This window comes from Typha latifolia, chromosome 1 (assembly GCF_019914945.1).
Source record: "Typha latifolia isolate L0001 chromosome 1, TyphaL0001v2, whole genome shotgun sequence".
In the NCBI taxonomy this organism is placed as follows: Eukaryota; Viridiplantae; Streptophyta; class Magnoliopsida; order Poales; family Typhaceae; genus Typha; species Typha latifolia.
In genome coordinates this window covers 11,865,771-11,937,859 of record NC_133086.1, presented here as the reverse complement: position 1 = coordinate 11,937,859, position 72,089 = coordinate 11,865,771, and the positions used below count along the sequence as shown (strand labels likewise).

Genomic DNA, 72,089 nt, shown 5'->3' with positions numbered 1-72,089 from the left:
GAGGGGCACTTGCACGTCCGGAGGCCGGCCCATGTGGCATGGGTTGATTAGGGAACAAATTTAGATTCCTTGTAGCTAGAAATCAATCTTGGTCGACGTATGATTCAATTAATTACTTAGGCTAGTTATGTCATTTAAAAAAAATTGATACGGATGCTCAAGGAGGATGACCTATTTGGCGGATTAATTTGTTAAGGGCGGTTTGCACCAAAAACTAATATAAAATTTCTTTTTTTGCGTCGTTACCCATTTCGATTTATACTATAATACTCTTACATATTCTTACGATGATATAAAATTATCTCCACATTTACTGTAGCATTAATTGTTAATTTTATCTTTTATATTTCTTATTTATTGTGAAAAGATGGCACCATTATGAAGAGAAACTACTAAATAACAATTGGACTTCTTTATTCTTTTTTCTTGCATTAAAAAATAATATGTACACTATTTTCATCTTCTTACCTATAGCAACATACAACTCTATATTTTTCTTCTTCCTTCGAGATTATTATTCAAAGGATTTTTACTTTATCTTTAAGATAAAACCCCATCAATAATCATTTCAACCTATTATTTTTACAAAAGAAATCTATTTAACAATATAATCTAAATCTACTCTATCGATAACATCAAGATAATTTTTAGCTAAAGGGTATATTCTCAAATATTAAGTTGCTACCAGAGCATCCCAATGCAAAAATACAATTGTTAAAAGAATTAAATTCTTAATATGAAAAATTATAGAGGACAACATATAGTCTTATAAGATACCTCCAAATGATACAAATAATTGTGTTTGTTACACTATTATCTCTAGTATCCGTCGCGACATTCAAATTTTTCTAAGATTTTCTTATCAATCGACTTTTGCATATATATATTGATTTTCATTTGTTATTTATTCTTACTTTGTATCTATATATTCTTACAATTAATAATGTATAATGTGATTTAACTAAATTATATGTACGGATTCTAAAATTTTATATGCAAATTATTGAAATATTATCTATGGATTCCATGATATTATCCCTTGATTCTAAAATTAGATTCCAGGATAATATGTGTTGATTCTGTGATAATATATGTAAATTCCATAATAATATCTATGTATTCCATGATAATACCATGGATTCATAAATACATAGATTATGAAAATATTAGTTTAATGTGATTTGATCAAGTCATAATTTATAAATTTTAAAACTATGTATATGGATTACTAAAATTATTGTCTCTGAATTCTGCAATAATATTTATCGATTTCATAAATATATCTATGAATTATAATAATATTATTATATTTTTGATAATAGTATTTATGGATTCCATAACAATATTAATGGATTTTATAAATACATCTATGGATTACTGAAAAATTTATATATTGTAAACAACTAGGATGTCAAAATACAAATTAAATTATGCTAGTGTACATTAATACACAAACTGTAAACACTCTCGATTTGTCTAATATAGTTTGAGTTACACTATTGTATGTCAAAATATAAACAAACTTGGCTATTAAATTGTATAGCCATATATAAAAATATATGTTTTATTGTAAATAAATTAGGTTGTCAAAATATAGATTGAGTTACACTAATGTATATCAAAATATAGGTAAAATTACACTAGTGCATACCAAAATTTTATTGTCCAAAATTATAGAACATCACAAAATGAATTTTTATTAGTACAAACTATAATATATCACAACATGAATTTTTGAGAAACTTTAATCTTTTTGTTTTGTCCTTACAACCGTCATTAGTATTCTTCTCTCTTTAAGTTCTCAAGTCTGACTTCTTTTGTGAATGAGACCCATAAAAAAGATAAAATATCTATATAATAGATGATCCACCTAAGATATTATTTATGGATTAAGATTTAATACCGGATTCCATAAATACTAACAATAAAATATGAAAATACTAACAACTAATTTCAGCAATAATAATAATACATGATTCCATAAATAAACTAACAAAATTTACAAAACTCCTCAAATCACAATTACATAAATAAACTAGTAAAATTTATATAGATAAACTAAGAAAATTACTATATCAAACAAACACTACAAAATCTTATAGATCACAATTAAATAGAGACATTTATAAAATCCATTGATAAGTTGATAAAGAAAATTCTACAATTGAGATCATATCTATTACATCACTCACAATGGGTTTGAAGTATCCAGCCAAAGATGAAGATAATAGAAGTTGAAGATTAAGTCCAAGATTAGACATGGTTCTCAAGCAATTTAAGTTCATCAAATGGAGAAAGAGAATAGATATTTCTCTAACATTTTAGGCTTAAGAAAGGGAGGAAAGAAGCTAATAGATAGTTAGGGCAAAAATAAAATGGTTAGAGCACAAGAGGAGATTGTTTATGCAAGAGATGAAGAGAGAAAAGTTTAAAACAAGATAAAAATAAAGAAGAATGTTAAAGTAAGAAAAAAAGATAACTCTAGAATAAGAAAGAAGGAGGATGCAATTTGGGCAAGAAAGAAGAAACAGTTTGGAAAAGAACTTTTTTTCTAAATTCATGAACATTCACTTCTTTTTTTAACTTGTGGTAGTTGTTTTTTCAATTTCTTAGATGTGACTTATCATTTCTTTCTACCTTGTACCTCCCAAATATTATGAAATATCCTAGCAATTAATACTTAGAGATATTCTCTTTTGTAGTTGAAGGATAATTTGGCATTTAAAAAATATTAGGTAAGTCTACAATGATATGTTAAAATGGGTAGAGATACAAAATGGAAAATTATATTGGTTTTTTGTGCAAAGTTCCCATTTATTATAGACAATTTTTCAACTTTATATCAAAGTACTGTAGTTTCTATCAGTAAATGTCATGCCAGCCTAAATAAATCACTATATAGAAAATCTATTAATAAATTGCTTGCCTATTAATAAGTTGTTTAGTGAAAGCATTTTATTATCCTTGTTAGTGTAAGTTTTTGTAATGATAAATTTATGGACACAAAACATTAATAATTATAATGTACAATCTAAGGTTTTATATAAGATCAAGACATACTACTTATGGAATAATCATACGTGTGAAGAAATTAAAATTTTAAGTGTTAATAAATTAAGCGATTTTGTAAAAAGGTTTGAACCGTTCTTAGTTAGTTCGAACTGCAGCATAGTATTGATGCAAGTTCCTAAAAGGTATATATGTTCGGTACGAACCGATCATGTCGAACTAAAAGGAAAGTTCAATGTCAGATTTAGATTAGAATTTTCCCTTTTGGGATTTCTATTATATGAATCAAATATGTCCATCACACTCTACATAATGGAATTCAATCCATCAAAAGATCTCTCACCTAAAGGTGCTTCACTTTCTACCAACCAAAGTGTGAGAAGTAATTTATTTGTCTTATTCTACATATGTCTTAAAACACATAAAAGGACCGAAGCTATCTACTACCACATGATTCTTGGAGAGAAACTTAAACGTAAGTGATCCATGTTGAAGGATAATGAGCTAATGGCAATCTATTTTCGTAGAATAATTCATAGTAAAGGAATGCGAGCAAGAGACCAACTTTGATGCTTACACATTAGTGTGTCCAAAGGGGCTTTGTATTGAATCTTGTTTCGATGAAATTAGTAAAATAGATCAGTCCATGTGTGATTGGATCCATAGTTTTTTTTTGTATTTGATGTGGGAGGGTTTCAACATTAAAAAAATTATCTCTCTATTTTTGACATATTTTTCTATTCAATTTTAATTTTCTCTTTCCATGTCTATCTTGACCTAATTAGACTAAAATTTCTATCTCTCCCGAAATTTCAATTGATATAAGAGCGTGCCTTAGGGATTCACAAATTTTTAACCTAGTATGAGTGGAAGCCACCTTGACATGAGTGTTTAGAAAAAAATTGACTCTATGGTTTAAAAAAAAAGGAAAGGAGAAATTCTTTTAAAGTTAAGAAGTTACATTAAGTTTGTTTAAATTTCAAAGAAATATCACCTAAGTGTGAAAGCTACCATTGCAAAATCAATAATATCTTCATGCATGTGTCAAAGATTGATTTGACTTATAATTTTGAGCATATGTCGAAATATGTTAATCAACGAGAGTCTTTTTATGAAATTAGTGCATATTGTCATGCATTATAGGATAGTGCTAGATTTTTGAATGCATTGAACGATTTTGGCAACTCTAGCAAGAGTTGAATATATTTATATTAAAGTTAGTACATTAGTGATCAAATTTAGAACATAAATGATTACAAAACTTTACAATTTTGAAATCCGAATTGTTGTAGTTTGGGTTGAGTAACTTGAGTTCTAGTTAGCTTGAGTCTAGAAGGATGTTGAATCTAAAATTAGTCTAGTCTCTTCTCACTCTCTCTTTCCCTCCTTCATTTTGCCTCTTAACCATAACCCTAACCCTAACCCTAGCTCCATTCTAGCTGTCGGCTCTATCTAAAACCATAAGTAGCATCCTTCCACCACTAGTCGACCACTACCCATCTACGGACTCATCCATATAGCTTGAGGCGTGTCATTTTAGCCATCAGCCCTGAGTGCTTGTCTAGCACCAAAGCAAGCCCAAAAACTCCATTCAATCTTGACCTACCCCAGATCTAGTCTACCCCAAACATCGGGTTGAATCAATAGGATCATAGCCGACATTTTTTTTTGGCATACCCACTATTTGTTTAAACGTAGCAAGGAGGGACACCATGGATCTAAGTACCTCGACATCACACATGGCATCGATTGGTCCACCTTGGGACCTCCAGATTTAGGGCTTTCGTGAGGAGATGCAAACTTCCCTACCTCATGAGATCTAGTCCATAAGGACATCTCCATGGATTTAAGTATGTCAACACCAAGGACGTCATGGCCATGCCAATATGCAGCCTCCCTATGTCACCTCCTCTACCACTATTCTAACACAAAGGTATGACTCTTTCAGTCACGAGACAAAGCGCCACAAGCATCATACTACCCACACAAGATTCGAGAGTAACTAACATTTCCGTAAGTGAATACCAAGTGAACAAAACCATGGTGTCATACTAGAGTGCAGTGGAGGAGCCCTATCATTATCGATGAGAATTTGATACGGGATTGCATGTGGATTGACGATCAAAGGTCTAACCATTGATATGACCTAGGTTATGATCCTCTTATATAGGTCAAGGATGGGCTAAAACAAGGAAGGAAGTTGACCTCAACCTTGGGCACTAGAATTTGGCCAGCTAGACTAAATTTATCGAGTTAGGGTTTTTCAGTGTCATATATCTTTTTACTTTGTATTTGGGTCAAAGACTTGGTTGAAGAATGAGTCTAAGTTCTACTGAGAGGTGTCTATAGAGAGCATTGGATTTGATAGTTGCCGTAGGTCTATCAGGTCCAGTAGAGCTTTGGGCTAGTAAATGACTAAATTGAATAAGCAAACAATTAAACCTACCAAGACTGCTACTCAAGCAAATAAACAAAATAAGTCAAATAAGATAAATAGACTCAATTTATCGAGTCCAATGTCAACTGATACATCTCAATTAGATTCGAATCACATCATGATACATGTCCAATTTTGATATATGATTTACTTGGCATACATGACAATGTACTTATCATGTTACTTAATATTGCTTACATGCGATTGAGAATATTATTTTGAAAAAAGTTTTTGACAATCAGTTTTAGAATTTATTGAAATGTTTTTGAAATCTAACCTACCTGAGTTGATTTAATAATCTCTTGTCAATTGTTGTTTTCTGAATTTGATAAGTTATTGACTGAAATTAAATTGAAATTTGCAGTTACGTTGAAATTATGTATCAAGATGTTTTTTTCTTTATATAGTTGAGTTACACAGATTTCTACTATTTGTGTTTATTCGCATAACCTTCATTAATTTTGTCTTAAGCTATAAATTGACTTTATTAGGTGGAGAATAGTTTAGGTCAGTATCTTATCATGAAATTATCAAAGGGAGAGATTATTAGTTTAATTTTATAGAATGATAAATTTGTGGATAAAAACACTAGTAATCATTATAATCTTGGTTTTTTGCATGATAAGACCCACTAGTTATGAAAGACTTGTATGTACACAGAAATTGAAGATATTAAAAAGCAAATTTTAGCAAGTATGCGGAAACATTTTGAACTGTTCCTACTTAGTTCAAACAGCAATACAATAATGGCATAAGTTCTTACAAGGCATATAGATTGGCTCAAATGGATCTTGTAAATTTGAACTAGAAAAGTGTAGATTTAGATCCAAATTGGAGTTTTCATTTTAAGATTTTTCTAGTATGAATCAAAAATGTTCCTCGCTCTATATAAGGGATCTAAAGGCAGACCAAAGGTATCGAATCCATCCAAGGATTCCTCACCTAAAAGAACTTCATTTTTATCGAAGTTGTTGTGCAAAACACCCAAATGGGTGAAGGAAGCGGAAGCAAGACCTTCACCCCCAAATAGCCCAAATGGGAATAGTGAAAGAAAACCAATGCAATGCTTGGAAAAACTCCAAATAGTGGTTAATGGTGATAGAAAGAACCCTAAGCAAGTTCTAATCATGGATTAATACCCTACTGCAAGCAATCACCAGCAATGGAAATAATTGAGACAATAGAGAGAGAGACAAGATTTACGTGGTTCGGCGATGTGCCTACGTCCATGGGCGAAGCAATCTTCTTTACTATGCAAATCCCTCACTTACAAAGAGTTTAACAACTCTAATCACTCTCAATACAATGGTGGCTTAACCCTCATAAATGTTCTTTCAATGACCAACTCTAAAAACTCACTTTAGTATTTATAGTCAGGTTCAGATTTGGGGATTTTCAGTGTCGCGTTCGAACGCCCTCAGGGGCACGTTCGAACGCCGCGCCCAATGTCAATACAGCAGAGCCAAAGGGGCGTACGAACGTAGGAGGGTGTCGTTCGAACGCCTATAGAAACAGCTGCTCTTGGGTTGGTCCGCGTTCAAACACGGCTGGGGCCATTCGAACGCCCTGCGAAAGTTTGCTCTCGGGTTGGCTCGCATTCGAACGCGGCTGGGGCCATTCGAACGCTTGCATCACAGACTGCTCTTTGTTTGGAGCCGCGTTCGAACGCCCCCAGGGCCTGTTCAAATGCGCGGCACAGAAATACTAATACATGCTGAATTTTTACTGAAACTGAATTTGAGCCAATTTTTAACATAAGTGATATGGGTTATTTGTTCACGTCCTTGTCTTATTCCATGTATGTCTTGAAATACATCAAATGAGGTAAACCAAGAGCTGGACCATCTTCAATCACATGACTAAATGAATGTCTTGAGGGACTGAGACATAGGTAATTTGTATCGAGTGACAAATCAACCGAAGACAATATAGTTTCACGGAGTACTTCATTGCAAAGGAGTGAGAGCAAGAGATAGTTCTTGTTTAGAGGAGTTTGTAAGTAAATCTTGATTCTACAATTTTAGTGAAATAGATCGGTCCATTTGTGATCGGATTTATAATATTTTCCTCTCTTCAATGAGAGGGGTTTTCACATTAAAGAAATTATATCTTAGTTTTCAGCGTATTTTCCTGTTTTGTTTTAATTTTATCCTTTCATATTTATTTTGACTCAGTTTCCAAATCAGTTTCTTTAAGAGCAATTTATTTTAAAAACACCCTATGTGGCCACTAATTACTTAGACAAGAACTGCAGTAATTTTGGTAGATAGTTTGAAAATTATTATAGATCAGAAATATATCTTTTGCTAGGGATAATAAATAAATAGGTCACTGGCTCAGCTCCTTCGTGTATATATATATATATGACACTTTTGCCACTGATAACACCTGCTTATCAATAGTATTTATAAGAACATATTTAAACAACTCGTGGAGCTTAGCGACAACTTAAGCTTTGGATCAAGATTACCATATTTGAGTGATGGGTTGAAAACATTGAAATTGTTAAAGGAAAGCGAGGATAGAAAAAGAAAAGAAAAGCATTGAACACCTTTTTAAGTTCTTTCAGTTGAAATGGGAGGAAGAAGAAACAACATGAAATAACTCACCCAGTCATGAAAAGAGAGTAGAAAAGACGCAGAGTTGTGGAAGTCATGCAAGATGTGATGTAATTAAACTTTGTGCCTTCTGATATGGTCTTTTTGGTTCAAGTCCAACGCTTTGTCTGGGATAATAAAGGAGCGAGCACTATGTATGCATGTATGACTGATTGAAAGGCAAACGCATGTGATAACGTATGTCTATATATCACTTCGACTTTATAGCTCATTCTGTTCATTAGCAAATTCTTCCCAAGAAAGTGGCTGTCAATGATAGACATCTGAGGACAATATTTGGGCAAATGACGTGGTAGCTGCTTGAACATAGATTTCATTTTGACTTGTGAATTTCTTATATATGATTAGGCTTTCAATTTAGTTGACTGGAAAAGCCTGTAAATTAAAAGAGGAAGTAATAAAGGTAATTCAGACTCAACAAATAAAACATGCACGGATGCCAAACCCCAAGGAGCTACAGAAGATGAAAGAAAAGCTCAACCCAGACACACCACTGTAGTCGATCTGTAGATCCAACTAAAACATTATAAAATTATAAAATAGTAATAACTTCACAACTTAAGCTTGATCCAAACGTTAGCGAGCACAACCCACAGAAATAAGATGGCTGAAAGCTCCCTAATGCTTCATCTAGAGTCTACAGCCAATAGGAGTCATGTACTTCGGGCATGTATATCAAAGAGATAAATAGAAACGGAAGGATGAATCTTGGTGGCTTTACTGGCACCTATGCCAAGAGAAAACTTCACTTTCATCGGAGAAGAAAAGTCCATAACAACCCTATAGTATTATACCAACAAACAATAAAATAAATAGAAAAGAATGTTGGCGGTAACAATCTGATTCCAAAGAGTCACAAAAATAATCCGATCAAAAATAAATAAATTAAATAAACTTACAAATTACAGAATATAAAATTCTGAATAGTCGAGTCTAGTGTTTGACACTATCTCCTTAAGACAAATTCGCCCTCCACCGATTGCTTCTGGAATAGTGGACGTCAATCTCCTAGGATACAACAACTGTCTTGCACTTAAAAGGAAGCAGCTATTCGAATACCTTATTGAACCTGAATTGTGCTGTGCTCTCTTTCAAATGTAGACTCAAACTTAAAACCCGACCAAGATTAGAAGGAATGAACTAAATTTCTGTCTTAAATTATGTAGACTGACAGCCTATTTATAGAATTAAAAAGGCTCGACGAAATGATACAAATGGTCACGAATGGATGCACCATTTCGGGTCTGAAACCAATTAATAGTTACAACATGAAGGGATGCACCATTTTGGGTCGAGTTCAACCAACTAACTGACTGCTTAACTGTTCATCGAATGGACACACCACTTCGACTTCGAGCAGGTTCAACCAACCAACCAACCCGAACCAGACCAGATTTGAACCCATATCAAGCAAAAAATTAAAATTGGACTTGACTAGTGCGTGCGAACCGAACTGAGCTTGGCCGGGCGACGCGCGCGTGTGAGTTAAGTTGCACAGTAACCTTTACCCACAAAATAAGTACCCCTTTTGGGGCCCAAAGCCCATAAGAAGTTTGTTACTTATATACCATACTAACATTTTTTAAATATCCAATATGGTATTAAACTCATTTTTTTTTTTTTTTCATTGCCATAATACCCACTTTAGAGCCAATTTTTATTCATTTTTCTTCACGGATTTGATTAAGTGAATATATGATAATAAAGTACTCTTTGAGCTAAATTAATTCCACCATTAAACCATCATTAATAATGTGTGGGTCCCACTTAAAATTTAGCTCAAAGTTAATAAAATATTCATATCAAATACATGAAATTACCAACAAAGAAAAGAAAATACAAACCAAAAGGTAAAGACTTAGGCAGACCCAAACCTAAATATAAGGAGGGAATTTCTTACCCTTCCCCGGTTTTGCTTAATTTTAATTTACAACCCCGTATTCCAAGTTTAAGCACCACTTAATCTTCAAGTGATTTAGAACAAAATGATTTTTCATTTTTTTCCAAACATGAGCCCTAAATTTTGCTAGGGCTCGATCACCTCTTCTCCCTTCTCCTCAAAAAGTCCTATCACTACCGGCATCTCTCTTCTCTCCCCTCTCATAGCCTAGTGCCTAAGAGAGGGGAGCTTTCTCCCTCATGACTCTTCTATATCATTCTCTCCCCTTCTTTTGTGTTCCTTCCCTTTTCCTCCTCTTTCCTTCCTTTCTCTCCTTTGATTTTTCCCCTTCCTTATTAGTGCAACTCTAAGCCACCAAGCGGGGCCTCAATCTAACCCCACCTTCTCCTCTTAGCTTTACCCCTCGTTCTCCGCCCCTATCGACTCCCTAGTTCGATGGTTATGTCACTCATCCATAGCTACCCTATTTGCCCCATCTATTCTCACACTATTGTTGCCTTGTGCCACTCCACCGCCTTCTTAGTTACGGGTGGAGTTTTAGGGGATGCGGAATGCTCTCTCTATGCCTCATGCTAAGGTCCGAACGGAGCATAACAGTAAATATCTGGTGTTATGGCAGTTGTCGGAGGGAGATATACGACCAAGGGTGGTGGTGGATGGCTATAAAGTAGATGCCTGCTGGAGTAAGGTAGTGGCTAGGGTTTGAAATCTTTGGAGGTTCTACGACTATGATATACTCTTAGAAATATAAAGACGATTTAATTGCTACTATAAAACGGTAAATATAATAATAAAAAATAACTAAACTCAATTAATTCTCAATGTTTAGATGCTTGGATGCTTGGATGAATAAACAAAAAAGTCTAGCCCCTTTATTTATAGAAGTCAGGTACAATAAGTCCTACTCGGACTTAATTCTAAAGGCTTATATGATTCGAGTAGGACTTGTCTTAGAGGCTTACACGACTTAATTGAACTTGCCTTAGTGGCTTACATGACATAATTGAAATTGTCTTAAGAGCTTACATAAGAGATAAACATGAATCAATTAAAAGATAAATAGACTCGACTCAAATGACTCGACTAACTTAACCTACGTGGTCGAATTGTAACAATCCATCATGCTTCTGATACCTTGTCCTCAATGAGACTAGTACATGAGCTGGTACTTCTAGCTTATGTCATGCTCGTGTCATCCCACCAATCATCCTCGAGCTCATACTCGGGCCTCAAGTCGCACTCACGGGTTTCCAACTAGTTAACACGAGTTGGTTGAACTGGATCATGAAATTTAGCATGCACTAAGATATGTGCATTTCATCTCTCCCATAGGATTGCCCTAACCCTAACCTCGGGGCTGAAATTATTTTTCGGCCTAGGGGTGTCGTTGTGAGCTGCATGGACATCGGCGATGGCTTGGCAAGGTCACTAGGTAGTCGACGTCTGGTGGGTCCTCGTGCCGACGAGCAGCCGAAGAAGCCCATTATCGATCTCGGGCTCAGGTTGAAGCAGCGACGGCCATGGTGGCCGTAGTCCCACTGCTGTGGAGCCTCAACAATGGAGACACCCGGCGAAGCGTCCCGGACGTGGCTTGGCTCGGGAAAACTCCTCGTGATAATGGCCATCGGGTTCAGCCATGCGAGGCGCCAATGAGGCCGTGAACTCTCCTTTGTAAGCTTCCATTGATCAGCAAAATGAAGGATTTCCCCATCAATTCAGTGAGCGATTTCGAATACCAGGGCACGAAGGCCTTGGCGTCACTTTGCAAGACAAACCGGCTGACCTCGGCGTCCGTAGACACGATGGTCGGGCTACTGAAGATGTGTGACTTGAACACCTTCCCATACCTACAAGCATTTGATCAAACACTTGTTGCACATACATGAAATCATAACATATTAATACATCTACCGTACTTAAAAACACTTTCACATCGTAAGAAATCAAACAATGACGACTCACAATAGCCGACGCTTCTCCATGAAGCTCTCAGGGCGAGGGGAGTAAGCGCATGAGACGAAGTCGAGGGTCTCGCCAATGAGAGGCCACCCAAGAGTTCCTTTGGGGAGTTGGGCTCTTGATCTCCTCCTCTTCTTTAGCTTCCAATTGCTATAGACGAGGAGGACCAATTTTTGTAGCAAGATGAGAATGGCTTTGGCGACCCATAGACCAACAACCCCGGTGGAAACCATTGGATGGCAGTTGGCCCGAGGAGCCAACTGTGGCCATCGGTGGTTGCCGAAATGCCGAACCTTGGGCCATGAATCATAGTTTTGCTACAAAGAAGAGAGTCATCGATGGCACTCTTCCGGCCTTCTGTCTTGGCTATAGACAGCCTAGCTCAGGTGCGGGGGTACCATGGAAGGGATCGAATGAGGCGGCGGGGGGGCCAGGAGTGGCTAGGTGGTCGCCGGTGGAAAGCTAGGTTTTTCAACCCTAGCCTCCACCACGGGTGGGGAAGATGACCCCACGACCACTACTAACGGCTGCTCCGGCACTTCTGTGATTATGAGGATGGTCTACTGTGGTTAGGAGTCTCCATCGTAGCCGAGGAGGAGGCGAGGCTGTAGTTTGGGTCGGCACCACCACCCTCTCTTGGTTTTGATTTTGCTCACCGTGGGGGCCAGGTGGGGTGGGGAGGGTCGTTCGGCCTTGGCCAACGGTGCTGGAGGTGCAAGTAGTGTTGGCGACACAGGTTGGCTATGCTGGGCTAGGAGAACTGTCGTCAAGGCCTGGATTGAGTCCTTGAGGGAGGTTTACATCTCATTCAACTCATTTGAAATTTTTTTAAATATTGTCTTCGCCCACGCCAGTGGCTCATCACCGGTGGTTGTTGGTGGTGGTGATGGAGCTAGGGAGACACCCACTAGAATAGAGATGAGTTCTCGGTCCTTCACAGTTGCTCCTTCTTCGTTCATCTTCTTGGATCTTGATGCGAATCGGGTCAGATCGGATCACATCAAGGGGAGATTGGGCTCAATGGGTTGAGTCTAGTTATCTTATCTACTTATTTACTTTAATTAGAGTCTTATTAGGTTAGAATTTATTAGTTAACTAATTATGCTACATGCAATTTCGGAAAAATATTCAAAGGATATACCATAGACAACCAAATATTATGAAACCAGGAGAAGATCGAAGATGTCCTAATCTACAACTTCTGTATTTAAGGTTTCTCCAAATTTGGTCTCTATATATGGTAGAACGAAGAATAAATCTGAGAAGGACAAGGAAGGCTAATTTAGCCAAGTCATGTTTATCTCTTATGTAAGCACTTAAAGCAAATTTAATTAAGTCATTTAAGCCTCTAAGGCAAGTCCTAGTGCGAGTCGTATAAGCATTTAGGGTTAGTCTAAGGCAAGTCCTAGTTCGAGTCGTTTAAGCATTCCGTCTGCATAGGACTTATTGTACCTGACCTCTATATATAAAGGGGCTAAGCTTCTTTGTTTAGGCAGGGAATTAAATGAAGGAATATTGAGTTAAGTTTAGTTTATTTACCTTGCATTACTTATCATCCTTATCTTTTACCATAGCCGTTAGATTGTCATTATCTTTCTAGGAGCAGATCTAAGTTAGAAACTCTAATTCTACCTCCAACCCATAGTCACCATCACCTCCTGCAGCCACCATATCCTACGGCCGTCCACCACCAACCTTGGCCTTCCGTTACCCTCTGATGATTGTCGTAACATCGAATATTTACTATTCTACCCCATTCTGACCTTGCTCCACTATTTTAATTATATCTTTCCATCTAGACATCCGATTGACGTGAAACCAAAGCCATTCTCATATGGACGGATCGTTCCAGATCTGGTCTTTAACAGATCTTGTGCTAACCATCGGTCGAGTAATGTCAGTTCTGATACAAATATTACTAACCAAATCTAGACCGATATAGATGTAAGAAAATTATGAAAATGTGGTGGTAGCCTCATAAGATATGGTTATAATGGCTCTAGTTTCACCTAAATCGGTGGTTTGTATTGAAAGATATAAATAAAAGAGTGGAGCAAGGTCAAAATAGAGCATAACGGTAAATATCCGATGTTCTGAGGCTCAAAATAATTATAATATATATGTATATATATAATATGAGTAATATTTTCTATATTATAATATAATGTTATTATGATCTAAGATTTACTTAGATTGATTGTTATGTACTATGATCTTATGAGTTTATTATAAATTTTAATTCTATTAGTTTATATTTTGAATTAGGCTTTATTTTAAGCTTGATTTAAGTATTAATCAAACTTAATTTAATTCAAGCTTGATCAAGCTCAAAATTTAGTTTAAATTAATTAAGGCTTAAAATCCTTTATTGATCGAGCTCGAAATTAGCTCAAATTAAACTAATTTTATTTTAAGCTTAATCACAAATATAGGCTCGAAATTCATTTCAATTCGAGCTTTCGGTTACACGCCCTAGTAGCGGGTGGCTTTTGTTTTACTAGGTGATTTTGAGGTGGAGTTTTTTTATTTTGCTTTAGAGGGTTGAGAGAACATCGAGGCAACAAGGATGGGATTTGGGACAGCTAAAGAGAAGTTAGTGAGTTGTTATTCTGTGGATGTTTCGGCAGTGCCGTAAAAAGGTTTAATAAGAAAGATCCCAGTTTTGGGGAAGTCATGTCCAATGTTGATAGGAATTGCCATAATCTAGCAGGCAAATTTGTGGATAAAATTATTTTTATTTGAGTTGTACAAAATTAGATTCACGTATATAGTCAAGTTACATAACTTATGAAAGATTAGATTGTGTGAAGAAATTATACCAAAATATAAAAAAATAGGAAGAAGATTAAAGCTTTAGGTTTTAGGACCTCATCTAGACAAGACTACGGGGATTTGGCTAGCTAGATCAGTTCTATTATGGAAAAATAAGTGGAGTTCGAACGAGATAAATGGCTTTCAGACGACATGCCACGAGAGCAGAGGAAAATTGAAATTCAAAATAGATGTAAGGATTCCTTTGGCAGCTTATCTTATCACTAATCAAAGATATGCATAACCTTGTGGAATTTATGTTTCATATTTGAGTGATGGGACTTCTACAATTGTCCGATTGTTTGAGCTACAGCTAAGAATAATCTAATAGCATCAAAAGAAGTTGAAATGTTTATTGACATCAAACATAACAGCATGAACCAGATCTAGACCAATCTAGGCGTAAGAAAATTGTGATATGTTATGTAGTGGTAGCCTCGTGAGTTAGGGTTCGGGATGCTGGAGTGGCGGGCAATGGAGCATCGTCGGTGGGTCCACCGGCCCCCGATGGCTGTGGTTCGTGGCCATGGCCGCATTGCAGTGGAGCCCCGGCATCGAAGAGGCTGGTGGAAGCTAACTTAATGTGGCTTTGCTTGGCCAATTTCACCACGAGCATGACCATTGAGTTCGGCCACGCAATGGTCGCCGACGGCTGTAGTGGCCACCATTGGATGGCAGTCAGTCTGAGGAGGCCAATCGAGGTCGTCGATGGTCATTGGAACACCAGACCCGTGGCCATGCGGCTTGGGTTCGCTGTAGCTTGAAGGGCTATCAATGGTGGCTTTCTAGCCGATTCTAGTGATTATTGTCAAAATGGATCGAGTGCAGAGGTCCCGTGGAAGGGATCAGACCTGGCGGTGGGGGTCGAGAGCGGCCGGATGGTCGTTGGTGGAAAGCTAGGGTTTTCAACCCTAGTTTCCATCGCAAGCGGGGAAGATGACCTTGACCCTTGCGCTGGGTGCTTCTCCAACACGGTAGCAGCGACAATGAGCATCTGCGGCAGTGTAAGGACCTCAACCTCAGCCGGAGGAGGGGTTGAGGTCGTGGTTTAGGCTAGCTCATCCCCTCCCTCATGGTTTAGATTGTTCACACTACGGGAGCCAATTTTTGCCATAGCCGGCAATGCTAGCATGGAAGGGTAGTGGAGGGTGGCTAGTAGGGCCTCTATCAAGGCCTAAATCGAGTCCTTGATGGTGGTCTGGATCTCCTTCGAGTTCTCCTTCAATTTGGCCAAAAATTCTTTAAATATCACCGTCACCCACGTCGGTGACTCATTGCTGGCAGTTGTTGGTGGTGGAGGGGGCGCTAGAGATACTCTCATAGGAATAGAGATGGGTTCCTGACCCTCCATGGTTGCTCATTCCTCATTCGTCTTGTATCGAATGTTAACCATCGTCCGAGGAATGTTGACTTTGATACCAATGTTACGAACCAGATCTGGATCGATCTAGATGTAGAAAATTGTGATATTTTATATGGTAAAGCCTTGTGAGTTAGGGTTCCAATGGTTCTAATTTCATGAGAATCCGATGTCGAGATGAAAAGCTATAAATGAAATAGTGGCAGATAACCAAGTGTGTCGGACGATAAGGTTAAAATAGGGCAGAACGGTAAACAACTGATGTTGCGGCTGTTATCTGAGGGTGGTGGACGGCCAAGGGTGGTGGTGAACGACTGTAAGGTAGAGTAGCTTTTGGTACAATAAGATGGCTACGGTTTGGAAGATTATGATGCTTCTACGGCTATGATCTACCCATAGAAAGATAAAAGCGATGTAACAGCTACGGGAGGTAAAGATGAAAAAAATTATTTGACTAAACTCAGATTCATTTAATGATCGATTCAATAATGATTATCAACATATGTCTACTCCTATTTATAGGAGTAAAAGATCCTAATGGATCAGATATATATATTTATTATTCGATTTATTTCAAATTTAAAATAATAAGATAAAACTACCTAACTAACTCAAATTGACTCGACTTGACTAACTTTACAGTATATAATCAAGAACTTCTCTACTTTTTATTTGATTGCAAAAATAGCATTACTTTTTATTTTGACTTTATTTCTTGAAAATAAAGAGTCGCTTCACTGAAATTAGTCATTTTATTAAACTCTAATTTCTAGCAATTAAACACATTAAAGTTTCAAGTTCAGATTAAGTCTTAGAATTTTTCTTTCTTTCTTTCTTCCTTTCATTTTCTTCTTTTCTGTTTTTGAAGCATGATGAGCATCTTTTAGATACAAAAGAGAGTTGGGAAAGCCCACTAGAGATTTTACGGGAGTGTCGGAGGAATTAAACTTCCAATGTATATATTTCCATGTGATGATGTGACTTGAGCCATGATCTTTAGCTGAAAAGAATGCGTGATTGATTAATTGTGGTTCTCTAACACTCTAGTTATCTCTCACGGATGCTATGACTGCAAGAGTTTTCAACCACGAAGTGAGGAGAACAATATAGAGAAATAAGGTTGCCTCCACGCTCAACATGAGAAGAAAAGAGAACAATGATGAAGGGCGATTGTCATAAGTAATCAAACAAACAAAGGTCATCTCAAATTATACCTTAGTTTTGAACATTGGTTTAAAGAATGTGCTCTGCTTCTTGGGCACATGATATGTATGGGGGTCAAAAACCGAATTTTGGGCCCACTTTTTCGACCTTGGTAATCGCCAGAAGGATCTAATTCCTTACTTTTAAGAGGATTTAACATTAATGATTACGAGAACAATATAGACATTGGCTTAAAGAAAAATATACTTTTTTTCTTCTAGTTATATGATAATACCACATATTTCTCTTGCCTTTTTGAATCCCTAAAAATTTTCTTTTCTTTCTGAAACTATTAACAATGCTTTAGAACTCCGAACTAGATATGGAGAATGAGTACCACTGTAAGTTCAATACTTCCATAACGCTTCAAGAATTGAGAATGAGCAGCACTGTTACTGTAACAACCTGCCCCCAAAAAAATAAAATAAAATAAAAAGTTTTTGGGCACGACGTGTGTGGCCAAACTCGTGCCCATGCAAGCTGCATGAGCAGCTTGCGTGGTGAGGCACCACGCGCCCACCGACGCTGCCGCAGCCAACCAGCTGCGGCCAGCTAGCCACAGCGGGCCCTGGTGCCGCCGCCCTCCACCGCCTCTCTCTCTCTCTCTCCCTCTCTCTCTCGCCGAGGCCGGCCTATCACTATCGCCGCCTGTTGGTAATTTCATGTATTTGACATAAATTTTTTTTATTAACTTTGCGCTAAATTTTAAGTAGAGCCCACACATTATTAATGATGGTTTAATGATAGAATTAATTTAGCTCAAAGTGTATTTTATTATCAAATATTTACTTAGTTAAATCCATGAAGAGAAGTGAATGGAAATTGGCTCTAAAGTGGGTATCATGGCAATGGAAAATAAAGAAAAGTGAGTTTAGTACCATGTTGGATATTTGAGAAATATTAGTTTGGTATATAAGTAACAAACTTCTTATGGGCTTTGGGCCCAAAAAGGGGTTCCTATTTTGTAGGTAAAAGTTACTATGCAACTTAACTCACACACGCGCGCGCCGCCCGGCCCAGCTCGGCTAGGTTCGGTTCGCACGCACGGGTCAAGTCCAATTTTAATTTTTTGCCTGATACTGGTTCAAATCTGATTTGATTCGGGGTCGAAGTGGTGTGTCTTGGTTGAACCCGACCTGAAATGATGCATCCCTTCACAGTGTAACTATTAATTAGTTTCAGACCCAAAATGGTGCATCCATTCGGTGACCTTTTGCATCTTTTCGTCGAGCTTGTTTAATTCTATAAATAGGCTGTCAATCTGCATAATTTCAAAAAAGAAAAACTTGGTTCATTCTTTCTAGAGTCGAGTCTTTAAGTTTGAGTATGCATTTGAGAGAGAGTACAGCACGGTTCAGGTTCAATCAAGGCATTAGAAAGCTGCTTCCTTTCAGTGCAAGGCAGTCGTTGTATCCTGGGAGACCGACGTCCACTATTCCAGAAGCAATCGGTGGAGGGCAAATTGGTCTTAAGGAGATAGTGTCTAATACTAGACTCGACTATTCAAAATTTTATATTCTGTAATCTATAAGTTTATTTAATTTATTTTATTTTTATCGGATTTTTTGTGACTCTTTGGAATCAGATTATTACCGCCAACACCGCCGTCCTTGGAAACCACCGCTGCCACCTCCGCGAGCATCGATGAGCTCCTTTCTCTCCCTCTCCCTCCCTCCCTCTCTCTCTCTCTCTCTCTCTCTCACTCTCTATCCTGAGCTTGAGCTTGTCGGAACCGAGCCGCCAGCGAGAGGCACTTCCCTCCCCTCCTCCCTTCTTCTTCTTCTTCTTTTTCTTCTTCTTCTTTTTCTTCTTCTTCCTCGACTTCTTCTCCTCTTTCGCAACAGTGTTGGGCTCGGCTAAGCATTGATGGCAGTGTTTTAATTATTTATTTATTTATTTATTTATTTTATTGATGTTATTTATTTAGGTTTTTCTTCTTAATTAATGCAAATAGATTATTTAGACATTAATTATTTAAATAATAATGAATATTCTTCAATATGATTAGTATTAATTATAATTTGTATAATCAATGATTAATTAGGTATAAATATAGGTAATATTCATATTTATTTATTTATATCTCTATTAGATTAATATATAGATTTGTAAATTATAATTATCAAATTTATATACTAATATTCTTATGAGTTACATTTTAAATAATTCTAATAATTCATTATACATTATTATCTTGTAACAAATAAAATAATAGGCTTACATATTTATTTATTATTTTATAAAGAAATGACTATATAGTCTCTAATTAATCAAGATATATTTTAATTATAATTAGGTTTTTATCTATATTTTTATTTTTATTTATAATTAAAAATCTAGCTAGTTATAAAGATAAGTATAAATTCTAAAATCTAGTAAATCATCATATTTTACATGAACGGATTTTAATTAGATGAATGACTAACTTCTTGCTACTTAAATATTTTCAGATCCCGAACCCCCTTATGTGAAGCCTCGTGGACCTTGCTAGCGATGAGTTGTCTCGGTTAATTAGCGGATGTGAGGGATATGTGTATTGGGTCTTCTGATCAGACTGTGAGTAGTTTTATCCCCTAGACGCCATTCTCGAATTATGATATATTATATATCATATACATGCATATTTTGTCCTCCAGCATGATTATATGACTTTATATAGAGATGATTTCAGTCGAGCATATTTTAACATGCATTTGATTAGGCTAATCTGGGATATGAGTACATTGGTGATATATAGAGATGATTGGATATGGTTATACTATTATGGTTTTATGTCGGGATGATCTCTATCATGAGTATGCATGGGATAGACTAGCATGGGTATGCATGTGTCGACTACATGATTGGAGACTACATTATATTATTTTTCTCTTGATTCCTATTCCATCTAAATTCCTGTTATACATTGACTTGTTATCGTACTTGATAAATGCAGATGATCTGTCATTTAGAAGGAAAGCATAAAATGTGAGGATACCCGAGTGGGTGCAAGGGTTAGGATGCGCTTGGTGGATGATTGATCGCTCGACATAGTCACGATCCTATTGGCCTTACGTCTGAGGTCGTTAGTCTGTGTGCATAGCAGACATTCGGACACATGCGGTTGGTCAGAGCATATGTGGCGAGTTATCCTCACGAGATTTTTATTAGCTAGAATGGTGCCCGGTCTAGATGGATGTTGATACCCTTAGCGGATGGCAGGGTATGGTTATATTTGAGATACTCTTTGCGGATGGCAGAGTATGCTCTGAGCTTTCGGGCATGATGTTAAGGCCGAGTACCGGGTGTTGACTATACACGGTAGTCTAGTATGATGAAGACATATAGAGCTGACATTGATGACTGAGATGTTGAGAAATGTATATGATTTCATTATCATTTGATTACCTGATTATTGAGTGACTAATATATATCATATATGGTTGCATTTGATATCATAGCATGGTCATGGTCGACATGCATCATGTGTCATATTTGAGAGAGACTTATGATGATAGTATGACATGGAGATCTATTTACTCATTATCGAGGATTATATACTTTTATCAGTTATGACATATTATCTACTTTTCATTTATATATTATTGAGAATACATTCATATACTCATTCATGACATGATGCTCTTTATGATTCATTTTATCCAGTACATGATTTACTCTCTATTTGGCATCACTGATTCGGGATAAGGTTTATTTATTGGGCCTTTTAATCATGACTCTCTTTATTTCTTTTCTAACCCCCACAGATATTATGGTACGTGATACCGACTTGAGATATCCTGATGAGATGTTTTAGAGAAAAGATAAGGTGAGCTATAGACGTGAAGTGGTATAGAAAATAGTTTAACCAGATATTGAGTTGTATCGTTGTTTGTTATATTTGTACTTTATTATATTAGACGATGATTTGTATAGTACATGTTAGATTATAGTGCACTCTTGTATCAGTTGTTTAGTTGTATCTTAATGGTTTATTATGGCTTGTGTGGGTCCTGTAAGATTAGGTAGTGGTCTAGTGTATATTATTGTGGACTTGGATATTCATATGTTAATAGATTTATTTGGTTGATAATATGATTTATTTGGTGTTGGATTATGTGAGTATGAATATGTTAGCAGGTATTATTTGATGATATCATGATTATATGTGCACAGGAGTGTATTTGTGCATCACAGACTCTGCTCGTCCTGTCGCGTGCGCCACGCATGTCGGGTGGGCGCGTGGGCGTGCACGTGCCCGTGCCAGGTGGGGGCATTACAGTTACAACATGCTAGTCTCCCTTTTATATTCCACCTTGATAAGTTTGCATAGTTTGGAACTCACAAATATTCATCCATAAAAGTACTACACTATGAGAAAAAAGAAATTCATTTCTTGAGGCATCATAAGGGTAACTGCCATTTGTCTACAATTCATTCAATTCATGAACCAATGTCTGCAGACACACATCGATATCATTTCTTAGAGAATTTGGATTATGAATAAACAAGGGCAACAAGAACATAGGTTTTTTTTTTCTAAGAGAATGACCGTAGTCAATGATTTCATTTCAACATCAAGAATGTGCTTGCGACACGAGAATTATATCAACCTATGAGCTCCTGGATGATAGGGAGTCATAGTTCAAGTTATGAGCAGGAACATTGTTTGCTTGATAAGTAAAACATACTGATAAAGAGGAGCGTTGCATAGCAAACTATTTGGATTCACGAATCCATGGTCAAATAATTCATATCATACCATCCGAAGGGAAGGAATTGAATGAGTTCACAATAGCTTCGCAATCCGTGAAAAGTTAAGTAGAGCCCGCATGTGCATGATCTAAAATAAGCTATAAGCCAGCAAGGAGTGCTTGGGCTTTACCCTCAATCGTGGAATCACAAACCACTATATATTTCTTCATCTTTATAATCTGCAACCCAGATTTTAAGAGAACAACAATGCCAACATCCAGACCAAGCTTCCAACTAGCATCAACCCTACACAAAGTTGCATTCTCAATAGCTGATGAATCAAGAATCATAGAGGAGATAGGAGAAGGCTCTATAGGCTTTAGTAGGGGAGGAGTAGAATAGGCAGTGATGGATCTCTTAATCTTCTAAACAAGCTCCTTAGGTGTAGTAATCTCACCTTGGAAACAAAAGTGATTTTGTTCTTTCCAAATGCACCACATTGAGATAAACAAAGAAGGGAGAGCTTCCATATTAACATGATTAAGCAGCTCAATTAACCAACTGCTAAGACGGATAAGTAGGCCATTTAAACCCCCAAATCAAACCATGTAGCTTTGACATAAGGGCATTTGAAGAGTATATGAAGAACATATTTAAGTTCAGTAGAGCATCTTGTACAACCAGCGTTCATATCCCTCCAACGTGCAAGCATAGCTTCATTGGTGGGCAGTGCATTTGTCAAGCATCTCCATATAAAGACTAGGACTCGAGTGATACAATCTCCCCGTGGGCTAAGATTAGATCTATCTCATTTTTTCAGATCTGGACAGAATTTGGCAAGAGTCCAGAAATTCTAGCCATCGAATTAATGTGAAACTTTGATACCTGTAGCCCTGGAAAAGAGCTTTCCAACGAATCTAGTTTTAGGGAAATCGGATGGCGGAATCTGTAGATATCGTCAGGGGAGTCTGTTAATGGATCCGTGGATGGAGGCACGAGATCCTAGGTGGATTATGGAGGATTAAGGATGAATGATGGAGATGGAATGGCTATGAATGGTAGATGAAATATGATGGAAGGGAATAGGGAAGATATGGAAGGATATTTAAGGAAATATAGGAAAGAATTTGAAATAGATGATGATTGAGATCTAATTTGGATCTAAATATAGCCGTATCTTTCAGGCTGATTTATGGATGATCTACTGTTGGATATTTATCAAATTTGGACTGAAGATACATCTCTGAGTCAGTTTTCTGGAATGGGGTCATGGGATCTAGGGAGATATGTGCATTTCTAGATATCAAAGTTTTACCAAAATACTCCGCTGTATTAGAATAGATCTAGAGGTAGATATGTTGAGATAAATTCAGATCGATCTAACGTCCAAAAGATATGATATTCTGGTATTTTGTTCCCCTAGAAGTCAGGGATCCAACGAAATTGAAATCAGGTCGATCGGATAAGTAGATCAAGAGTTATTGTGAAAATAGTGACTAAAGGTCATATGGTTGCGAGATGAACGTGAAAGGTGGAACCTACGGATCGATGCTATGAAGGTCGTCAATGGATGGTGGAAGGCCTATGGGCGTGGGGAAGACCTTAGGACATGGAAGAGATGAATGAGATGGTGTGGGCTAGATCAGGGTGCTACGCAAGGCAAAGAAGATGAAGGAGAAGGGAGTCGGCTCTTAGGGTTAAGAGGGAACGACTAGTTGAATACAGGGGAGAGGGACATAACCATGATGAATCAAGTCCTAGACTGATAGAAGAGGGAGAAGTGGGCTCAAGGCAGAAGTTTCATAATAATTCATCCATGATCCTCAAGTGAATATCAGCCCTCCTATTTATAAAAGGGAGATATAAGTGGGCTTAGCCCATTACCTAATATGGGACTAAACTAAAGCAAATGCAATAAGTAAATAAGCAAATAGAGTGGATAATTGTATTGAGCCCAACCCAATACCCTTTGAGTGGACCAATTGGCCTAAAGCCCATCTTCTAGACTGACCTAGCTCACCTGGATCATATCAATCCACCATGCTTCCATACACCTTGTCCTCAAGGTGACTCGAGTCAAACTTGCTGTGTTCAGTGGATCATCCACAATCAAGCTTGGATACTTCTACTCCTATTGGCCCAAGGTGGGATTTGAGTCCATCTATATTGAGTCCACTCAGTCTTGAGTGGTCGAACAAATTGACTCAATGTCAGTTCAGCTATAGAAATCTGGTGCATCCGATTGCACTCGGGAGGACGAGTTAGGTGTAGTTGGTAGATCCTGATTAGGTCCACCTAGTGACTTGAGTTAGGTTCAACCAGCCGAACTTACTGTTGGTTGTGCACATAATCGTACTGCTCACTCCATGGATTAGGATCCAAGTCAAATGTATCCTGGTATAAGCAAACTCGACTTATGTCAAGTAGAAGGTTTCTGATTAGGTCCCTTATTTGACTTAATTGAGTCCCTAAGTCTGAAGATGACCCACACTTGACTTGACCCCTTTGGCTCTTAGGTCCAACCTAGCTCATGTCTAGCAATTCAACCTGGTCAAGCCCAAGTGTCTGAACAAATAGTTTCGGGTCATCTCCCTCACCACCGATGAGGATTCTCGATGAGCGATATCCAGTGGCCATGCGTGGTGTTCCTCCATTCAACAGTGGTTCGCACGGTTGTTGACTGTCGAAGAACTCCGTTCTGACATCCAAAGAACCTTTCCAACCGTCGGGCTCACCAGAGGAAACTGCTGCCTTGAAGCCGGACTCTTCATTGTTTCTGTAGGGATTAGGAAGGATGCGGCCTTTCGCGGTTTGTCGGCGAGGTCTCCAATGCATGGGAAGATGTGGAGGTTCCAAGAGCTACTACAATGGTTGAGGATCCCATTGTAACTAGCGACAGTTCATTTCGGCTGACCATAGATCAAGGTTTAGAAGCTCGATCTTGCTGGTTAAGGTTCTGAACCAGTGGCGGCGGGTTCATGGTGGTAGACTCACGTCGGGGAGTTGTCGGTGCGTTTCCGATCGCCATGGCTTCTCTTGTCGTACGTATTTCCCGTATCACCTCTCTCATCATCTGATTATTGATGACCATCTATTCGGAAAGTGATCTGATCATGGCTCGAATGCTAGGCCCTTCCGTATTCAGATTTTGTTGGGCGGTTTCGCGGGTGGAAGTTCCCGCAGCCGTTTCCCCCTCCTTTATTGGGAAAATCTCATCTTCCTCATTTCGTCGTGCAGCCATGGCTCTAGTTGTCATCATAGGAAGTGCGTGTCCGAGAAATGGTGGCTCTGATACCACTCTTGATACGATCTCCCCTTGGGCTAAGGTTAGATATATCCCATTTTTTTCAAATCTGGACAGGATCTAGCATGAAATTTTAGAAAAGGAGTCCAAAAATTATAGCTATCGGATCGATGTGAAACTTTGCTACTTTGTAGCCCTGGAAAAGAGATATCCAACAAATCTAGTTTTAGGGAAATCGGATGGCGAAATCTGTAGATATCATCAGATAAGTAGGCGAATATCAAGGAGTCCGTCAATGGATCCGTGGATGGAGGCATGAGATCCTAGGTGGATTATGGAGGATTAAGGATGAATGGTGGAGAAGGAATGGCTATGAATGGTAGTGAAATATGATGGAAGGGAATAGAGAAGATAAGGAAGGATATTTAAGGAAATATAGGAAAGAATTCGAAATAGATGATGATTCATGTCTATTTGGATCTAAATATAGTTGTATCTTTCAGGCTGATTTACGGATGATATGCCCGTTGGATATTTATCAAATTTGGATGGTGGAAGGCCTATGGGCATGGGGAAGACCTTAGGACATGGAGGAGATGAATGAGATGGTGTGGGCTAGATCAGGGTCCTGCGCAAGGCAGAGAAGATGAGGGAGAAGGGAGTCTGCTCTCAGGGTCGAGAGGGAACGACTAGTCGAATACGGGGGAGAGGGACATAACCATGATGAACCAAGTCCTAGACTGATAGAAGAGGGAGAAGTGGGTCAAGCCAGAAGTTTCATAATAATTCATCCATGATCCTCAAGTGAAAATCAGCCCTCCGATTTATAAGAGGGAGATACAAATGGGCTTAGCCCATTACCCAATATTGGACTAAACTAAAGTAAATGCAATAAATAAATAAGCAAATAGAGTGGATAACTGTATCGATGGTGGATGGTGGATGGTGGTGGACCAGCGTTAATGGGGTGACACCGGTGAATGTGGTGGTGGAAGGGTTATGGGAGATTGAAGGATTAGGGCAAGTGATGGATAGATTGGAAGAAGAGAGAGGAGAGGACTGCCCCTAAGGGACTAGGCTGATTGGCCGATCGAGGGAGGCTAGAAGCGACAATGCCGAGGAACGAGAGAACGGGAGGGAAGAAGATGAAGGAGGCAAGGCAAAACTCAATTCATTCAATAATCATTCCATGATTGCCATCCACACCTTTAGAGGCTAACCAAACAATTCAAAAATGGCAATTATTAACCCTAAAACAATAGATTTTCGTCGATCGCATTTGAACGCCCCCGATCGCGTTCGAACACACATATTTCGCACTCTCTGGATGTGCGAATGTGATGTAGGCATTCGCAGGCGCGTTCGAACATACAATTCGCACTCTCTGGATATGCGAACCTGATGCAGGCGTTCACAAGCGCGTTTAAATGCACTCCACCCGCGTTCGAACGCAACATACAGAAAACTTATTTTTTTAAGAATTAAACACTAAAACTAAAAACAAAAACATCCCTAAAGTATATCCATACTCGAGACGACATCGGTGAAGTCTGAATCGTATCAAGCGGGGGCGACCCATTGGATTGGATCTATAGGGCAGAGCAATCCTTCACCTATCAAGGGACACATGACCACCAAAAGGCGCTTCTGGCCTCATTCCACCTTGAAGACGTAGCGGTGAGGTGGTTTCAAGCAGCATATCGCATGCGCGCCTTCACTACTTGGGAGGAGTTCTCCGATGCGCTTTCTGTGCATTTTGTACCCTCTGACTATAAAGACTTCCAAGCCACCTTGATGAAGCTAACCCAAAAGACCTCTGTAAGAGCCTACCAAGAGAAGTTCAAAAGAATTAGCAATCGAGTACATGGGTGGTCGGACTATGCTCCTAAAAGCACCTTCATCTCTAGGCTTCATCATGATATCCAAGCGGAAGTCAAGGCAACTCATCCTACTACCTTGTGGGAAGCCTTCTCAGTGACTCAAATAATGGAAGAGAAGATACGGGAGTTAATGGCGACACACCGTTTAGCGTGGAGCACTAACGACCCACACTCCAACCATAGACCACCAGTCTTGGGTGTGGCACATTCAGGGTGGGTTCAGCCAAATCCCAATCGGCCACCCCCACCACGGACAGCCCTTGACCCTAGGGGATAGCCACGAATGATGGGTTGATGCCTTACACTAGCGGAGATAGAAGATCGGTGCTCGAAAGGCCTATGCTTTTATTGTGATGGGCACTTTGTACTGGGCCACAAATGCACCAAACAACTCGTTGCCATCATGCTCATGCAGGAGATGATCAAGGATGATCCCATAGAAGATCTAGAGGTGCAGCAAGAGGAGGAAGATGGCCAGACCGAAGAGGACAGCCCGCTTGATGTCCAAGCTGTGCTCTCCCTTCATTCTTTCGCTGGTGAGATGACTCCGAAAACCCTTCAGGTCAAAGGTACGATCAAGAAGAATAAAGTCCTAATTCTTATTGATTTAAGAAGTACCCACAATTTTGTGGATTCTCAGATGGTGAGGAGTTTGGGATTAGAGTCGGAGCCTTCCAACGGCTTCGATGTGGCTATCGATGATGGCACCATGTTGAGAACGGAGGGCATATGCCGCAAGCTCCAGCTACAAATTCAGGGCCATGTCTTCCGAATTGATCTATATCTGTTGGCTCTATGATACACTTAGTTAGAGTATTTTTTCTTACCTCTCTATTTTCTCTCTACCCTAATCTCCCTTCTCCTTCTTCACCAACCTACCACCTCTATTGTTGGCAACGTCTCTCCTAACTTCTAATCTCTCTCGTCTATCTAGTCCTCCCTCCTAACTTCGACCACTTCTTCCCCTTCGTCTTTATCCCTTAAACAACATCACCCATCCACCCTCATCTCCATTATCATCCATAACCCTAACTTCCACTCCACCCATTACTAAAGCCATCATCCGCAATATATCATATTTTCGTCCTAGTTTCTGTTCGAATCTACGAAGGGCAAAAATACGAAAAATGTAGATCAGGGATTATGGATTGATTCCACTTATTTTTATAATTTTCTAACTATGAGAGAATATCTGGTGAATATTTTCCCTCGGTTACGCGGACTGCTTCTTACAAAAATTCGAATCTTAAAAGAATTGTTCCATGACCTATCATTGGTATCAAAGCCTATCAGTTTGGTACCGTAGACCCCCTATCAGTGGTATCAGAGCTAGGCAAACCTCAGACCTCCATTAATGGTGAAAATAAGGAAGATGGCATCAACAAGGAGATCAATGGAGAACACACCAACAAGGGAAGGCTCAATCCACGATAACTCTAATCGTGAGGCCAATTTTTTTGGAGTGACCACAGCAAGACCGAGTCAACCAACGTCCATGGGTGTGAGTGAACATGGGCTTAGCGAATGAACTTAGGGGTATATTTCAAATATTGCTGCATAGAGTTGACGCAATGCAGAATGATCATAATGCTTTAAAGGAATATGTCATGAACCAATCGTCTTCGTCATCTCCTCGACAAAGATCGGTGCCTCAAGAAGGACCAGCAGTGGGACCACACCGAACTAATACCCCATAGGTCCAGGTGCGACAAGTTAGTGTCAATGATCTTCTTTTATCTATGCCTACACATCATCCCCTACCTCCGATACAAAACCCAAGATCAGCGGTGGTTGAACCCGAGAGGCGTGCGACATCGGTGCGCTTTGTCAATGAGGAGGATTGGCACTTTGAAGATGATGTTGATCCCTTTGGAGATGGTGATGGCGAGCTCAAGGATTTAGAGAAGGAGATCAACATGCACAAAAGTTCAGACCTGAACCAAGGATCTTTCGTGAACTCGACAATGCTATTCGGGGGAGAATCTCACACTTGGACTTTCTAAAATTCTAAAGCGATGATCCAATGGATTAGGTGTTTCAAGTGGAGCAATACTTTGATTGCCAAGAGACAGCGGAGGACGCAAAGGTCCAGATGGCAAGCTTTCACCTCCAAGGAACGGTATTGCATTGGTATATATCGGTTATTCATGGTGAAGGATTTACCGGTTGGGCTAACTTTTGTAAGAGGATTACTCGTAGATTTAGGATAGTGGCATATAAAGATTTTGCTACCACATTAAGCAAGATGATTCAGAGGACGACCGTATTAGAGTATCAAGAAAAATTTGAAAGAGTTAGTAGTCGTTGTGAGTCGCCTTGGCCCAAACCAACATTGATGAGCACATTCATTTCAAGGCTGCGGGAGGAGATCCAAGCGGATGTTCATGCTCTCTGTCTTACCACTATTAAGTAGGTCTTTGAAAAGGCTGTGAGGATGGAGCAAAAGTATAAGGCTCTCAAAATGGCAGCAAAAATAAGTTGGGACAACCAAGATGGGTGGTCTCAAAATGGCAGCAAAAACAAGTTAGGACAACCAAGATGGGTGGTTTGTGCCTAGAATGCCTGCTAGAAATTCTGCGGGTTCAAAGACAGCGGCTACTAGTACTAGACCACGACCACCTTTGAGACCTTCTTCCAATGTTCGAGAAGGCACAAGACACCTCGTTCGAACTCTCACACCTGCCCAGGTGGAGGAGCAAATAGCGAAGGGCCTTTGCTTTCGATGTGATGAACGCTTCACCCCCGATCATCGGTGTTCCAAACCGATCGGGAGTGTGCTGCTCATCGATGGTCTCGAGGAGGACGATGAGGTTGTTGGTGATGGAGAGTGTTCAGAGGAGGTCAATGAGGAGGCCGTGGAGGAGGGCGTGGAGGAAGATGTCCAAGCTGAAATATCGATGCATGCATATTCAAGAACTTCTGCGCCAAGGACATAGCGGGTGCATGGACTCGTTAGAAAGCATTGTGTGCACATCCTCATTGATTCTGGGAGTACACACAACTTTCTAAATGAGAGGTTAGTGTGGAGATTAGGCTTGGATGCTGAACTAACCACGGGGTTTGATGTTGCTATGGGAGACGACATGAAGCTTCGGGCGGAGAGCTTGTGTCACTGGGTCGGTATACGAGTGCAAGGACACGATATCATTGTGGACTTGTATCCGTTGGCATTGCGAGAAGCGGACATTGTACTTGGCACTTAGTGGTTACGAAGCTTGGGACCCGTCACATTTGATTTCTGGAGCACGTGGATGAAATTTAAACAAGGAAACAAAGATGTGCCGCTTGAAGGCGTTTGTTCTCCGTCGATTTCCTACGATGCAGCCGATGGTGGGGCTACCTTGTGTGAGTGATTTAACCTATCTTCTTTAGTTAGGATCAGCAGGAGATGAGTCTCAAATAAGTCCAGATACTACCATCGAGTTGTCTAATTTATTAGATAAATTGCTGAACTGTTTGAGGAACAAAAGGAGTTGCCACCAAGGCGAACAGCGGACCATCGCATTAAGATTGTGCCCGGGGCTGCACCGGCGAACATAAGACCATATCTGTATCCACATGTGCAAAAGTAAATTGTCTCCAAGATGGTAGCCGAGATGTTGGAACAAGGCCTCATCCAACCATGTCATAGCTCTTACTCATCGCCCGTGCTATTGGTGCGAAAGAAGGCCGGGACATAGCATTTTTGTGTCGACTACCGGGCACTAAACCCTATCACCATCAAGGACCAGTATCCCATTCCGGTCATAGATGAGCTGTTGGACGAGCTTGCAAGGGCGGCCATATTAAGAAAGCTTGACTTGAGGGTCGAGTATCAAATTAGAGTTCACCTGGCGGATGTGAACAAAACTACATTTCGGACTCCGGACGGGCACTATGAGTTCCGGGTGATGCCCTTTAGTTTTACCAATGCTCTAGCTACTTTTCAAGGTCTCATGAATGATATTTTTTGGCCTCTACTGCGAAGGTATGTCTTGGTATTCTTTGACGATATTTTAGTGTATAGTAGGACTGAATTGGAGCATTGGCAACATTTAGAAGATGTGCTGAACTTGTTGAAGCAAAACAAAATTAAGAAGTCCAAGTGCCTATGGGGTGTACCATAAGTAGAGTATTTAGGCCACATCATCTCAGTGGAAGGTGTAGTTGCGGATCCTCAAAAGGTAGCATGCATGACCGCTTGGTCGATACCTACTACTACGATAGGATTGAGAGGATTCTTGGGGCTGACTGGATACTATCGCCGCCGGGTATGGCAAGATCGCTACTCCTCTCACTTCTTTGTTGAAGAAGGACTCTTTTAGATGGACGGATGAAGCCACTACAGCTTTTGAAAAACTAAAAACAGCAATGACAACGGTGCCCGTTCTAGCTCTACCGAACTTCACCAAAGTGTTCATTGTGGAATGTGATGCGTTAGGAGTTTGCATAGGAGCTGTACTAATGCAAGGAGGATGTCCCATAGCCTCTCTTAGCAAGGCTTTATCACAAAAATCCCAGCAATTATCGACCTACGAGAGAGAGATGTTGGCAATTCTGCATGCGGTGAGTGGAGCTCTTATTTGATTGGTAGGCAATTCATTATCTAAACAGATCAATGGAGCCTTCCATACTTTATAGGACAGCGTATTCACACTCCGGCACAGCAGAGATAGGTCACAAAATTACTGGGGTATGATTATGAAATCTAATACAAGAAGAGAACGAAAAATAGAGCAGCGGATGCACTATCGCGCCAACCTGATACCACCGAGCTCGCAGAATATTCTTCTCCTACTTTTTCTTTCCTTGAAGAGCTGAGGTATGCATGTACATCTGACCCGGATGTTTTAAGATTGTTACAGGAGGTGTTGGATGATCCGGAGCACCAGCCTTAAGATTGTTACGGTTTGCTGCTGGACCGCGGATGCATTCGGGTGCCCTCAAATGATGGATTGCGGCAGAAATTGTTGGAGCACTTCCACCAAACTCCAAAGGCTGGTCATGAGAGTGTCTTCAGAACTTATAGGAGGATATCTCAGAGTTGCACGTGGCCAAGATTAAAGCATGATGTGAGGAGTTTTGTCCGTGCTTGCTTACGAAGTCTGTCAACCACATTGAAACTGGCTAGATTATTACAGCCTCTACCGATACCAGACCGTGTTTGAGAAGACATTTCTATGGATTACATAGAAGGTCTTCCTCTAGTACATGGTTATTCTATTATTTTTATGGTGGTTGATAGATTAAGCAAGTATGCGCACTTTTTTGCATTACCACATCCATTTTCAGCTAGGTTAGTAGCTAAAATTTTTGTTAGAGTTGTTGATCGGTTACATGGCATGCCATGCACGATAGTCTCAGATCATGATTGTGTATTTATGAGCGACTTTTGGATAGAGTTTTTCATATTGCAGGAGACTCGATTGAACTTTAGTTCGGCCTACCATCCACAAACGGACGACCAAACCGAGGTGGTCAATCGAGGCATTGAGTAGTACTTGAGGTACTTTGTTGGAGAGATGCCGAGATGATAGTTGGAGTTCTTACCGTGGTCGGAGTGGTCTTACAACACCGCCTACCACAGCAGTATTCGCATGACTCTATTTGAGGTGGTGTTTGGGCGCACGGCTCTGACATTATGCGCTTATGATCTAGTGGCATCTGCAGATCGGATAGAGGTGGACTTACCTTTGATGGATAGAGAGGCCACATTGAGGAGATTGCGAGCCCATCTTAAACTTGCTCAAGACCGCATAAAGCAAGTTTACGATCGTAACCATCGGGAACAGGAGTTCGACATCGGCAGATGGGTGTTTGTAAGGGTACAACCATATCGACAAGTGACCTTGTGTCCAATGCATAACCAAAAGTTAGCACATCGTTACTTTGGTTCGTTTCGGGTGTTAGAGCATATCGGTATGGTTGCATATCATTTGTAGCTGCCGAAGGGGTCGAGAGTGCATCCTGCCTTCTATGTTTCATTACTGAGGGACCGGATTGGAGATCATGAGGTCGTTGGATCAGCTCTACCGAAGCCATTAGAGGAGACAAAGATCGCAGAGCCAGTTCGAGTACTTGCTAGGCGCCAACGATGTCATGGTACCAGATTAGAGATGGAGATTCTAGTTGAGTGGCTTGGCAAGCCATCCGATGAGGCGACATGGGAGTTGGAGACTAGTATCTTAGAGTGTTTCCCTAACTTTACACCTTAAGGGCAAGGTGAATCTTTTCTTATTGCATTAGTTGTTTATTTTCATTAAAATAAAATTCATGTAGGTTGCGTTCGAACGTGGAAGGGGTCACGTTCAAACGCTATTACGAATGCTAGCATCAGGTTTGCAAATACAGAGAACACAAAATGCACGTTCGCATGCAGTCAGGCACGTTTGAACGTTGCGTTTGAACACCTGCATCACGTTCGCATCGACAGAGAACGCCTTTTGTGCATTCGGACACGATTGGGTGCGTTCGAACGTGATTAGATGCATTCAAACATGATCGACGGGAGTCCACTAGGATTAGGGTTAATTATTATATTTTGGCTTGTTGGCTAGCCTCGATAAAGGTGTGGATGGCAGCCAAAATCATTATGCTTTTGGAATATTGGTTTCTTACCTCTCTATCTTCTCTCTACCCTAATCTCCCTTCCCCTTCACCTTCGACTTCACCACCATGGCGACACAAGCTCTCCGCCTTAAGCTTCGTGCCATCTCTAATAGCAACGTCAAATCCCGTATTCAATTCGACATCCAAATCCAATCTCCTCACTAACATCTTGTCTAGAAAGTTGTGTGTACTCCCCTAATCGATGAGGATGTGCATACAATGTTTTATAACGAGTCCGTCTACTCGTAACGTCCTCGGTGTGGAAATACCCGAATATGCATGCATTGATATTTTAGCTTGGATATCTTCCTCCACGCCCTCCTCAGCGGTCTCCTCATGGACCTCCTCTAGACATTCTCCATCATCAACAACCTAATTATCCTCCTCATCAACGAAGCACGCCAGTGCCGCACGCCTCTCGGGTTCCACCACCGTCGGTCTTAGGTTTTGCAACGGAGGTGGAAAATGATGTATGGGCATAGGTAAGAGGAGATCATTGACACTCGCATGACGCACCTGGACCTGTGGGGTATCAATTCAATGGGGTCCCATCGCTGGTCCTTCTTGGAACTACGATCGCCTTCGAGGAGATAACGAATCAAATCGGTTCTTGACATATTCCTTGAAATTATTGCGATCCTTTTGAATTGAGTCAACTCTATGCATCAATGTGATACGATCACACCTCTGGCTATGGAGCTCTAATACCAGCTTGATACGATCACGCCTTTTTGGTAAAGGGTCGATCTCTTCCAATTCTTGATTTGGACTAGATCTGGCACGGAACTTTGAAATAAGATCCCAAAATATTCCGCCGTTGGATCGATGTGAAATTTTGATATGTTGTCGCCCTAGAAAAGAGCTTCCCAACAAATCAAGTTTCAGGTGAATCGGGATATCGTTCGTTTAGTGGACGAACGTCAGGATGCTCTGTTTTGGATCCGTGGATGGAGGCATGAGTTCCTAGGTAATGATGGTTGGTGGAGGACCGGCGTTAATGTGGTGGCACCGGTGAAAAGTGATGGTGGAAGGGTTGTGGTTGATGGAAGGATTAGGGCAAGTGTGGGATAGATTGGACGAAGGGGGAGAAGAGGGCCACCCCTAAGGGACTAGGGTGATTAGCCGGACGAAGGAGGTTAGAAGCGGCGTCGCCGGGGATTGAGAGAACGGGAGCGAAGAAGACGAAGGAGGCAAGGCAAAACTCAATCTCAATAATCAATTTGGTTGCCTACCACATCCTTTTATAGGCTAACAAACAATTCAAATTAACCCTAAAAGCACAATTTTCGTCGACCGCGTTCGAACTCGCCCGACCACGTTCGAACGCACCGAGTTCACTCTTCTGGATTTGCGAACGCGATGCAGGCGTTCGAACGCGCAATCGAACGCGCCTGTCGGTATTTGCGAACGTGATGCAGGCGTTCACAGTGCGTTCGAACGCACAGTACATTCTCTTCACCACGTTCACAACCCCGTTCACAAACCGCGTTCGAACTCACTCCACCCGCGTTCAAACGCGACTTACAGAAAACTTATTTTAATGGAAATTAAATACTAAAACATGAAATAAAAACACTCCTAAAGTGAATCCATGCTCGAGACGACGTCGGTGAAGTCCGAATCGTATCAATCCACCACGCTTCTGCAACCTTGTCCTCAAGGTTTGAAGTTTGGAAAGTGATCCATGATATCTGACTCTAGCTCCCAGGTAGACTCGTCAGTAGATTTGCCCAGCCACTCAATTAGCACTTCAGTCTCTAATCTGATCCCATGGCGTCTTCTCCTGCGGCCTAATACTCGAACCGGTTCAGTGGGGCCATCCTCCTCCATTAGTTCGGGTAAGGCCGAACCCACCACATGGTTAGGCCCAATCTGGGCCTTCAATGCTGATACATGGAAGACCGGATGTATCCTGGTTCCTTCAGGTAGGTCCAACCGGTAAGCTATTGGACCGATTCGTTATAGCACTCGGTACGGACCGTAGTACTTGTAACCCAACTTTTGGTTCAAAATTGGTCTCAATGTGGATTGTCGATACGGTTGAGCTCGAAAGAACACCAATTGATCCACCTCAAATTTCGCTCACGTCAGCCTTTGTCATGAGTTTGCTTCATGCGGTTTTGGGCTGTGGCTAGGTGAGTCTTGAGCAGTCTCAATGTTTCATCTCGATCAGCAAGCTCCAAGTTAAGCTCGGTCCTATCCGCCGTCGCGAGTCTATCATAGGCACGCAAGACAGGGGGAGTGCGCCCATAAACCGCCTCAAAGGGGGTCATGCCGATGCTAGAGTGATGAGCAGTATTGTATGACCACTCAGCCCATGGAAGGAATTTGACCCAATCCTTTGGTCGTTCCGCCACAAAGCATCGCAAGTATTGCTCCAGTCCGCGATTCACCACCTCGGTTTGGCCATCTATCTCGGGGTGATAAGCTGAACTCAGGTTGATTTGAGTCCCTTGCAATCTGAAGAACTCGGACCAAAACTCACTGATGAAGATGCGATCCCGGTCTGACACGATCGTCCTAGGCATCCCATGCAAGCGTGCCACTTCCCGAACGAAAATTTCAGCAACCCTTTTTGCTAAAAACGAGTGAGACAATGTTATGAAATGAGCATATTTGCTCAGTCTATCCACCACAACAAACACCATCGATTGTCCCCGAACCTCCGGCAGCCCCTCGATGAAGTCCATGGAGATATCCTCCCAAATACGCTCTGGTATAGGTAGTGGTTGTAGCAGCCCGCTAGGCTTGAGTGCCTCCGATTTGACTCGTTGGCAGATTTGACATTCACGCACATACTTTTTCACGTCCGTCTTCATTGCTGTCCATATACAGTTTTGGGCCAGCCGCTTGTAGGTACGTAATACCCCTTCATGCCCTGCTATAGGAGTATCATGGAAGTGTGCCATCAATAGTCTCTATAGCTCTTCGTTCCGGGGTACCTTGATTCGCCCGCACTCTAGTACTAACCCATCGCGCTCCTCGTGCTCGGGGTGGCTTGAGGGGTTCTCTCTCAACTCCTCCATGAGTTGGACCAGCTCACTATCCTCTGCACTAGCTCTCCGCAGATTTGAGAAGAAAGGAAAGGTGGGCGCCGAGAAAGAAGCGAGCTCCCTTGCGACCCTTTCATTTGGAAGTTCAAGTAGCGGTTGGCTTCCATCTAGCAGCACTCTCTTGTCATTTCTCCAAAACGTCAATGTGAGGCTTGTAAAATCAAATGTCACGGGCCCCAAGCTTCGAAGCCATTGGGTCCCCAAAACAATATCGGCACCTTGCAAGGCCAACGGATAAAGATCCAATGTGAAAGTTTGGCCTTGCACCTTCAATTCCGCACCTCCACAAATAGAATCCGCTCGCAATGTGGTGCCATCTCCGATCGTCACATCGAACCCTTCCGTGGGTTCCAACTAGAGCCCAATCTTCCTAAGGAGACTCTTGTCAATGAAGTTATGGGTGGACCCGGTGTCAATCAAGATTCTCACTGTGGTTTTCTTGACTACCCCGTTCACCCGCAAGGTCTTTGGCGTAGCTGTCCCCGAATAGGCGTGGAGGGAGATTTCGGCTATCCTGTCCTCCACGGGTTGCTCCTCAAGCTTCTTCTCCTTGATGTCCAGCCACATCTGCAACTCCACCTGCAAACTCGTCCTCCGCTTCCTCCAATCCATCGATTAGCATCACCGATCCCATTGGTTTACCGCAGCGATGCCCGGGTACAAACTTCTCATCGCAACGGAAACATAGGCCCTTGGCTCTTCTTTCTTCTACTTGGGCTGGTGTGAGTGCTCATCCCGGACCTCTAGGTGCATACTTCACATCTTGGGATGGCTTCAAGGGTGCTCGAGGAGTTACCACTGTAGCAGCAACCCTTGGTACTCCGATAGTACTTCCCGCCACTATGTTTGGTTGAGCTTGATTGCGGCTTCCTTGGCTTATCCAACTCTGCTTCAGGTGTATCTTCATGGCCCTATGTTTGTCTTCCATAAGCACCGCATCTTCGAAGGCCTCCTTTAAGATTCTAGGCTTTAAAGCCCTCACATCGGCTTGTATGTCACCCCGCAGCCCGGAGATGAAGGTGCTACGAAGTTGCTGATCCATCCATGGTGGATGACATCGGCTACTAATCCTCTCAAATTCTTCTTGGTATGACCCAACCGTGGTCTTTTGCACCGTCTTTGAGAGGAGAGCATCAAAGTCTTCATATCCCGATGCTCCAAATCGCCGTGTGATATCGGCGCAAAATTCAGCCCAAGTTTCGATAGCCTCAGTGGCATTGGCTGCTCAAAACCAATGAAGCGCCGCATCCTCAAGGTGGAAGCTCGCAAGCGTCACCTTGTACTCTTCCGCCGTTCCTTGGTATGCAAAGAATTGCTCCGCCCTATACAACCAATCAATCGGGTCGCCACCTTTGAACTTGGGGAATTCGAGACGCACGACTTGTCCACGGATGCCATTGTCTCGTTCCGGATCATGTCCTTGTCTAACCGAGGGAGGATGCACCATGAAGGGTTGATGATCCCTCCTTCGGTTTTGATTAACTTGTTGTGGTTCCGGATCGTATTGACCCGCCCACGGATCTTGATCTCCAAGGCGGTCTCCATAGTGGTTCACCGTCGGATGGGTTCACCTGCAACTGGACCTGGTGTAACCATCCTTGCTTGCCTCTGCCCATAGGGTGGTGGTAGCAGCGGCTCTTGTGGTTGCAAAGGCTGAACCGGTGGCGGTGGGTTCAAAGGGGTGGACTCGCGTCGTGGGGTCGATGGTGCTTTCCCCTTCGCCATTGCTTCCCTTGTCGCCCGTAGTTCCCGCATCATCTCCATCATCATCTGGTTGTTGATGGCCATTTGCTCTGAAAGAGACCCCAACACGGCTTGAACGCTAGGTTCTTTCGTATTCTGATTAGATTGGGCGGTTCCACGGGTGGAAGTCCCTGCAATCGTTTCTCCCTCCTCTATTGGGAGAATCTCTTCTTCATCATCTCGCCGTGCAGCCATGGATCTGGTTGTCGTCATTGGAAGCATTTGTCCGAGGAAAGGTGGCTCTGATACTAGCTTGATACGATCACACCTCTAGCTATGGAGCTCTGATACCAGCTTGATACGATCACGCCTTTTTGGTAAAGGGCTGATCTCTTCCAATTCTTGATCTGGACTAGATCTGGCACGGAACTTTGAAATAAGATCCCAAAATATTCCGCCGTTAGATCGATGTAAAATTTTGATATTTGTCGCCCTAGAAAAGAGCTTACCAACAAATCAAGTTTCAGGCGAATCGGAGTTGTGGATCTCGAGATACCGTCCGATTAGTGGACGAACATCAGGATGCTCTGTTTTGGATTCGTGGATGGAGGCACGAGATCCTAGGTAATGATGGTTGGTGGAGGACCGGCGTTAATGTGGTGGCACCGGTGAAAAGTGATGGTGGAAGGGTTGTGGTTGATGGAAGGATTAGGGAAAGTGTGGGATAGATTGGACGAAGGGGGAGAAGAGGGCCACCCCTAAGGGACTAGGGTGATTAGCCGGACGAGGGAGGTTAGAAGCGGCGTCGCCGGGGATTGAGAGAACGGGAGCGAAGAAGACGAAGGAGGCAAGGCAAAACTCAATCTCAATAATCAATAATAATTTTGGTTGCCCTACACATCCTTTTATAGGCTAACCAACAACTCACATTAACCCTAAAACACAATTTTCGCCGACCGCGTTCGAACTCGCCCGACCGTGTTCGAACGCACCGAATTAGCTCTTCTGGATTTGCGAACGCGATGCAGGCGTTCGAACGCGTGATCGAACGCGCCTGTCGGTATTTGCGAACGCGATGTAGGCGTTCACACTGCGTTCGAACGCACCGCGTTCGAACGCACAATACATTCTCTTCACCACGTTCACAACCCCGTTCACAAACCGTGTTCGAACTCACTCCACCCGCGTTCGAACGCGACTTACAGAAAACTTATTTTAATGGAAATTAAACACTAAAACATGAAATAAAAACACTCTTAAAGTGAATCCATGCTCGAGACGACGTCGGTGAAGTCCGAATCGTATCACAATGTATAGAACATGCCCATAATTTCATCCATATTCGCACTCATGGACGTTGGCCATGGTTGCTCCAAAGGAATCGACCTCATAGTTAGGGTCATTGTGGATTGAGTCCTCCTTTGTCGGTGTACTATCCATAGGTCTCCTTGTTGATGTCATCTTCCTTATTTCAACCATTAATAGAGGTCTAAGGTTCGCCTGCTCTAATACCACTTGATAACCTTTGATACCACTTGATAAGCTCTAATACCACTTGATAATCTCTGATAATAAATTGATAAGTTATGATACCAAAGATAGGCTATGCAACGATTCCTTCAAGATCTGGATATATTATAGGAATTAGTCTGCGCGACCGTGGAAAAATATTCATCAAATATTTTTCGTTCATCAGAAAATTATGAAACCAATTGGGTTAGATCCGTAACTTCCTGGTCTTTCATATTTACTATTTCGCCAATTCAAATTGTAGCAGAGATAAAAATACGGAATAACGTGGGTGATGGTGGTGGTGACGGGTGGAGTGGATGTTAGCGTTATGGATGGGTATGGAGATGAATGTAGATTGTGGAAGTGTTTAAGGGATGTAGACGAAGGGAACGAAGTGGTCGAGATCCCAAAGAAGAGGGATGGCTTGACAGTCGAGGGAGATTAGAAGTTAGGAGAAACCTTGCCAATGGTAGAGGTGGAAGGATGATGAAAAGGGAGAAGGGAGAAGTCTAGAGAGAATATAAGAGCTAAGAAATCAATAATCCAATTACATAATGAATTTGGCTGCCATCCACATATATATAGAGCCTAGCCAACAAGTCCTAAAATAATATAAAACCCTAATTCTAGAGGATTCCCATTGATCACATTTGAACACACCCGATCGCATTCGAATGCACCAATAATACGTTCTCTGTATGTGCGAATGCGATGCAAGCGTTCGAACGCGGGCGTTCAAACTCACTTGACCGGGTTCGAATGCACAATATGTGTTCTTTTGTATTTGTGAACCTGATGCAGGCGTTCGCAAGAGCATTCGAACGCGACCCCTCCTACGTTCGAACGCGACCTATAAGAATATTATTTTAATAAAAATAAACACCTAATGCAATAAGAAAAGATCCTATCTAAGTGTATCAGCCCACCACTCTTCCCCCACCTTACCCTCAAGTTGAAAAGTCTGGGAAACGCTCCAAGATATCAGTCTCCAACTCCCATGTCGCCTCATCGGATGGCTTGCCAAGCCACTCAACTAGAATCTCCATCTCCAATCTGGTACCATGTCATCGTTGGCGTCTAGTAAGTACTCGAACTGGCTCTATGATCTCTATCTACTCCAATGGCTATAGTAGAACCGATCCAACAATCTCATGATCTCCAATGTGCTCTCTCAATAATTAAACATGAAAAAGAGGATGCACTCTCGACCCCTCCGGCAGCTCCAAACGATATGCAACCGGACCAATATGCTCCAACACCCGAAATGAACCAAAGTAGCGATGTGCTAACTTTTGGTTACACATCGGACATAAGGTCACCTGTCGATACGGCTGCGCCCTCACAAACACCTAACTGCCTATGTCAAACTCCTGCTTCCTATGGCTACGATCATAAACTTGCTTCATGCAGTTTTGAGAGAGTTTAAGATAAGCATGCAACCTCCTCAATGTGGCGTCTCTATCCATCAAAGCTAAGTCCACCTCCGTACGATTTGTAGATGCCACTGGATCATAAGTGCGTAATGTCGGAGCCGTCCGTCACCACGTCAAATAAATTCATGCCAATACTACTATGGTAGACGGTGTTATAAGACCACTCCGCCCACGGTAAGAACTCCAACCATCATCTCAGAATCTCTCCAACAAAGCACCTCAAGTACTGCTCAATGCCTCGATTGACCACCTCGGTTTGGTCGTCCGTCTGCGGATGGTAGGCCGAACTGAAGTTCAATTGATACGATTCGGACTTCACCGACATCGTCTCGAGCATGGAATCACTTTAGGAATGTTTTTGCTTCATGTTTTAGTGTTTAATTTCCATTAAAATAAGTTTTCTATAAGTCGCGTTCGAACGCGGGTGGAGTGAGTTCGAACGCGGTTTGTGAACGGGGTTGTGAACGTGGTGAAGAGAATGTACTGTGCGTTCGAACGCGGTGCATTCGACCGCACTGTGAACGCCTGCATCGCGTTCGCAAATACCGACAGGCGCGTTCAATCACGCGTTTGAACGCCTGCATAGCGTTCGCAAATCCAGAAGAGCTAATTCGGTGCGTTCGAACGCGGTCGGGCGAGTTCGAACGCGGTCGGCGAAAATTGTGTTTTAGGGTTAATGTGAGTTGTTGGTTAGCCTATAAAAGGATGTGTAGGGCAACCAAAATTATTATTGATTATTGAGATTGAGTTTTGCCTTGCCTCCTTCGTCTTCTTCGCTCCCGTTCTCTCAATCCCCGGCGACGCCGCTTCTAACCTCCCTCGTCCGGCTAATCACCCTAGTCCCTTAGGGGTGGCCCTCTTCTCCCCCTTCGTCCAATCTATCCCACACTTGCCCTAATCCTTCCATCAACCACAACCCTTCCACCATCACTTTTCATCGGTGCCACCACATTAACGCTAGTCCTCCACCAACCATCATTACCTAGGATCTCGTGCCTCCATCCACGAATCCAAAACAGAGCATCCTGATGTTCGTCCACTAATCGGACGGTATCTCGAGATCCACAACTCCGATTCGCCTAAACCTTAATTTGTTGGAAAGCTCTTTTCCAGAGCAACAACATATCAAAATTTCACATCGATCGAACGGCGGAATATTTTGGGATCTTATTTCAAAGTTCCGTGCCAGATCTAGTCCAGATCAAGAAACGGAAGAGATCGACCCTTTACCAAAAAGGCGTGATCGTATCAAGCTAGTATCAGAGCTCCATAGCCAGAGGTGTGATCGTATCAAGCTGGTATCAGAGCCTTAGCCCCAAAGAGAAGATCGTATCATCAATCGAGTCCCCTACAATCTGAAAAACTCAGTCCAAAAGTCACTCATAAATACACGATCACGATCCGAGACAATCGTGCATGGCATGCCATGTAACCAAGCAACATCTCTAACAAAAAATTTAGCCACTGACTTGGCTGAAAACGGATTTGACAATGTCGAAAAGTACGCATACTTACTCAATCTGTCAACCACCACAAATATAACAAAATAACCACGTACCAGTGGAAGACCATCTATGAAATCCATAGAAATGTCTTCCCAAACACGATCCGGTATAGGTAAAGGCTATAGTAATCCGGCCGGTTTAAATGTGGTTGTCTTAGCCCTTTGACAAACTTCGCAAGCATAGACAAAACTCCTCACATCCCGACTCAATCCTGGCCACGTGCAACTCTGAGATATCCTCCTATATGTCCTTAAGACACCCTCATGACCATCCTCTGGAGTATGGTGGAAGTGCTCCAACAATTTTTATCGCAATCTATCATTTGCGGGCACTCGAATGCATCCGCAGTCCAGTAGCAACCCGCCTCAATTTTCTAACTCTGGATGGCGCTCCGGATCATCCATCACCTCCTGCAACAATCTCAAAATATCTAGGTCATATGTACATGCATACCTCAGCACGTCAAGGAAGGACAATGTATGAGATGAATAGGCTGCAAGCTCGGCGGTATCGGGTTGGCGCGATAGTGCATCCGCCTTTCTATTTTCCGTTCCCTTCTTGTATTGGATTTCATAAGCATATCCCAGCAATTTTGTGACCCATCGTTTTGTGCCGGAGTGTGTATGCGCTGTTCCATAAAGTTTGGAAGGCTCCTTTGATCAGTTCGGATAATAAATCATCTACCGATCAAATAAGGCCTTCACTTTGTCACCGCATGCAGAATTGCCAACATCTCTCTCTCATAAATTGATAATTACTAAGATTTTGGTGAAAAATACTTACTAAGAAAGGCTATGGGACGTCCTCCTCGCATTAGTACAGCTTCTATGCCAACACCCGACGCATCACATTCCACAATGAACTCTTTGGTAAAGTCTAGTAGTGCTAGAACGGGTGTCGTCGTCATTGCTGTTTTTAGTTTTTCAAAGCTGAAGTGGCTTCATCCGTCCATCTAAAAGAGTCCTTCTTCAATAAAAAAGTGAGAGAAGTAGCGAACTTGCCATATCCGGCAATGAAGCGTCGATAATATCCGGTCAGCCCCAAAAATCCTCTCAATATGGTAGTAGTAGTAGTAGGAATAGGCCAAGCGGTCATACATGCAACTTTTTGAGGATCCGTCGCTACACCATCCACTGAAATAATGTGGCCTAAATACTCCACTTGTGGTACTCCCCATAGGCACTTGGACTTCTTGATCTTTAATTGGTTTTGCTTCAACAAATTCAGCACTTCCTCCAAATACCGCCAATACTCCAATTCAGTCCTGCTATATACCAAAATGTTGTCAAAAAATACCAAGACATACCTTCGCAAAAGAGGCCAAAATATATCATTCATGAGGCCTTGAAAAGTAGCTGGAGCATTAGTAAGACCAAAAGGCATCACCGAAACTCGTAATGCCCATCCGAAGTCCAAAATGCAGTTTTGTGCACATCCGCTGGGTGAACTCTAATTTGATGATACCCGGCCCTCAAGTCAAGCTTGCTGAATATAGTCGCCCTTGCAAGCTCGTCCAGCAACTCCTCGATAATCGGAATAGGATACTGATCCTTAACGGTAATAGCGTTTAGTGCCTGATAATCAACACAAAAATGCCATGTCCCGTTCTTTTTTCGCACCAATAGCATGGGGGATGAGTATGAGCTATGACTTAGTTGAATGAGGCCTTGCTCCAACATCTCGACAACCATCTTTGAGATAACTTCTTTTGCACACGTGGATACTAATATAGCCTCACATTCGCCGGTGTAGCCCCGGGTACAATCTCTATGCGATGGTCTGCCGCTCTCCTCAGTGGCAACTCTTGTGGCACCTCAAACAGTTCAGAATAGTTATCTAATAAATTAGACAATTTAATTTTAATACCTAAACACATTTGAAGCTCATCTCTTGCTGGTCCTAACTGAAGAAGATAGGATAAATCATATGCACAAGGCAGCCCCATCATAGGCTGTATCACAGGAATCGACGAAAACTGAACACTATCAAGCCGCACATCTTTGTTTCCTTGTTTATATTTTATCCACATGCTCCGGAAATCAAATGTAACGGGTCCCAAACTCTATAACCATTGAGCACCAAGGACAATGTCCGCTCCTCGCAGTGCCAACGGATACAAGTCCATAATGATGTCATGTCCTTGTACCCATATACCGACTCGGCGACACAAGCTCTCCGCCTTAAGCTTTGTGCCGTCTCCAATAGAAACGTCAAATCCCGTGGTCGGTTCGGCATCCAAACCCAATCTCCTCACTAACCACTCATCTAAAAAGTTGTATGTACTCCCCGAATCGATGAGGATGTGCACACAATGCTTTTTAACGAGTCCGTCTACTTATAACATTCTCGGCGCGGAAGTACCTGAATATGCATGCATCGATATTTCATCTTGAATATCTTCCTCCACGCCCTCCTTAACAGTCTCCTCATAGACCTCCTCTGGACACTCTCCATCATCAACAACCTCATCTTCCTCCTCACCGACGAAGCACGTCGGTGCCGCACACCTCTCGGGTTTCACCACCGCTGGTCTTGAGTTTTGCAACGGAGATGGGGAGTGATGTGTGGGCATAGGTAAGAGGGGATCATTGACACTCGCATGACGTACCTGGACCTGTGGGGTATCAATTTGATGGGGTCCCATCGCTGATCCTTCTTAGAACTCCGATCGCCATCGAGGAGATAACGAATCAAATCGGTTCTTGACATATTCCTTGAAATCATTGCGATCCTTTTGAATTGAGTCAACTCTATGCATCAATGTATGAAACATGCCCCTAATTTCATCCATATTTGCATCATGTACGTTGGTTGACTCGGTCCTGCCATGGTCGCTCCAAAAAAATTGACCTCACGGTTAGGGTCATCATGGATTGAGTCATCCTTTGTCGGTGTGCTCTCCATAGGTCTCCTTGTTGATGTCATCTTCCTTGTTTTAACCATTAATGGAGGTTTGAGGTTCGCTTGCTCTGATACCACTTGATAAGCTCTGATACCACTTGATAAGCTCCGATACCACTTGATAATCTCTGATACCAAATTGATAAGTTCTGATACTAAAGATAGGCTATGCAACGATTCCTTCAAGATCTGGATGTATTATAGAAATCAGTGTGGGTGATAGTGGGAAAATATTTGTCAAATATTTTCTGATAGTCAGAAAATTACGAAACTAATTAGGTTAGATCCGAAACTTCCTGATTTACAACTTTCTTATTTACTCTTTTTGCCGATTCAAACTATAGTAGGGACTAAAATATGGAATAACGTGGGTGATGGTGGTGGTGACGGGTGGAGTGAATATTAGGGTTATGGATGGGTATAGAGATGAAGATGAATTGTGGAAGTGGTTAAAGGATGTAGACGAAAGGAACAAAGTGGTTGAGATCCCAAAGAATAGGAGTGACTTGATAGTCGAGGGAGATTAGAAGTTAGGAGAAACCTTGCCAACGATAGAGGTGGAAGGATGATGAAGAGGGAGGAGGAAGAAGTCTAGAGAGAAGATAAGAGTTAAGAAATCAATAATCCAATTGCATAATAAATTTGGCTGCCATCCACATATATATAGAGACTAGCCAACAAGTCCTAAAATAATATGAAACTCTAATTCTAGAGGATTCCCGTCGATCGCGTTTGAACGCGCCCAATCGCGTTTGAACGCACCAAAACACGTTCTCTGTATGTGCAAACGCGATGCAGGCGTTTGAATGCACAATATGCGTTCTCTGTATTTGCAAACCTGATGCAGGCATTCGCAAGGGCGTTCGAACGCGACCTATAGGAATTTTATTTTAATAAAAATAAACACCTAATACAATAAGAAAATATCCTATCTAAGTGTATCAATGGTGAAATAGTTGCTGCCCAAGACTACCAAGGAGCTACGCGGCTTCCTCGACTTAACTGGTTACTACCGTCGGTTTGTGGCAAACTATGGGCAAGGTTGCGGCTTGCCTCACGGCCTTGCTACGGAAGGGTGCATTCACTTGGACTGACAAAGCAAGGGAAGCATTCTGTTACGATCCTTCCTCGGCTATAGGCTCTGATACCAGCTTGATACGAACCCTCTTTTGGTGCTATGGCCCTGATACCAGATTGTTACGATCTTGCACGGAACTTTGAGATCAGATCCCGAAATATCCTACCGTTGGATCGCTGTGAAATTTTGATATGATGTAGGCCTGGAAAAGAGCTTTCCAACGGATCTAGTTTGAGGCGAATCGGAGTTGGGGATCTCGAGATATCGTTCGTTTAGTGGACGAACGTCAGGATACTCTGTTTTTGGATTCCGTGGATGAAGGCACGAAATCCTGGGTAATGGTGGATTGTGGAGGGCCGGTGTTGATGGGGTGGCACCGGTGTAAAAGTGATGGTGGAAGGGTTATGGATGATGGAAAAGTTAGGGATAGCGATGGATAAATTGGAAGAAGGGGAGAAGAGGGCCACTCCTAAGGGACTAGGGTGATTGGCTGTCGAGGGAGATTAGAAGCGGCGTCGCCGGGGAGATTGAGGGAACGAGAGCGAAGAAGATGAAGGAGGCAAGGCAAACTCAATTCTCAATATTCAATTCTCAATTTTGGTTGCCCTACACATACTTTTATAGGCTAACCAACAACTCAATCTTATCCTAAAACACAATCTTATCCTAAAACCCAATCTTATCCTAAAACACAATCTTATCCTAAAACACAATCTTATCCTAAAACTCAATCTTATCCTAAAACTCAATCTTATCCTAAGGTAAATCCAAGCTCGAGACGACGTCGGTGAAGTCCGAATCGTATCAATCCACCACGCTTCCGCAACCTTGTCCTCAAGGTTTGAAATTTGGGAAGCGATCCATGATGTCTGTCTCTAGCTCCCATGTAGACTCGTCAGTAGGTTTGCCCAGCCACTCAATCAGCACTTCAGTCTCTAATCTGGATCCTTGGCGTCTTCTCCTATGACTTAGGACTCGAACCGGCTCATTGGAGCCATCTTCCTCCATTGGTTCGGGTAAGGTCGAACCCACTACATGGTTAGGCCCGTTCTGGGCCTTCAATGCCGAGACATGGAAGACGGGATGTATCCTGGTTCCTTCGGGTAGGTCCAATCGGTAAGCTACTTGGACCGATTCGTTGTAGCACTCGGTACGGACCATAGTACTTGTATCCCAACTTTTGGTTCAAAATTGGCCTCAATGTGGTATCGATACGGTTGAGCTCGAACGAACACCAATTGATCCACCTCAAATTCTCGCTCACGTCCGCCTTTGTCATGCGTTTGCTTCATGCGGTTTTGTCTTTGTGGCTAGGTGAGTCTTGAGCCGTCTCAATGTTTCATCTCGATCAGCAAGCTCCAAGTCAAGCTCAGTCCTATCCGTCGCCGCGAGTCTATCGTAGGCACGCAAGACAGGGGAGTGCGCCCATAAACCGCCTCAAATGGGGTCATGCCAATGCTTGAGTGATGAGCGGTATTGTATGACCACTCAGCCCGGGGAAGAAATTTGACCCAATCCTTTGGTCGATCCGCCACAAAGCATCGCAAGTATTGCTCTAGTCCACGATTCACCACCTCGGTTTGGCCATCCGTCTCGGGGTGATAAGCTGAACTAAGATTGATTTGAGTCCCTTGCAATCTGAAGAACTCGGACCAAAACTCACTTATGAAGATGCGATCCCGGTCGACACGATCGTCCTAGGCATCCCATGCAAGCGTGCCACTTCCGAACAAAAATTTCAGCAACCCTTTTTGCTGAAAACGGGTGAGACAATGTTATGAAATGTGCATACTTGCTCAGTCTATCCACCACAACAAACACCACCGATTGTCCTCGAACTTCCGGCAGCCCCTCGATGAAGTCCATGGAGATATCCTCCCAAATACGCTGCGGTATCGGTAGTGGTTGCATTAGCCCGCTAGGCTTGAGTGCCTCCGATTTGGCTCGTTGGCAGATTTGACATTCACGCACATACTTCTTCACGTCCGTCTTCATCCCGGTCCAAGTACGGTTTGGGCCAGCCGCTTGTAAGTACGTAATACCCCTTCATGACCTGCTATAGGAGTATCATGGAAGTGTGCCATCAATAGCCTCCGTAGCTCTTCGTTTGGGGTACCTTGATTCGCCCGTGCTCTAGTACTAACCCATTGCGCTCCTCGTGCTCGGGGTTGCTTGAGGGGTTCGCTCTCAACTCCTCCATGAGTCGGACCAGATCACTATCCCTGCACCGGCTCTTCGTAGATCTGAAAAGAAAGGAAAAGTGGGTGCCGAGAAAGAAGCGAGCTCCCTTTCTTTTGAAAGTTCAAGCAGCGGTTTACTTCCATCCAACAACACTCTCGACCATCTCTCCAAAAGGTCAATGTGAGGCTTATAAAATCAAGGTCACGGGCCCCAAGCTCCGAAGCCATTGGGTCCCTAAAACAATATCGGCACCTTGCAAGGCCAATGGATAAAGATCCAATGTGAAAGTTTGGCCTTGCACCTTCAATTCTGCACCTCCACAAATAGAATACGCCGCAAGGTGGTGCCATCTCCAATCGTCACATCGAACCCTTCCGTGGGTTCCGACTCGAGCCCAATCTTCCTAAGGAGCCTCTTGTCAATGAAGTTGTGGGTGGACCCGGTGTCAATCAAGATTCTCCTTTGTGGTCTTCTTGACTACTCCGTTCACCCGCAATGTCTTTGGTGCCGCCGTCCCCGAATAGGCGTGGAGGGAGATTTCAGCTATCACGTCCTCCACGTTTTGCTCCTCAACTTCTTCTCCTCGATGTCCAGCAACATCTGCGCTTTCAGCTGCAAGGTCATCCTCCGCTTCCTCCAATCCATCGATGAGCATCACCGATCCCATCGGTTTAGCGCAACGATGCCCTGGTACAAACTTCTCATCACAACGGAAGCATAAGCCCTTGGCTCTTCTTTCTTCTACTTGGGCAGGTGTGAGTACTCGCCCGGACCTCTAGGTGCGTACTTCACATCTTGGGATGGCTTCAAGGGTGCTCGAGGAGGTATCAATGCAGCAAAGCAACTCTTGTTACTCCACTAGTATTTTTCGCCGCTATGTTTGATAGAGCTTGATTGCGGCTTCCTTGGCTTGTCCAACTCGCTTCAAGTGTATCTTCATGGCCCTATGCTTATCTTCCATAAGCACCGCATCTTGGAAGGCCTCCTTTAAGGTTCTAGGCCTTAAAGCCCTCACATCGGCTTGTATGTCACCCCGCAGCCCGGAGATGAAGGTCTTTGCGAAGTTGCTGATCCGTCCATGGTGGATGACATCGGCTACTAATCCTCTCAAATTCTTCTTGGTATGACCCAACCGTGGTCTTCTGAACCGTCTTTGATAGGAGAGCATCAAAGTCTTCATAGCCCGATACTCCAAATCGCCGTGTGATATCGGCGCAAAATTCAGCCCAAGTTTCGATGGCCTCAATGGCATTGGCTGATCGAAACCAATGAAGCGCCGCATCCTCAAGGTGGAAGCTTGCAAGCGTCACCTTGTATTCTTCCGCCGTCACCTTGGTATGCAAAGAATTGCTCCGCCCTATACAACCAATCAATTGGATCGCCACCTTTGAACTTGGGGAATTCGAGACGCACGACTTGTCCACGAATGCCGTTGTCTCGTTCCGGATCATGCCCAACTCCTTGTCTAATCGGCGGAGGATGCACCATGAAGGGTTGATGATCCCTCCTTCGGTTTAGATCAACTCGCCGTGGTTCCGGATCGTATCGGCCCGCCCATGGATCTTGATCTCCAATGTGGTCTCCATGGTGATTCGCTCGTCGGATGGGTTCACCGCAACTGGTCCTGGTGTAACCATCCTTGCTTGCCTCTGCCCATAGGGTGGTGGTAGCAGCGGCTCTTATGGTTGCAAAGGCTGAACCGGTGAGGATTGATTCAAGGGGGTGGACTCGCGTCGTGGGGTCGATGGTGCCTTCCCGTTAGACATTGCTTCCCTTGGCGCCCGTAGTTCCCGCATCATCTCCATCATCATCTGGTGGTTGATGGCCATCTGCTCTGAAATAGACCCCAACATGGATAGAACGCTAGGCTCTTCCGTATTCCGATTAGATCGGATGGTTCCGCGGGTGGAAGTCCCTGCAATTGTCTCTTCCTCCTCTATTGGGAGAATCTCTTCTTCATCATCACGCCGTGCAGCCATGGATCTGGTGGTCGTCATCGGAAGCGCTTGTCCGAGGAACGGTGGCTCTGATACCAGATTGTTACGATCCTTCCTCGGCTATAGGCTCGATACCGGCTTGATACGAACCCTCTTTTTGGTGCTATGGCCCCGATACCAGATTGTTACGATCTTGCACGGAACTTTGAGATCAGATCCCGAAATATCCTACCGTTGGATCGCTGTGAAATTTTGATATGATGTAGGCCTGGAAAAGAGCTTTCCAACGGATCTAGTTTGAGGCGAATCGGAGTTGGGGATCTCGAGATATCGTTCGTTTAGTGGACGAACGTCAGGATACTCTGTTTTTGGATTCCGTGGATGAAGGCACGAAATCCTGGGTAATGGTGGATTGTGGAGGGCCGGTGTTGATGGGGTGGCACCGGTGTAAAAGTGATGGTGGAAGGGTTATGGATGATGGAAAAGTTAGGGATAGCGATGGATAAATTGGAAGAAGGGGGAGAAGAGGGCCACTCCTAAGGGACTAGGGTGATTGGCCTGTCGAGGGAGATTAGAAGCGGCGTCGCCGGGGAGATTGAGGGAACGAGAGCGAAGAAGATGAAGGAGGCAAGGCAAACTCAATTCTCAATATTCAATTCTCAATTTTGGTTGCCCTACACATACTTTTATAGGCTAACCAACAACTCAATCTTATCCTAAAACACAATCTTATCCTAAAACCCAATCTTATCCTAAAACACAATCTTATCCTAAAACACAATCTTATCCTAAAACTCAATCTTATCCTAAAACTCAATCTTATCCTAAGGTAAATCCAAGCTCGAGACGACGTCGGTGAAGTCCGAATCGTATCACATTCGAAGCTATGAAGAAAGTGATGATCTCAGTCCTAGTCCTTACTTTAGCCGATTTCACCAAATCGTTCACCATTGAGTGCGACGCGTTAGGAGTCGGCATTGGGGCTATTTTGATGAAAGAAGGCAAATGCATGGCTTACATGAGCAAAGCTCTTTCGAAGTGTTCACAGCTACTATCCACTTGTGAAAGGGAAATGCTCGCCATCATCCATGTGATCACTAAGTGGAGGCCTTATCTCATCAGGCCGATCACGGTCCGCACCGATCAAAAGAGTTTGCCATACTTCCTTAGGCAGCGCATCATACACCAGCCCAGCAAAGATAGGTGCCCAAGCTACTTGGATATGACTATGAGTTAGTGTACAAAAGGGGGACCGAAAATAGCACCGATGATGCCTTATCAAGGCGTCCGAATCCAGCCGAGTTGGCAGCGATTTCGGCGCCGATTTTTCTTTTTTTTCCAATAGTTGTAGCAGGCATGCAAGAAGGATTCGGACATCATGAGGATGTTGGACAACTTTGCTACAGATCCCAGCAAAATGCAAGGAGTTTTGGTGAAGGACGGACTCATAGTGGACCGTGGCAAGATAATCGTTCCAGTTGATCGCCGCTTGTGCAAGGAGTTGGTGCGCCACTTCCATGACATCCCTATGGATGGACATGAAGGGGTGTTGCACACCTATAAATGGCTGAACCAGAGTTGCACATAGGCTGGAATGAAGAAGGATGTGCAAGCTTATGTCCGGGCTTGCGAGGTGTGTCAAAGAGCGAAGACCGAATCGACTAAACCCACCGGCTTGCTTCAACCGCTTCCGATTCCAAAGCAGGTTTGGGAGGACGTCGCCATAGACTTCATTGACGGTCTACCTAAGGTCAAAGGTCATTCAGTGATCATGGTGGTGGTGGATCGCCTTAGCAAGTATGCACTCTTTTCGGCCTTGGCGCATCCCTGCACGGCAATGAAGGTTGTGGAGGTTTATGTGTGCGACGTGGCCAAGATGCATAATATGCCAAAGTCGATTGTTTCAGATCGTGATCCTATATTTGTGAGTCAATTTTGGCAGGAATTTTTTGCTCTCCAAGGGACTACCTTTCGTATGAGTTCAGTCTATCATCCTCAAACGGACGGCCAATCCGAGGTGTTGAACCAATACTTAGAGCAATACTTGCAGTGCTTTGTCGGTGAGCGACCGCGGTAGTGGTTGTCTTATTTGTCATAGGCAGAATGGTCATACAATACGGTCTTCCACTTGGCCATTGGCATGACTCCATTCGAGGCTGTCTAAGGTCAATCGCCTCCGATCTTGCACACATACCTATCATCGGCCCGAGCCGACCAAACCAAGGTAGATGCAGTTTTGCGAGATCGAGATGAGGTGTTAAGGAGACTCAAGATGCACCTAGTGGCTGTCCAGAACTGAATGAAGCAAGTCTATGACCAGCGGCACCAAGAGAGGTCCTTCTCGATTAGGAATTAGGTCTACATCAAGCTTCAACCATATCGGCAAAGCTCGATTAGACCCATTCCTAATCAGAAGTTGTCTCCAAAATTCTATGGACCTTATCAAGTGATCGAGCATATTGGACCCATGGCGTACCGTCTAGACTTACCTAAGGAGGCGCGGATACAACCAATTTTTCATGTCTCAAGCCTTAAGACTCGAGTTCCTCCTATCGAGCCAAATGGAGCTATTCCACCCTAGCCAATAAGGGCTGATCTGGATGAGTCTGAAGCGGAACCGAGTACCCCTATTCTAGTTCGGATCCTAGCCAGCTGACGCACTCGAGTCCAGGACAAGTGGGTGATCGAGATTTTGGTGGAGTGGCGTGGACGAGGCGACTTGGATGCCAGAATCTGACTTCATGGATCGCTATACAGATTTGACACCCTGAGGGCAAGGTGAACGAAAGCATGGTGGAGTGATACGACTCGGTCAGATTGGATCCATTAGCGACATTGGGTTCATTGGGATGATCCTATTTATCTAGTTTGATTTTGCTTGAGAAAATAAGGCTTTTTGTCGAGGGTGTTCGAATGCTAGGGATTCATGTTCGAACGGGCTATGCGAACGCCTACACGCGTTCACAAAAATAGAAAACGGGAATTGCGTGTTCGAACGGGCCCACCGTTTGAACGTGCTCGTTGAGACGCCTATATGCGTTCGCAAAGACACTTAACAGTATTTGCGCGTTCAAACGCAATCGGGCGCGTTCGAACGCACCACGGCGAGAACTGTTAGTTTTTAGGGTTTTAATTTAGTTGTTTGGGTCAAAAGTGTGAGCCTCTATAAATATGTGGAGGAAATCCTAATTGGAGTTTATCTAATAATTGGATCGGCATTATTGCCCTTATGTCCCTCCTTCTTGCTCTATCTATTAGCGCCTCTCCCACGTCCCTTCTTCTACTGCCCAAGTCCTTGGTCGGCCTCCTCTAACTCCTAATCCCCCTCTTCTGCAGTAACTTCTCCCTATTCAATCCAAAAAGTTCTCCTAGCACTTATCTAGTCATTGAAGGGCTAACAAGCTAGGGTTCATCCGACCTTCGGCTATTGTTCACTGCGTTCGAACGGGCTATGCGAACGCCTGCACGCATTCACAAAAATAGAGAATGGGAATTACACGTTCAAATGGGCCCACCGTTTGAACGCGCTCGTTCAGACGCCTATACGTGTTCACAAAGACAAATAACGGTATTTGCACGTTCAAATGCAATCGGGAGCGTTCAAACACACCGCGACGAGAACTGTTAGTTTTTAGGGTTTTAATTTGGTTGTTTGGGTCAAAAAGGTGAGCCTCTATAAATATGTGGAGGAAACCCTAATTAGAGTTTGTCTAATAATTGGATCGGCATTGTTGCCCTTATCTCCCTCCTTCTTGGTCTAGCCATTGGCGCCTCTCCCACCTCCCTTTTTCTACCGCCCAAGTCCTTTGTCGGCCTCCTCTAACTCCTAATCCCCCTCTTCTGCAGTAACTTCTCCCTATTCAATCCAAAAAGTTCTCCTATCACTTATCTAGCCATTGAAGGGCTAACAAGCTAGGGTTCATCTGACCTTTGGCTATTGTTCAACCGATATCTCAAGATCTAGCCATCCAAATCCTAATATCTTGGATTCGTTGAAAAGCTCTCTTCAAGGGAATTCAGTAAGATTCAACGGCTAGATCCTTCAGAATTCCCTTCAAAAGTCACAACCTCAAACCTGTCCAGAACCGTTACGGATCGGATCAAGCCAATTCGTAACAGAGAATTACTACATGATTCCAACTAATAGAGTTTTTTCAATATCTTCACAACGAACATATTTTATGATGAAGACAGATAACCCAACGCAAAGTTACAATAATCTAAACATTTTCTTTTATATTTTAGCTTATATCTTTCTCTCCTCCACCGTCTAGTTAATCATTATGTTCATTTTCTTTCATCTTGGCGATAAAAATAATTTGATAACTAAATTATTATATTAAGTTAAAACGCATTGCTTTCCGAAAAAGTTGTTTTCGATAGAGTGATTTATAAATCGAGCAATCTACTAATCATTTTGTTTCTCAGCGTGTTAGGAAACTGATTAATTTATTAAGAAGTACTATCTCATCTCAGACAGTGATATCCTACTTTAAGAAATAATTTTTAGTGTAGCAGTAGTTTTTGGTCAAAACCTCTAACTCACCGTAATCTAGACATTTCCATGCAACTGTCATTAGATTATCACAGGAACAGGAACAGTAAAATCTAAAGGAAGATAAAACATCGGTCGGTTGATATCTCTTCCACGTCAACCCACAAAGATGGCCACTCCCTGCGCAAGTGGACTCCGATGCCTTCCCTCTTCCCATCCCCCTCTTCTTCGACTGCCTCGTTTTTTAGGTCGCTCCTGTGGCTAATTCTCTCTCTCTCTCTAACCCTACCAAAAACCAAGCTCTCGCAACACTGTCCTCACATCTCTCTCCCTCTCTATATAGTTTCGTCTCTTCTTCTAACCTTCTCCGGCTAAGGATGGGGTGAGGCGGAGGAGGGGATTGGATCTAAGTTTGGATTGCGGCGATGGAGTGGGATAGCGAGTCCGAGGGTGGGGATGGAGAAGACGAGGAGGAGGAGGAGGGAGGCGGAGTTTTCTCTTTCGCCGTGGAGGGGATGCTGAAGTCAGCGGCATCGTACGGATTGGTGGTCACGGATGCTTTCGAGCCTGACCACCCAATCATTTACGTCAATCGAGGGTTCGAGGAGGCCACCGGGTATAGAGCCGAGGAGGTCCTTGGGAGGAATTGGTGAGTTTGATTTGTTCCTTGTTGATTAATTTCGCGTTTGGGCTTCTGGTGTTTGGGCACTAGTAGTAGTTTTCTTTATCGGTTTTGGAGCTATATGATACTCTTTTGGTGTTTTGATTTTAGAAGCAGATAGATCTCTTTAGGGTATAATAATGGTATCCTTTGTTGGAAAATCCATCCGTTTAGGAAAATAGATCCTGAAAATGTTAATTGAATATGATAATAAATCCGCAATTAGCTAGGAAATGGTTGTCCAATTGATGCAAGTGGCAAGTTCGGTGTTTGGACAAGCTAATTGCTTCAGAATGGGGATAAAGTTGCTATGTTAAAGCAAATTTTAAAGATGCTCCTTTTGTATATTTGGTTTGTGGCTTGTTCGCTGATGACTTGTTTGCTCAGGTATATCCATTTGTCGAATATATGGAGTTTTAAGTTCGTTTGGAATTTGTTTACAGTGATAGTCTGAAGAGATCAGTGAGATAAGAAAAGTGGATAATTTTTGTAGAAGAAGTCTTTGTCTAAGTCATAGCAGGCCGTTAAGAAAATGGTCATTGTTAGTTTACATTGCCCAAAACTTGGCATCATGATGTTTGTCATGCTCATATAATGTTACTGCATGCCTAGTATTATACTATCCATAATCAGCTGATTTATCCTTGGGAGGCTTCCTGGTAAAATTAGTTATAATTTTATTTTATCTCAGAACTAAGTTGATCTTGTTCTGAACATGGTTTCATGTTCTCATGGAATGTTTAGGAAACAAGAATTTTTGTTTTGTTTTTGTGGAATGGATTACATAAGCATGGTTTTTTCTAAAATCATGTTTGGTTGCAGAATAAGGAAAAATTAGAATTGGAATAAAATGAGGACTTATACTGGAATGAAGGAAATTTTTATTCCAATTCCAATTTTGTATTTGGTTGTAAAGAGTGGGATAAGTGCTGGAATTAAAATATGGGATAAGATGGTGTTTGATTGTGATAGTTGAATGAGGGATAAAAATGATTAAATTGACTTAATTGCCCTTTTCCTAGTTGAATGTAAATATACCTTATTCAAATTCCAATCCCTTCTTTTGTTTTTGAAGGAAGATAGGAAATAGATTTAAAATTAAATATAATGTAAATTTTATTTTACAACTTTTATATTATCTTTTCATGGTTATAATTGCAATTATTGGCCAAAAAATATTTTAACTTAATTCATCATATATACACAATATAATGCTCTTACAAATAGTAGCACAAATGGGAATCCTGTATTAAAATATTTTTCACTACAAATATATTTTAATATATTACCATGTATACTTTAGTCACATTACATTATCAAAAGTTCAAAACCACAATATATTCTAATATTCTAATATATTTAATATTTCCAAGAGGGCAAATGAGTCACTGAGTTTTGTAATAAGTGGTTGAATTATTCCAAAAAATTTATTTCAACCTAAACATGGAACAAAGATATTCCAAAACATGGGATTTATTCCATTTTCCTATTCCAAAACGTTATTCCCTATTTGGCACACTATTCCAGAATATAAGGGGTTTTTTGTTTAAAAAAAGTAGACATTTTCCACTCAACCAAACGGGTCATAAGAGAAATTTGAAGTTTATAGAAGAGATGAGCAACAACAATGAAGGAAAGAAGTGTTGTACTTGCACTGATCAGCCATATGATTCATGGTCAGTTTGGTTTAATCACTTTAACATGGGCCAATAATTGGAATTTGTTGTTTACATGCAATAATAATATAATGAGTTGGCTCTTTTGACCTTAAAATCTTTTAGTGTCTAGCAATTACTTTTTATTGGTTTCTTCCTCTTTCATGAAGTATTTGACCATATTTTACTGCTTCACTGAATGAAGAAAATATACTTGAAATCACTTTTGACCACTAAAATTGGTTCTTTAGTCAATAATTGCTAACATATTGCATTACGAATGGTAGCTGAAGCTTCAGTTTTTTTACCTGGTTATCAAGCTCATAAAAAGTGTCTAGTAAATGTTAACCATAGTGGAAATCATTAACTAGTTATATGTAAATCCCTATTTTTTATCCATGTTATTTAACTGGGTTTGCATTGGTTTAGGGCTTTAAGCACGACTTTGGTTGTCTTTTGTTATTAAAAGGTTCCTCTTTCATTATCATGCATGTATGTGTCTCATACACATCAAATTAGTGAGGTTTAGATTCTAATATAACATTTCTAAATTAATTTCTGTATAGAAGATCAACTTCCTTGCTTTACCATTATTCAAGAGGACAAAATCCATCTCTGTAGAGCTTGAGTTCTTAACTTCTTGGTGCTTCATGCCAAGAAATGTATGAAATTTTGGATGAATGATCTAAGTTGCTATTGGTTATTTTTAACAATTAGATATTTTCTTGAGATAGAGTAATTTAGATATACTACAAAACTCAACCGTTCCACTAAATCCTACCAGTGTAGTGGCCAGAGCACATGGGAAGCATATAGATACCCATAATTGCCCTAAAGCAGCGACAAATAGAATTGCTCCAAATGGATGCCTTTAATGCTCAGTTTGTTGATGAAGAAAAAGAGAGGTGTTGGTCCGTAGGAACGTAAACAAATTCGCCTCTGGCCACTGGGTGGCTCAGCTTGGACAGGTTTGAAAGGGGAGAAGTCAAGTTAGTGCTATAAAAAGAGTTGCTTTCTCAAATTGCATTTGTCATCTTTCTACAGTATGAACAACCGATTGGATTCGCCACGAACAAGCTAACAACTATCGGGGAAGCGGCGGACTATTGGCTTTCATAGCAATGATCATTTAGATTGGGGGTTCACAATGATGATAGATTGCATTATGGACCGTTTATCATTCCTCATGGAGGTGGACCATAGAAAAATACTCGGGGTTTGATGATGATTTGCATAATGGACGGCAGAGTGAAAAAAGACGAAACTGGGTTAGTTGGAGTTGGCATAGAAAGGGGAGTAAAAAATGTGGGTAGACATGAAAGATAAAATGAAACACAAGTATACCCAACAGACTACAATATCAACCTCCTTTTGGAGACCTTTATCTCTTGGGTTAGAAAGTAGGGTGATTAAAGAATTATTTGAGGAACTTGATTTGCTATCCCTTACTGGGTATAGGGCTGCTCAAAAGGCCTACAAGCTCAAAGCCCATTCATGTCCAACTTGACAAAATTGGGTCAAAACCTAGCATTAGCCTGTTTTGGGCTCGGCCTGACTTGACCCAAAAATCTATTAGACTGGCTCGAATTAGGGGATTCTAAAGCCTAGATCAGCTAGGCCCGGGCCTGTAGCTATTAGTCCATCTATTGGAGCCTAACTCGAGCCCATATGTGTTGACTCGTATGCCTAGGAGTTTAAAATTTTGAAATTTCTAAACATTTATATTGATAGAAGATGTCAACATATGGAAAGGAGAAATACTAGGAAATCCTATGATAGGAACTCTAATTTTTAATAGGTAATTTGTCCTCTTGATTTATATACTTTTTAGGTAAAAGCCATTTGTTAACTAAGATGGCAACACACATAACCATTACATCATCAATAAATTACATGCAGATTTAGATCATAAATTGACTTAGGGTGTTATTCGCAAATGTTTTTGTTGGATCCTTAGTTCATATTTTGTTTGGCATGAGAATCTAATGGCTTATTCATGGCCGGCCCGACTTGCCTGCCCTCCCAAAACATGGACATGGGTTGGATCAGGTCAAGTTTTTTGAACCCAGTCAAAGTTTGGAGCTGGTCCGAAACTAGTCCAGGACTAGACTAGGCTAGGCCTTGTCTAGGCTTGAAGCCTATTTTTTTCTATTGGGCCAAGGTCTTCTCAGTCCATGAGCACCCTTAACTACGTAGCATATCTCTTTTTGTTGATAATATATCTATTCAAACTATCTTGATTCATTGATTGTGGCTGGAGCTTATGGAGATCGTAAATCCGAAACCTTAACAAAAATAGACCCTAGTATGTAAATATCATTCCATTTTAAGACATAGACACCCTAGTATAAGTTGCTTGCATTTTTTTGTTGTGAGAACTTGGGCCATAATCTAGCTAGTGCCCTCAAAAGTAGTCTCCGACAAACACCACTACTAGTTGAACAAAAGTAAATGATGACTAAGACAATGGCATATCCATTGATTAGTTTGGTAAAGAGAAATTAGATGACCTTAATCAAGACTAAGTAGACGATCTTACTAAAGCATATGTGGCTTGTGGACGAAATTGAAATAAGATGGATGACTCGTAGTAATGATCATTTCTCATTTCCCTGATCCTGACCATTGATTGAGATAGATTCTATGTCATACGACTTGTAGTTTTGCAAGAAATAGTGCCCTATATTTATTTATAGTTGTAACTTTGAAAAGTCAACTTTGGCAAACTTGGATCATGAAAGTGAATGTGAAAATAGTAAAGTCAAATGGACCATACACTCAAGGATTATTGTACCAAGGCATGTGCCTTGCTAATACCCTATCGGCATTGGGCGTGTCGGCTTGACACCCTCCTGCTTGCTAGTGGCACGCACTGGCATACTAGTGGCACACATTAGCATGTTCTTGATATCCCTCTGGTACATTTTTCAGGATCTTTTTTAAAAAAATTATTTTATTAGTTTGAATATATGTATTAAAGCCTATATTAGTCTTTTATCCTTAAATAATATTGTAAATAACCTATTTTATTAAAGATATAACAATAGTCAAGTAGAAATATGATTCAACACATAATATGATTGAATATATTCATCAATTAAAAATTATAAAATTTGGGTTCTAATCAACTCATATAGAGTTAATCTAACATATTTCTATACCAATTTTGACCCAATTTGAATGAATTTGACATATTGATTTTGGATTCTTTGAAATGTAAGAAAACATTTGGGGGAAATCAAATTATCTCCTTATTTCTACAACATAAAGAGTACTTTTCATAGATCTATTACCAAAATGCTGGATCTATATAAAAAGATTCTTACAGATGATAGATCTAGCAAAATTGTATACCCCAAGATTAGTTATTAAAGTGTAAAACAAAGAAAATACTTAAGATAATAAAAGACAAATTTAACTTTTGATGAGATTTGATGAAAAAAATCTTTTAGTCCTTCTTAATCTCCTCTCTTTTTTCTTCTCTCGTATCAACCTTTATTTTTTTAGTAAATTGGTTGCCATTGACTAACTCTTCATTGGTTAGTGGGTTTGCAACATTCGACCAATGCCGGTTTGGCATGCACCTGTGCCATGTGGCGCAGCCTGACATGGGGCTGTGCTAGTGGCACAGGAAATGCTGGGTGCCAATTCTTCACTGGCAACTGGCCATCCTTGCATACACTTAGCTTGGTCTGAAGACGGTAGGAGTTTTGATACAAAAGTCATTGCCTTTTTAAATTCTCCATAAATATGTGAGGAAGATTTAGTTTAGGCTGAGGTAGTTCTCTTAAGTGTCTCAGATTGCTTGGTTGCTCCTGGCAATTAAATAGCTAGACTGCACATTATAGGATGGAGAAAATACATTTTTCTCAAGAATGGTCTTTAGATTATGTGAATACCTTCTAAGGACTTGTGGGACGTCCTAAGAGGATCTAAAAGACATAATCTTGGGAAGATCCATTTTATTTAGAGATTTAGTCAGCTCTAACTTGAACTTGGCATGTGTAAGCTAGAAAGACAATGGAATTTGAAGATAATTTTCTTGAAAAAGATCTTTTTGTTTTCCATGATATGATTATATACAGTGAAAATTGACAATATCCTATAGATAATAACATAGACTTTTGTGGGTGCAAGAGCTGAAGCTGAGAATATTGGCTTGTTCTTGTTAGATCTCAGTTGTGTGCCTTCATTTGTACGAAGAAGATCTGTTAGAGATCAATGGTCTGAACTTTCAATTGAAATCTGGTAAAGAGTTAATCATATCATTCTTGTAGCAGTTCATTATATTCTGGCTAATGTTCGAGTACTAGCAGTGGTCTTGATGAGTGCGATGCCTTGATGGCGTCCTGCTCCTCGTGCACAATTGCAGACAGAGAAACACATATGCATGAATCAGGAATCTTTTCACAGATTTCATTAATTGTTCACCAGTTCCTTGCTTTCAAAGAAAAGCCTCAAACTTTTCTTTGAATTTTCATTTTCCCGAATTTGGAGATTGAAATATGTTGGTCTACTAAAGTTAGTTTCCTTTTGATGGAACAATGTTGTGAAAAGCATGTGACTGCATAGCGCCTCAGGTGCATATGCAGTTTAGCAATAAGAACATTAGAAATAATTTACATACAATTTAAATATATTTGATGGAAAACTCAAATTGCGTGCTAACAGGTAGACAATCTTTATTTATTAAATACCAGTGATGAAACATGCAACTCTGCATGTCTGAAATTACTGGTTGCTATCAGCCTTCACCCTCTGTTCGATCCAAACTTCAGCTTCATTAATTAGTAATTCACTCTAGTTCTTCCATATTATAGGACATCTTTTGGTTCTCTAGGATGCAAGGAGGGATGGATGATCCTTTTTTGTATCTCTGTTACTTTTCTTTCAGTGTTCATCCCTATTTGTTGTTTCATCATGGTTGACTTAACTCTTCAGTACTTAAGGAGGCTGTTTATACTTTGGCAGCTAATAGTTAAGCTAAATGCAGCTTCTATCAAACAAAAAGTGAAAGTGCAGCTTGAATGGTTCGAAATTGAATAAAATAGAAACTTAGTTTTTTTTTTTTAGTTGCATATTATTTTTAGTTGATTTTTTACCTCAGAATACTGTTGGTTGTGGACTCTGATATTCCCGTCTGTCTTTAATTTAATGCGCTTTTCTTTATCTCTGTTAGGTGTATTTAGTTATGCTCTTAATCTCAAATATTGGTAAAGGATGATAAATCTCAATCTATAGTTGACTTGGCTACTTTTTATGAAAATCAGTTCCCTTTTATTTCTCTATTATGGACCCATTTATCTGTATTCAATCATGATCTACAAGTTATGTCCTGATTTTGGTTAGATTTTCTAGTTTCAATGGAAGTATTGTTTCTTCCAAATCAAATTTCTCTGGTTAGGCAGGTCCCTTTACTATCAGTTTTTACTACTGTGCTATATCCATTTAGACTCAGAGGTTGTTGCACTGTCTTGTTTTCAGTCGGTTCTTGCAATGCAGAGGACCATTTGCTCATAGAAGACATCCTCTAGTGGATGCCGCTGTAGTTGCTGAAATAAGAAGATGCTTGGATGAAGGGATTGAGTTCAAAGGTGATCTGTTAAATTTTAAGAAAGATGGCTCTCCATTGATGAACAGACTTCAGCTAAACCCAATATATGGGGATGATGGGGCAACAACTCATGTTATGGGTATCCAGTTCTTCAGTGATGCAAAAGTTGAATTGGGGCCATTGCCTGGCTCCGCGATGAAGGAATCTCTGAGATCTACTCATTTCACTGCTGACAACACTTATCGACCTATTTCAGCAGGCCATGGCCTTATTTGTCGTGAATTTTCTAGCATTTTGCAACTGAGTGATGAGGTGCTGTCACAAAAGATCTTGTCAAGGTTGTCGCCTAGAGATATTGCATCTGTTGGTTCTGTGAGCAAGAGATTGTATGTGCTAACAAAGAATGAGGATCTCTGGAGAATGGTATGTCAGAACGCATGGGGCAGTGAAACTACTCGAGCTTTAGAAACCGTTCCTGGAGCAAAAAGGTTAGGATGGGGAAGGCTAGCGAGAGAGCTAACTACCCTTGAAGCTGCTGCATGGAGGAAATTAACTGTTGGAGGATCGGTTGAGCCATCCCGTTGTAATTTTAGTGCTTGTGCTGTCGGTAATCGGGTTGTTCTTTTTGGTGGGGAAGGCGTTAACATGCAGCCGATGAATGATACCTTTGTATTGGATCTGAATGCAAGCAAACCAGAGTGGAGGTATGTCAATGTAAGTTCTGCACCTCCTGGTCGATGGGGCCACACACTTTCCTGCTTAAACGGATCCTGGCTGGTTGTCTTTGGTGGCTGCGGGAGGCAGGGGTTGCTCAATGATGTCTTTATATTGGATCTGGATGCACAACACCCAACATGGCGTGAGATATCTGGACTTGCACCTCCACTTCCCAGGTCATGGCACAGCTCTTGCACTCTTGATGGCACCAAGTTGGTGGTTTCTGGTGGCTGTGCTGACTCAGGTGTACTTCTCAGTGATACTTATCTGTTGGATGTCACCATGGATAAACCAGTGTGGAGGGAGATACCCGCATCTTGGTCCCCGCCTTCTAGATTGGGTCACTCGCTATCAGTCTATGATGGCAGGAAAATACTAATGTTTGGTGGTCTGGCCAAAAGTGGGCCTCTAAGGCTACGGTCAAGTGATGTCTTCACAATGGATCTAAGTGAAGAAGAACCTTGTTGGAGGTGTATTACTGGGAGTGGAATGCCAGGTGCTGGAAATCCTGCAGGGATTGGACCACCACCTCGACTTGATCATGTGGCTGTGAGCCTTCCTGGTGGTAGAATTTTGATATTTGGTGGGTCAGTGGCTGGTCTTCACTCAGCGTCCCAGCTTTATCTCTTGGATCCAACTGAAGAGAAACCAACCTGGAGGGTACTGAATGTACCCGGTCGTCCCCCACGATTTGCTTGGGGACACAGCACTTGTGTTGTCGGAGGATCAAGAGCTATAGTTCTTGGAGGCCAAACTGGAGAAGAGTGGATGTTAAGTGAACTACATGAGCTGTCTCTGGCAAGTTCTTTCATTTGAATTGCTGACCCCATATTCTTTGTCAAAGGTTTATGGATCTTAAAAAAGGCCTCTTGTCTGATTACTACGAAGTAGAAAATTTTGACATCAACAGCTTTGGAGCTAATAATGATCTTAACACAATGTTGGAATGGCTTATGGAGGTCTGTCATATATTATGTTGCAACTGATGGTTGTCCTCAGTAGGTTTATAGCTAATTCAAAGTCCCGATATTTCTTCAAATCACCTTTCCCCGTCTTGGTAGGAACAGTTTCCATTTATATATCTTTGGATTTGATATCAGATAAGAAAAAAAACAAATATTAATGTAATGCAGATCATATGGTATGTAATTTCTTCTGCTTCTGGTATGTAGTATTATAGCAAAGAATGTTTCAAATGTTTTTTAGTACTTTTCTCCATCTCATTGATGTTCATTATGATGTTCTGATTGGCTATTCCATCTTTCTTCTTGTCATTTGTTTTTTTTTTTCCAATTTCTTTTTGCATAAGTACATATCTGAAAACTTGCAAGCATTAGCTACTTTGTACAAATAAACTGTACTGATTTGCTTTGGTTTCATTTTCTTTTTGTCTTGATTTTTTCTTTTTTCTTTTTTCTTTTTTGTTTTTTGTTTTTTGTTTTTTTAATCTGGTGCTATTTTTGGAACACAGATGTTAATGATGAAGGAGAGGCGTTAGGTATTTTGAATATGGTTAATTTTGCTTACTCTAGCTAGCAAGGATAGGTTTTATCAAGGTCTTTTTCCAATTTTAACAACGTTAACAGGCCAAAGGATTAGCTTGATCAGAAGTAAGCAAAGTTCTTTTAATGTAAGTAATCAGGGTCCTGACGAGTACTTATGTACAGCTACAGAAGCTCCAGATAGTGGAAGGTTAATAGTGAATTATGTAAAGAATATCACGATGCAATAGGTATATGTATTATTTTTATGATATTTCCTTCCTTTTTTCTTTCTTTTATCTTTTCCACTCTTGTTCTTGTGGCCTTTGGACTTGTACAAATAATTTTATTTCCTATGGTTCTTTAAGGCCAGTGCGATTAAAATATTACAATCTAAAGGTGTATAAATTGAAAATTCAGGGGAGATAAAGATTCCTAATTTGAATCAAATCCAAATTGATTTAGGAAAAATTGAATTCTACAAGCTTTAGAAATTTGATTAAGAATTAAACTTGAAAGGTTAAAATTGAGTAGGAGGTAGAAATCAGAATACTATTCTAATAATGAAAATTGAACTCTAAGTCGATTATTGAAAATCAGAATAAGAGTACAAAATAAAAAAACTAAGTAAAAATAATAATAGGAAATAAACACAACAAACACGTGACTACAATAAAGTAGACATGGCAAACACATGACCACGATTCTTTTCACGTGGAAAAACTCTTATTTTGTTAAAAAAAATATCACAAATTTACCAAAATCGGATCAATTTATATCATATTATTTATAGATATAAATACTTGCAACCCTTAGACAGTCCATCATCAAAATGTTGAAGTTTGCATCTCTTGCCCAAAGCCCGTGTCGATTAACTATTCTATAATTAGCTTGTCTCCGTGTCTTGTTTGCAATATATCGCTATGAATCATACTTCAAACTCTTCGTATTAGTGGTGGTAGTCGATGTAGACTAGGTTTAGCTCCTTCAATATGTTAAGATCATCCTTTGTTGAAGCTATATCACTTGGACATATATAGAAGCTCTCATTATTATAGGTAGGAATTTAACTTTACCTGGGAACTAAGAAAATTTTAAATTGAGACTAAAAATTTCTAGAGTTAGCATTAGATGGATATCTCAACCTCTAAATCTTAGCCCCTTAAGAGAGGTGAGGAACATTTTTAATTCGTGCTAGGACAAGTCACCAAAGAAATCTCTAAAGCTGTTTTTACATCTAAACTTTTCTTTGTTTTCTTGTGCACTTTGTCTAAATGCCACTTACCTCATATGGACATTATTTAAGTTTCCTTAATTTATGCATTTTGACTATCGCAACGCTCTTAGTCTCGTTTAGACAAGTGCTGAAAGTTTACTTTTTGAATTTAATTCTACATTGATTGATTTAAGTTTTTTGCACATTCCGACATTACATAAGCTATATATAAACTTGGTCATACACTTAAATCTAATTTGTACAATTTAGTTAAATATTATTTTGTCTACGAATTTGCCATCACAAAAATATTGCCCTTATAATCTCCCACTTGGTGAATTCATAACAAAACCCAATTCTTAAACAATTCTCTAAGGCACATGAGCTTACTTCATATATTTGTAATTAATCACTATAAAGATCACAAACACTAAAACAAATTATGACAAGTCAATTTTAAACAAATTAATATTCTTCACATCATATATGTGACTAAGTCAAAAGATGTAGCAAAAAGATCCTAACAAATATACATATAAAGTTGTTAAAAAAAAATAAAAAGTAAGAAAGTAAATTTCAAACTTGATGAATTATATCGAGGACCAATGACTTATGGAATAAGGTTAATTCTAGAAAAAATATTCTAATTTTTAAAACCAGAAGAAGAGACCTAACATAAGTATAAACTATTCTAATGTTTAATTAAATCCTAATATAATGAGTATAATTATATCTGATCTGATATAAAATTAATATTAAATTACCAAAGAATAGTAAATTTGTATTAGGAATCATTGATAGTTTATACAAGATGACGAAAATATCCTTAATTGGAAGTAAAGTAACAGTGTTAATATATTTTTGTCTAAAATTATAATATTATTTATTACAACTACAAACTTAAAATACTCTATATATCAGCACTACATCGTATTTAATCACTTCCACACATTGTAAGCGGAAATATATAAATGTTCAAATTTTCTCGCACTAGTATAGTAAATTGGCACTTACCCTTATAAACATCCATGCACTAGCTTTACTTTCTGGCATTTCTAAGTATCTATAATAAAAGTATTTTTTACACTTTCCCCATTCGTGAAAAATAAAAATTTATAAGTACACATCAACAACCATAGTTCTCCGCATCAGTCATTTTCCTCCATCACCCCCAACCTGCACGACAACTTTGCTTGATGATATTTTATCTGAATAATAAAAATAGCCTTGATTGGATTTAAAGTAATACTAATATTTAAAATTATTTGTAATTATCATATTTATTATTATTAAAATAAAGAGAAATAATTATGCAGTGCATATTAATCCCTACACTATAGATATATAACCATAACTGCTGATATATAACTCTTCATTGCGAATATATAATCTAGCACATTACACTGTGGGAAAATAATCTCACAATGCAAGGTTATCTATCAATAGTATAAGGTTATATATCTGCAGTGCAGAGTGTAATATATCTGTGAGGTTACCTATCAGTGATGCAAGGTTATATATCTGTAGAGCAAGTTTATAAACTTACAGTGACGGTTATAATATGCACTATATGGTTATTTTTTTGCATTGTGATAAAAAGTTTGCATAGCCTTATTTTGCAAATTTACATAAAATATCTTGTACTACTGGGAGGTTGTGACAGTAGATCTATTTCTAGAACAAAAAAAATTTAGTGGAGAAAGCAAAAGGTGGGAGGGTCAAGCTCTTGTAAAAAGATGCTTTCATTACTCCTTACTTGCTCGGAGAGGTTGGAGAGCTATCTTATTAAAATGAATGTCATCCAGTGAGTAAAGAGATTGAAGTAGTAAAGGTCATGTACACTCATACTTATGGCTATCGAGAGAGAGAGAGAGAGAGAGAGAGAGAGAGAGAGAGAGAGAGAGAGAGAGAGAGAGAGAGAGAGAGAGAGAGAGAGAATTTAAATATTAGATAAAGTGATCGATTATTAAGTGTTGCCTTCTTAAGAGACAAAGTAGTAATTTCATGTTATTATTAAATTATTTTTTAAAAGTTGTATAGAATAAAATGAGAGAAAATAATAAATTAGTCTATTAGAAAAAGGTAAGTTGTTATTTAATTTCTACACTAAAATAAGGAGGCTTATTCTAAAAGAAGACCAAATAATCATATAACGGCAAAGCAGAGTAACTAAAGCAAATAAGTTAGTATGTCTAATACATGCCAAAGTAAATGTAATCCAAATTCACGCCCACAATAAAAATCATTTCTCCCTTCCAAATAAATTCTATTTTTTATCGCAAATTAATAACAGTAATAAATTAACAATGAAGCACTGAGAAGGAAGGAGAAAATATACTCAAAAACATGGAAAAAGAAATCCAAACTACTATTTGAATGATATTCAAAATTCTGCAAGCCAATCTAAAAAAAATCCGTAAGTCAAATTGGAAATCCATACCAATAAAACCTAGTTTTTCTAGTGGTTTTCAATCAAATCTAAACATAATATATCTAAACGAAACCATGGCCATCTCTATTTGGCAATGCCAGCCAGGCCTCATTCGAACTAATTTTTCCATGATTTTTTAATTTTAATCTAAATCTTGAAAACCAAAATTTTCAAAAGCCTTTAGAACAATTTTTTAGACTAATTCGAGGCTAGAAATATACATTAAATATAAAAATCACGAATCTAAATATGTTAAGTGATAGCAGATACATGATTTGAAACTTTCAAATTTTTGTCTTTCATTCATCCAAATTCAATAACTTATTTGATTTTATGAACTTACCATAATCTTCAAATTGCCCATAATGGTTTTTGCATAGTCATCCCCATATAAAGCAAACTTTCATTTAGACATTCTAGACCATAAAAAGTAAAATTTACCAGTTTTTCCACTAAAAATATAAATGATTTTATACATAATATAAGAAACTTTAAAATAGAATACTCATCATAGTAGATCACAAAAATAATATAATGTCCCTAGCCAAGTAGTATTAAGAAATTATTAGTTATTAACTTGGAGAATGTAAGATTTATATACAAACAAAGTTAAAAAGCATAATAACTTATCTAATTTTATGAACTTAACATAATCTTCAAATTTCCCACAGTGACTTCAAATTTTATGAACTTAACATAATAATTTATCAATTTTCCAACAGAATGTTAAACACAATTCTTAACATAATTCTAGTGATGCGATCTTCCCTTTAGGCCAAGGCTCGATCTATCCCAATTTTCAGATCTGGACAGGATCTGATACGGAACTTTGAAAATAGATCCCAAAATATTAAGCCGTCGGATCAACGTAAACTTTTTATATGTTGTAGACTCGGACTTTCCAACAAATCTAGTTTTAGATGAATTACACAATGGGATCTTGAGATATCGTCCGATTAGTAGACAAACATTAGGGAGTCCGTCTTAGGATCCGTGGATGGAGGCACGAGATCCTTGATGATGGTGAAGGGTGGTGGACCGGCGATAATGGGGTGCCACCGGTGAGAGGTGGATAGGTTAGGGATGATGGAAGGGGTTAGGGCAAGGTGATAGATAGATTGGAAGAAGGGGGGAGGAGTGGCCCATTCCTAAGAGACTAGGGTGATTGGTCGGTCGAGAGAGGCTAGAAGTGACGACGCCAGAGAACGAGAGAACGGGAGCGAAGAAGACGAAAGAGACAAGGCAAAACTCAATTCATTCAATAATGATTGCATGGTTGTCATCCACACATTTAGAGGCTAACCAAACAATTCAAAATTGGCAATTATTAACCCTAAAATAGTAAATTTTTATCGATCGCGTTTGAACGAACGCACATTTTGCATTCTCTATATATGCGAACGCGATGCAGGCGTTCACAGGCACGTTCGAACGTGGCTTTCGAACACATATTTTGCACTCTCTATATGTGCGAACCTAATGCAGGCATATCCATGCTCGAGACGACATCGGTGAAGCCCGAATCGTATCATCTAGACTAGGGCTATCAAAATAATCAAGCTGGCTCGAGCTCATCTTGAGTTTGGCTCAATAAGGCTCGATAAGCCGAGCTTGCTTGATCTTGAAACTAAGCTCGAAATTAAGTTTGAGCTGTGCTTGATCTCGAGCCAGCTCGATAAGGCTCAAAATAAAAAAAAAAAAGAAGAAGAAGAAGAAGAAGAAGAAGAACAACAACAACAACAACAAGAAAAAGAAGAAGAACAATAGAAAAGAAGAAGAAGAAGAAGAAGAAGAAGAAGAAGAAAAAGAAGAAGAACAAAAGAAAAGAAGAAGAAGAAGAAGAAGAAGAAGAAGAAGAAGAAGAAGAAGAAGAAGAAGAAGAAGAAGAAGAAGAAGAAGAAGAAGAAGAAAGAAGAAAAAGAAGAAAGAAGAAGAAGAAGAAGAAGAAGAAGAAGAAGAAGAAGAAGAAGAAGAAAACATATTAACAACTTTTACAAATATTATTACAACTTTCATTGTCTGTTAACAACTTTCGTTGTTTTTCATACACCGCAAAATTTACATACATTACCATTATAATTTACATAGAAACCAATAATAATCATACATAATCATGCTTTTGGTTATTTAAATAATCCTAATTACCTCAGCACTATCTCCGATAAATTTCTTATTTTATTAATTAAAAAGTAATTAAAGAGACTTGCGAAATGACCTCGTGGTCGAGGCTGGTTACGTGGGTCATGGGCTTATGGGTCCAGTTCATGTCGCGCCCAAGTTGCATGTAGGTTCGTCTCAATCCAATGGCGTGGGCCTACCGGGTCATTCAACCAGTCACCCTTAGGCTCATACTCAGGCTCGTACTCGAGCTCAGGGTCATGCATATAGGTCCCAAATTGGTTCACACGAGGTGGTCGAACTGATTCAAAAAAATTTAGCCTGCCTCGGAAATCATGGACTTCATCATCTCCATGCAAGTGCCCTAGCCCTAACCTTACTGTTGGAATTTGATTTTGACCTACGGGGGCTATCATAGGCCGTGGTAGCCTCGGTGGTGGCTAGGTAGGGTGGCTGGCTGCCGGTAGTCACCATCCGACGAGTCCTCGTGGAGGTGTAGTAGCGGCAAACTGTGGTGGATCGTCAAATTCATGCTCGGGCTCGAGTTGTTTGCACCGGTGACCATGGTGTGTCGTTAGTGGGTCTATCGGCCCTAAGCGGCTGCGAAAGGGACCCATGGCCCCTCTACAAGGGAGCGGTGGTGACAAGAAACTCTCTGACGGAGCCACCTCGACGTATGGGTAGCTTCCCTGGTGATGGATGTCAGGTTTGGCCACCCGACAGTCGCTAGTTGCTATGACGGCCACCACTGGCTGGCATCAGTTGTAGGAAGAGCTAGCCGTGGCCGTCGGTGGT

At 40.9% G+C, this 72,089-nt stretch overlaps 1 protein-coding gene across 1 annotated transcript; it reads left to right on the top strand.

Annotated features, from left to right (window-relative positions):
- Positions 1-55,614: 55,614 nt before the first annotated feature.
- On the top strand, positions 55,615-65,244 carry LOC140793183 (adagio-like protein 1). Its single transcript, XM_073144531.1, has 2 exons — positions 55,615-56,110; positions 63,262-65,244. Exons 1-2 carry the CDS (start codon positions 55,887-55,889, stop codon positions 64,862-64,864), a joined length of 1,827 nt encoding a protein of 608 aa, XP_073000632.1. The 5' UTR covers positions 55,615-55,886; the 3' UTR covers positions 64,865-65,244.
- Positions 65,245-72,089: the final 6,845 nt, after the last annotated feature.

Bases quoted from the DNA above. Each gene is read 5' to 3' on its own strand.
- LOC140793183 (XM_073144531.1), top strand. From the start codon at position 55,887: ATGGAGTGGGATAGCGAGTCCGAGGGTGGGGATGGAGAAGACGAGGAG. The intron at 56,111-63,261 runs GTGAGTTTGATT...TCTTGTTTTCAG, and splicing joins GAGGTCCTTGGGAGGAATTG to TCGGTTCTTGCAATGCAGAG.